The sequence below is a fragment of the Carassius auratus genome, chromosome 36, assembly GCF_003368295.1.
Source record: "Carassius auratus strain Wakin chromosome 36, ASM336829v1, whole genome shotgun sequence".
Lineage (NCBI taxonomy): Eukaryota > Metazoa > Chordata > Actinopteri > Cypriniformes > Cyprinidae > Carassius > Carassius auratus.
The window spans coordinates 3,047,842-3,114,201 of NC_039278.1; the positions used below are offsets into that span (position 1 = coordinate 3,047,842).

The following is a 66,360-nucleotide window of genomic DNA, read 5'->3' on the forward strand; positions in this document are numbered from 1 at the left end:
GGAGTTTATTTTTACAGAGCATCAACGGAGTTGTGCAAGTGTTTTTGTTTGTTCCATGCATTTCGAAGATGCTTGTTTTACAAACAATGCCCAGTTTTACGCCGGATTTGAACATCGTTTATTTCTTAAGGATAATGCAGTCCCAACGAAAAAGGGTCGCGATCATGTGTTGGAACCGCATGTGGTGAGTAAAACTGCTTCAAATATCTCTGTGTTGTTAACTTAGCTATCGGCGCACATCAAGTAAACAACATGCGATGTTGTCATCAAACTGCACTTTCCACATGTACAGCTTAAAAAAAAAAAATTTAAATAAAAAAAAAAAAGATTAACAGGATATTGAGTGAAAACGAGCATTTCACCCCCCCTTTAAACATTCAAAGGTTTTTGTGCACAGTTTTATATCTACAAATAGTTTTTTGCATTTGTGAAATGTATTTTATAAATATATAATTTTTTTTTGCGCTTGTGAATTGTTTTTGTGTGTACGTGAATTAGGTTTCATGCATGTGAAATTGTCTACGCATATGTGGATCGTGCTTTTTGCGTGAATTATTTTTGAGACTAATCTGCTTCTATACACATGGCCTTTTGTCAACATGCATGAAGCAATTAAATGGTTTGTGTGTGTTTCCATGGCAGTGGAAATGTATAAATGACTTCACATTTGGGCGTCTGCAAAATGAATGCACTCTTTCATTGGTTAGGATGTGAGCTTAACTTTATAACCCAAAAGACTCTCTCTCTTTCTCTCTTTCCATTTCTATCTCATTTTCTCCTCTTGTTCTTGCCAGGTCACTTTACACGCAGTACAGTGTGTTCTTTGTGTGTTTGCCCCCAAGTGTGGATGTTTTTTGGACTTTTGAGTATGACACTTAAGTGTTTACTTTCTGCTTAACTTATTTGTGTCTGCTTGAGTTGTGGTTGGTGTGTGTGTGTGTGTGTGTGTGTGTGTGCATTTGTGTAAAATTATGTTGATGTCTAAATCGAGACAGACAGACATGCACACAAACAACTTCACCTGACATCAATCTGTGTGGACTGTGTCATGATCTCATTGCAGACAACTTGGTGTTGATTAAAGCCTACTCTCTCTCTCTCTATCTCTCTCTCTCTCTCTCTCACACACACACACACACACACACACACTTCTCTTTTCTTCCTTCAGCCTGAGGCTCACTCCATTCTGCGGTTTCTCCTCCACTTGCTTCCAAACAGGGCCCCATTTTATGTTCTCTAAAAACTCACTGAACCGTACTCTGTTCTTTTCCTTACTTTGTTCTTATGCCCTCATATATTTATTTAACTGATCTGTATGCACTGGATATATTCTTATATGCCATATATATACCACAAGAATACTGGTTAATTAATTATGCTGATGTGTACAGGAAAGCTTCTGTCATGATTTAGTGGGGTCCAAAGGTTTGAGACCACTTTGGAAATCTGGGGATTCATTTATTTTTCTTTCAAACCTGCAAAACAGTTATAAAGTTACAATGTAAAATGAAGGAGAAATAGTAATAACCTAATAACAAGTATTTGACAATGTGAATCATCAGCAAATGAATACCCTTAATTAATCTATATATATATATATATATATATATATTAATTCTGGGTATTCATTCACTTATGATTCACACTGTACATTAATAAGCTCAGGGTTAATGTAAATGTATTTACCAATTTGTAGTGACAGTGTCACCGATTTGAGGAACACAGAACACTACCTGTTTAAATCAGTTTTTTCTTGAATGGATGTTTTAAACCATAAAGATTCAAGAAGAATCCAAAATAATCAAACTGTCTCTTAAGAACTCTAGATGCACATTTTCAGTCACTGTCACTGACATTCTTCTGCTCAAAAGATGAAACGGCTGTTTATAAAACACACAGTTTCTGCTAAGTATCTAGTCTTAAAGGGTAAAGTATCAAACTAAACCACTCATCACTATAGTGACACTTACTGCCACTGACATCTCTCTTCCAGTTTCCGCCCTCCTTGATTCTGGGTCAGCCGGCAACTTTATCTCCGGTGCCCTCTGCCATCAGCTCAACCTCACTACCATGGCAACGCCGTCAGCCTACCAGGTCCATACAATAACCATTGAGTCGAAGATGTATTCATCACAGTGTTGGTCCAATAACCCTCCAAACTGGGCTACTTCATAAGGAGGAGATCCATCTGCTGGTTCTGGAGGAATCCACCACTGATGTCATCCTAGGGCGCCCGTGGTTGGAGCAGCATAATCCAGTTATCTCGTGGAAGACAGGCGAAGTCCTGAAGTGGGGCGAATCCTGTTTCCAGGGCTGTATTACAGAACTCTCCCCAGAACCTCTACCCGTCTGTACCACATCCATCGAGAGCCCTGTAGAAAAACAATCTATTACCATTCCAACCTGTTATGCCCCATTCAGTGACGTTTTCTGCCCCAAACGGGCCTCCAAGCTGCCTCCACACCGGCCATGGGTTTGTGCCATCGATCTGCTTCCGGGTGATCCAGTGCCTAAAGGAATGATCTATCCCCTTTCCATCCCGGAAGAGAAGGCCATAGAGGACTACATCAAGGAGGAGCTGGCGCAAGGTTACATCCGTCCATCTACCTCCGCTGCTGCCTCAAGCTTTTTCCTCGTGGAAAAGAAGGACAGAGGTACCATGCCCTTAACAACAACACAGTAAAATTCCGCTATCCTCTTCCTCTCGTCCCAGCTGCCCTGGAACATCTCCGTGGTGCCACAGTATTCACCAAGACCTCCGCAGCGCTTACAACCTCATCCGGATACATGAGGGGGACGAGTGGAACACAGGTTTTATCACCCCTACTGGCCACTATGAATACCTGGTGATGCCGTATGGACTAGACAATGCCCCCTCTGTATTCCAGGATTTTGTTTATGAGGGGCTCCAGGAGTTCCTCCACAAGTTCGTCCTCGTCTACATTGATGACATCCTCATTTACTCCCGGAGCTTAGCGAAACATCATTGCCACGTTGCGGAGGTCCTGCAACACCTGAGGGCCTTCCACCTGTACCTCAAAGCCAAGAAATGTTCCTTCCTTCAGCCCTCAGTGCAGTTCCTTGGGTATAACATCGACAGCAGTGGCATCTGGATGGATAAGGGGAAGGTGGACACTGTCAGGAACTGGTCCACTCCAACGATTCCTCTGCTTTGCTCATTTCTACCGTCGTTTCGTCCAAGACTACATCTCCATCACCAACCCACTCACCAAAAAAAGCCCAATTCTCTGTCCTGGACCCCTGCCATCACTGAGGCTTTCAACTCTCTCAAAGAGGCTTTCACTACTGCTCCACTCCTGGTACATCCTGACCCCAATTGGCCCTTCTTCGCACCTCCATCCATGTGCCTTCTTTTCTCGGAAGCTCAACCCTGCGGAGGTCAACTATGACATCAGGTAACCGAGAGCTACTGGCCATCAAATTGGCTCTAGAGGAGTGGAGGCATTGGCTGGAGGAAGCCAAACACCCTTTTCTGGTTCTCACGGACCATAAAAATCTTGAGTATCTACGCATGGCTAAAAGGCTAAATCCAAGGCAGGCCTGCTGGGAGCTATTCTTCATCCGCTTCAACTTCTCCATTTCATATCGCCCAGGGGCCAAAAACATCAAGGCCAACGCCCTATCCCGGTGTCACGCCCCTGAGGAAAGCCTGGAAGAACCCAAAACAATACTTCCTGAGAAGGTAATTGTCAGTCCTATCACCTGGTCAACCGAAACCCTGCCCTCCTCCAATCCCTCCACCAACACTCCGCTGGGTTGCACCCCAGGATGGCAATACATCCCCGGGATACGGCACACTCCACTCATCCACTCTGCACATACTTCTCTTGGCACTGGTCAACGAAACCCTCTTGCTGCTGAGGGAATGCTTCTGGTGGCCCAATATGGCATCGGACATCAGAAGGTACGTGCACGGATGTAAAGACTGTGCCATCTCCAAGAGTCCACGCCACCTGCCATCAGGCAAGCTCCTCCCTCTGCCCATCCCGAACCGCCAGTGGTCACAACTAGGGGTGGACTTCATCACGGATCTGCCTTCCTCTGATAACAACATATATATCCTTTTTATAGTTGACCGGTTCTATAAATCATGTTGTCTTCTTCCCTTGAATGATCTACCCACAGCCATGGAAATGACCGAGTTAATTTTCAACCATGTCTTTAGATACTTTGGCATTCCTGAAGACATCGTCTCTGACAGAAGCCCCCAGTTTATCTCCCGGGTTTGGAGGGCCTTCCACTCACTCCTAGGTGTGGCCGTCAGCCTCTCCTCTGGTTACCATCCCCAGTCCAATGGGCAGACGGAGAGGAAGATACAGGAGATTGAGATGGCCACCAGGACTCTTGGAACCAGTTCCTAGGGTGGGCCGAGTACGCACAGAACTCCATATGACAGTCTAACACCAGACTCACTCCATTCCAGTGCGTGCTCTGCTACCAACCACGGCTCTTCCCATGGTCAGGAGAACCCCCGGACGTTCCATCGATCAACTACTGGTTCCAAGAGAGTGAGAGGGTCTGGGACGTGGCCCACCACCAACTGCAACGGGCCCTACGTAGGTGCAGAATGACCAACCTGGACAAAAGGTCTGGCTGTCAACCCGTGACATCCGCCTGCGCCTACCATGCCGCAAACTAAGTCCCAGGTTCATTGGCCTGTTCACCATCACCGAGCAGATCACCCCACTTTCAATGTCTCACTCCTCAAACCTTATCATCTTTCTGTTTCTCCCTCCACAGAACCTGGTGTAGCTGAAGCCCCCCTACCTCTCCTCCTTGATGATGGAGCTGTTCCCAGGCTTGTCGAGAAGGGTCTGGCTGCGGACTTGCACTGGCACTCTAAGACTTGCATTCTCAGACTTGCACTCTCAGAAACTTGCACTTCCGCTAGTGATATCACTTGCAGTCTTTATTTTTTTTTATTTTGTTATATTTATTGATAACTTTTTGTTTGAATCTCTCAACATTTTACAACAGTAGCCAGGTGGTGAAGACAAGAAAAATTAAATTAAATTACAATGTCACTTGCAATCGCCACTTGCACTCTCCACTACATGTGACGTCACTTGCAATACCTCTTGGGCTTCTCTGGTGACATCAAGCAGGTCGCGGGATTGTCGGCCGAAAAGGAGCTCAAAGGGGGTGAACCCGGTGGACGCCTGGGGTACCTCCCGGATGCCGAATAGGACATAGGGCAGCATCTTATCCCAGGTGGTGCGGAGCTTGCAGAGGTAAGCCATCACCCAGGATATGAAGGGGGTGCCCTGGTCAGTCAGTATCTGGGATGGTAGGCCGACCCGACTACTCAACAGGAAGAGCTCCTGAGCAATGGCTTTCGCAGTGGCTTTGCAGAGTGGGATGGCCTCAGGGTAGCGTAGTCCAGGATGACCAGGATGTGTTTGTGTCCCTGGGTGGACTTTGGCTGTGGCCCTACTAGGTCCATTCCGATCCGCTCGAAGGGCACCTCAATGATGGGCAGTGGAATCAACGGGCTGGGGGGAGGGGTGCGTGGAGACGTCCGCTGACAGGTGGGACAGGCCTGACAGAAATGTTTCATCTTGGCCTCCAGGCCCGGCCAATGAAAACGGTTGCGTATGCGTTGGATTGTGTTTTGGGCCCCCTGGTGGCCGGCCATGGGATGGGCATGTGCCAGTTCCATGACTGCTCCTGTCTTGGTCTGTGGGACCACCAATAAAGTTTTCTCCTCCCCCCTCCGCTGGGCAACACAGTACAGCAGGCCGTTTTTGACCACGAAGTGAGGTGTTGGGTGGGGTGCCGGTTGGAGGTCCTTCCCATCGGCGACCCTCACTTGGGCCCAGCAGTGTTTGAGGCGGTCGTCCTCTTGCTGTTCTCGGGCAAAGGCCCCAGCCTCTCTTCCTCCTTCGGTGCGCAGTGCTGTGTGGGTCCGTGAGGTCCGTGTGCTTAGCGGGCTCGCGGTCACACACTGCTGTCAAAGAATTGTTAGCTGAGTCTATTGGAGACATCTCTCACCTCTGTGTTCGACGACACTGCTTATAAAAAGCAAAACATAAACTAAAGCCCAGGCCTGGTCCTCTCTCGTCCTTCACTGTCATCACTCCAGTTTTATATCCTTCCATCTCCTACGTGGGACTCGAGACCGGCGGTGGGTCGCAGGTGTCGCTGATTTCCCAATCATTCCACAGGCCTCACTCCTCGTTCCCACGTCACTCGACCCCGCCCCAATCACAGGAGACAAATAGGAGAACCTCAGAGTCTTTAGCTTAAGAGAACTGTTATGTAAAGGTCTTCCAAAACAGAAGTATTTATATAATTAAATATGCTGGTCTATTACATAGTAAGTAAAATTTTAGATTAAAAACAACTTCACATGCAAAGTATAAATACTACTGTTGAATGCAATAAGAAGCTATTTTTTATATGAATTTTATGTGTTGGCCTGTAATTGTGAAGTTACTCCCTTAACTACATATTTTTTTTTCTTGTTTCAATTATGCTTTAATGGCTTCATAGTGGCCTTAATGGTTATTATATAAAGTGGTTCAATATATTACAGCCATCATACTCTGCAATATATAGAATAAATATATTAAAAATGTTGCACTATTTTCCTTCTTCAGGTCCTGAGAGATGCTGGTTCCCAGGAATCTGAATGACTCCACTGCAGTCACAGTGCTGTCCATGATGGAGAGTGGGGGGTTTCTCCTGAAGTCCACTATCATCTCCACTGTTTTGAGCATGTTCAGCTCCAGGTTTTTAAGACTGCACCAGACAGCCAGATCCTCAACCTCTTTTCTGTAAGCAGATTCATCATCGTCCTGGATAAGACAGATGACTGTAGTGTTGTCTGAGATCTTCAGGAGCTAAACAAAGTGGTATATATAGGTGCAGTTGTTGGTGTACAGGGAAAAGAGCAGTGGGGAGAGAATGTCTCGGTTTTACTATTGTATCCCTTGTTCCCTGAAGGAGGGAACAGAGACATCACTTCGGATGACTGACGGATTGGTATCTCACTTAGAGAGACCAATCCACTTTGAGTATAAACTAAAAGATCCAATGCACATTGGCATGCGATTATTGCATCCAGCTGCCGATGAGTATAAGTAGGCAGCAGGTGCAGTGCATATATTTAGGTTTTCACTGATGAGCCGAGCTGGTGACCCGGCTGCTCAATAGTGGTACAGAAGCTGTGGTGTTGTCTCTGTTCCCTCCTTCATGGAATGAGGGTTCAAATTATTGGTTGACCTATATTGTTTTTTGACAGCCGATGCCAATGGCAATATCTTGGAAAGCAGGGGGCCGATAGTGGATGTAAAGCCCAATATGTGTGTATTGTTTTACTCTTATTTAATGTTTAATGTTTTAAGAAATCTTTTATAATTTGACAATGGATTAAAAAATGTGTAAAATAAATATACTTATACTTTAGATGACAAAGTGTTTTTCACAAATAAATAAATATTTAATAAAAAATATAATTAAAAAGGAAGTAACCACTGTAACCAACCGGGCACTCCGTATTCTGGGAAGTTTGTGTGCATTGGGAATCATATTTTTCAAATAAAGTCAAGGTAACACCCATTTTTCATAAAGCACACAGTAAAAATTACATAAATGACCGTGGGTGAATGCATAAAGTGCAGCATAATTTGAAATCACATTTACAGTTTAAAGCATTCAATTAACACGGGCCGACCGTCACACAGAGAACACATGATCATGCTTTAAAAAGACAAAGAAGTCTTAGGGAAATATTTTAGGGAAAAAGCTCTTTTAGCGTGCTGAAACGCACAGGAGAGATGGCTGCCTGCAACACAAATGGTGTAGTTTGTTTCTTATGATTTTATTTCTCATTGATATTTTTTTATTATTTATTGGTATCTATTTATATGACAACACTATGTGCTGAATTACAATAAAACTTGACCTCCCTGTGTGTTGATTCCTGAAGCAATGTTCTAATGATCAGAAATTAAGAGCTAATCTTCCATAGAGTTTTGTCATTAGCAGTGGTGGAAAGAGTGCTAAGAATTGGACATAAGTAAAAATGTTGCTACTTAAGGAATAATTAACCTGAGTACAAGTAAAAGTACTGAAAAATAATATGACTCAAGTAAAAGTTAAAAAAAAAGTTTGCTGAAAAACTTCTCAAATTACTTCGTTACAAAGTACTAGTTTATATTTTTACCCAAAATGAGACCATGTGAAACTTATGGAGCAGGGTTAACCCTAACACACATGTACTTTAATGTCTGTTTTACAGAAAATCCCTTATGGACAAATGCATCAGATATCACTACAGCTGAATAACATGTAGATGTAGAGATACTTTGACTGATGAAACATGGAAGACAATAAACACAACTGCAATGCAACACTAATTGTCAGCTTGTATCACGCTATATAATTATAGTAAGTAGCAACATGGAACCACAGAAGCTAACTGCTAACAAGACTGATGTTATAAAGGGGTTTTGGAACAAAACATGATATTTTTCTCATAAACTGTTATGTTTCCCGCTATGTTAAGCAAGCGTACTACCTATCCTCGTTGCCAGGAGTAATTGTTTTACAACTACATTCCTGTATAAAATTATGTGGTTGTTTGTTTTTAAGAAGGGCAAAAGCAAAGAAGTTTAAGTGGGGGGTTAAAAAAAAAGAAATGGTTTTAAACTTGAATTGAAATTGAAACAATTTGTCAATTACTAAAGTTTACTAAATAAACTTTACTAAATAAATTACTAAATAAAGAATAAAAAATCTTAGACATCATTCACAATTCACAAAAATATTTCATAGTTAGTTGAATACTATGAATGAAAATCAACATGCTACTGAACACTTACAAAAGGATGTGTGTGCAGCAGTGAAAACAGCCCGTGAGTAATTCTTGACTTGAATGGTTAAAATTTACAATGAAGTAGTAAATGTAGTTTGTACTAATAACATAGGTGGACTGCAGACACATTCGGTAGAAAACTTTGATTTTGATTTTGAAATTACTTGTAATTGTTTTTTATTATTATTGTTATTATTATTATTTTTAGCTACAGCAAGGGATGCCTTTGTCCATATTAGGGATTTCCTGCAGGTCATAAATTATTACTTCTTCTTGGCCATTTTGGACTTTCTGCACCAGAGCACCCTCCAACTTCGAGTATGAATGAAACATGCACTGCATGTTCACATCGTTTCCTTTTGGATATGAATAAATCATGCGCACACACATCCAAAGTACACAATTTTAAATGGATTTTCAATGCCTTTAATTGTCAGATAAATCATAGTTGATCTATCAGCCAGATGCACATAAAATGCATATGCTCTTATTTCAATGTTGTTGATAATGTTGAGTTTATTTTAGCTTTGTACATTTAGTTTAACTGCAAGGGCGATCTTTACCAATCAACTATGTGAGTGTATTTTAGACACTTATATTTTCTTGCTACATCCATGTAATAATGGTGTCTTTCTATCATCCGAGTTTCTATTTACTTATACTGCTGTGTAATATCGATGGTATGACAAAATTACGATTTGAAATCAGAAAATAGCTCACATTCAATAAAATACTGAAACGCTAATGATGCTAATTTCAAAACGACAACGCAGGTGATTGACAGTCAAAGCAAAGCACAGTTAGAATTTTGATTGAAAGAGTCAGACCTGTCTGTTATTGGCTGAAGCGAAGGGCTCCGGCCCAGAAGTTTTTAAAAGTCCCTGTCAAACGCCAGTGTTCTGACAAATATTGCTACCTATCAGATTATGCTAACAACAATGTATTTATCCTACTGTACTCTGTTTCTCCATCAGCGCCTTTTTCCATTTATTTATTTATTTTTGTACTTTGTGCTTTTGGTGAAAAAGAAATGTAGCGAAGTTGAATACTTTAGTTTTATTCTACTTAAGTAAAAGAACCACAATTTTATTGTACTAAAGAAAGTAGAAAAAAAAGTACTCAAGTACTGTAACAAAAGTATTTGTAATTAGTTACTTTCCACCTCTAAGGATTAGTCTCCCAAAATCAAAAGATGAAGTCAAAAAGTGCCCTGAAGGGCTGGCACCAAGAGCCATCCTTCTGATAAGCTAAAATGTAAAGACACTCTTGAAGAGCTCTTGAAGATCTGAAATGCATTTCATTTGCGATATATTCATTATGCCAAATTACAATTTGTAAACAAATAAATACAGTTACCCTATATAATCTGGCCACTGCCAATCAAAAACTACATCATATTTAATCTGGAAACATTCACGTTGCAAACCCTGCATTGATTGAGATATTCCCACAGTGCACCCTCCCTGTGTGAATGAGTGATAACATAAAGGTAATATTTATGTGCGTTTGTGCATGTGATTGCATGTTTAATACCTCTTATTGCTGATTTAGGACTCAATATTTTTTTTTAAACATCAGTGAAATGCAAGAGCAAGGATTAAAGAAATTGTTCTGCCCAAAATAAATTCCTTTATTTACCTTCATTCCAAAAACTGTGAAACACTACAGGAGAATTGTTGAAGAACTGTTCTGGTATACCTTCTCTGTAAATTTTCCATATAGTTCAAAAAGGATGCAAAACATCATAAAAGTATTATAAAAATTATCCTTACAACAGTGTTATATTCCAGATCCCTTTCAGGAACTTGAGCTGCGTCTAAACGTTCAACGTGACCACTATCTTCTTCCTCACCCACCAGTTCCAGCGCCCCCGAAAAGAGGTCTTCTGAGGAGGATGATGTGGAGGGCGTTGATGAGCTCCCCAGTTGCACAAGCACTAGTTGCACAAGCATATTATATCTAATATTAAAATGAGCATCTTTTCTGGGGAGAGGAGCTCATGCAGTCAGTCAGCTCTTGAGGGGGCTTTCCCGGTGCAAAATGCTCCCCTCTCGCCAGGCATGCTCCAAGGAGTGTGTCCATGCCTGTGATCATGTGGTTTTGGTCCTGCTCCTGCTGAGGCAAGATGGCAATTGAGATCGCAAAGATTGCACATTATCTAGTGGACGGGTTGGAGACTTTAGGATGCAGCAGTCTCCGGTAAGCGCTTCTCTCAGTCATTGCCCGGAAACGTAAAGGTACATAGAAACTCGCTACTTCTTTGGACGTTTCTAGAATAGCTAGATGGATGTTCCCTGTTGAGCTGCAACTTCAGGGCACTGACCCAGCCACTCTAAGTGCATCAGAGGCCAGTCTCGAAAGACTGAGTTCTATTCATGGCAAAAACCTAGCCGCTCTGAATACACTAGAGGTCAGTCTCGAGATTCCTTAGTAGACCTTTTTAGCGGCTTGGAAACTTCTGTCAAAAGTGTCTCAATGGGTCCTGCACACTGTAAAAAATGACTCATTTCAACGGGGTAATTTCCACTCTGGTGGGCCCGAGCAGGCTCTGGTAATCGAACAAGAAGTAAACACTCTCTTGAGTAAGGAGGCCATTGAGATGGTCACTCATCTTGACAGAGAGTCCAGGTTCTTCATTTCTTAATTGTTTCAAAGAAGGATGTACGTTTCTGAAGTTTGCTTTTGGTGGCTTTTTTATTCGGCCTTGCAATATCACCCCACACTTTCATGTGGTGTGTGGATGCTCCTATGGCTTCTCTCTGACTCCAGAGCATCAGCATACCCTTTCGTTCTCACTCACATGAAAGAGCTGGGGTTAAGACTTAATGCCAATAAAAGTGTGCTTTCTCCAGAAAAAAGAACCACTTATCTGGGTGTGGTGTGGTCTTCGACCATGATGCAAGCATGTCTGTCTCCTCAGATCGAGTCGATCCTCACCGCAGTTGCGTGAGTGAGAGAAAGCCGGTCACTCACTGTCAAGCAGTTTTAGAAACTGCTGGTTCTAATGGCAACTAATGGCAGCTCCTAGGTGATACCTTTTGGCCTGCTGTACATGAGACCCCTACAGTGGTGGCTCAAGACCACGGGGTTCTCTGTTCTGTATGCTCAAGGTCACTGCCTTCATGCCTTAAACATGTGGAGGAAACCTTGGTTGTTGTCTCAGGGCCCAGTGCTGGGAGCTCCTTGTCACTATGTAATGCTAGTGACGGAGGCGTAGCTCACTGGTTGGGAAGTGGTCATGAGTGGCTGCTCGGCCCGTGGTCTGTGGACTGGTCACCATCTCACATGGCACATTAACTGCCTGTAGATGTTGACCGTTCCTTCGATTCTCTGTGCTCCTGGGAGTTCTGGAGACAGTACACTGAGACAGATTCTATCTACTTGCTAGTAGCCCCATTCTTACTGGGCAGAGTATGGTTCTCAGACCTGATTTTTCTCCTTGATGGCTCTCCATGGGAAATTCCTGTCAGGAGGGATCTCCTCTCACAGGGAGAAGGTACAATCCTTCACCCCCGCCCAAAGCTGTGGGTGTGGCCTCTGAGGGGAAGCAACTCTTACCAAACTCATAACTTCCGGTCTCTAAACCAAGGTTGTTGAGATCATCCTCCAATCCAGAGCTCCCTGTACGAGAAAACTGTATGCCTTGAAATGGAACCTTTCACTTCTTGGTGCAGAGACTGCCAGCTTGACCCAGTTAACTGCCCAGATGGCACAGTACTGGAGTTCCTGCAGGCCTGATTCTCTTCAGGGTTGATCCACTCCACCATGAAAGTTTACATGGCGGCCTTTTCGGCCTACCACACCCCTCTCTGTGGCCAGTCAGTGAGCAGACACCCCCTGGTTACACGTTCCCTCTGTGGTGCACTGAGGCTGAGGCGTCTGGCCAGAGAAGCTTATGCTAAGCAGTGGATCAGGATGCTATTATATAGCCTCATGTCCTCTGATCTCCCCTCACATTTGGGGGTCAAGGCTCATTCCTGCTAAAGACTTCCTGGACTTTGTGAGGGATGTCCCCGCCTACTTGTCAGGTACCTACCTGCATTCTGTGCCACTCCTGGCTCATTTCTCTTGCCTTAGTTATGCTCTTCCACACTTCCACACTAGGCAGTCTAGCGGCGTGGTCATACTCTTTACCATAACGTTTTGATGCAGCTCAAGTTCCTGAAGGCAACGTCTCCAGGGTACGAATATAATAATGGTTCCCAGAGGGAACAAGATGCTGCATGCTTACTTAATTTCCCAGAAGCTGCCGCTGAATCCACTGCATGTGCTTTTAAGCGTCTTGGTCACTACGTCAAGCCACCTGTGACATCTTGCCCATCCGTTGGACTGATTACACACGTTATTCAGAGCATGGTCATGCGAATGGCGTTCCCATAGTGTTTTGGCGCAGCATCTCTTTCCCTCTGGAAACCATGGTTACATGTGTAACCAGGAGATGTTCTCTGAAGTCATAGAAAATGTATATTATTAAAACGTTCTGTGCACATGACACGCAGTAAAAAATATAAGGCCAAATCGTGTGCACAATTTACTAATTTGTTCCCTCAACAGTGTTCCCTCGATTTACTATTGCGTTCACTCGATTTGCTAAATTGTGCGCACAATTTAGCAAATCGAGGGAACACAATAGTAAATCGAGGGAACGCAATAGTAATCATGTGCACGTTTTAGTAAATTTGAGGGAACGAATTAGTAAATCATGCGCATCATTTATTTAATTTTTCTTGCATGTCATGTGCGGCAGTGTTAATTTCATTGACTAAATATTTTCGTCATTATTTTCGTCACGAATATATTTTTGCGGACGAAAACGAAACGAAAACTAAAAAAGAAGGCACTGATGGAGACTAAAACTATGACTTAATTGATTGACATTATCGTCAACTAATAAAGGGCGAGACGAAAATAGACTGTGACGAAAATCAAATCAGCAGACGGGAGAGATGCGAGGAATGAACAAAAGAACCGGCAAAATGGAACAGGCGAGACTGCATGAGAGAAGAGAACCAATCCGAGCCTGACTTATTGAGACGTGAAGCGAAGGTTTTCAGTTTTTAAATGAGCTCCTGGGAAGACGGCATTCGAAGAGGTGATGTCTAAAAGAGCGACAAAATGTCCACAGCTCACTTCACGTTTGACGACGATCAAAACAAAACAAAGTGTAAAGCACGCGGAGCGCTCATTCGTGGCAAGAACACAACCAATTTGAAAAGACATTTACAGACGAGCCACCCGGACATTTTCTCAAATATTATTTCACAACGATGTTCTTTTGTTTATTGAGCTAAGCAAAATTGGAAGACTGCAGTGCGTAGATGTTGTAGCATTAAATATTACGAACTGAAAAGTACTGTAAAATAGCCCCTTCTTCAAGTTAGATGAGAGCACAATACTAATACGTAATATTATGATACATACATTTGATTAATAATAATGTTTATTATATTTTATAATGTTCTACTTGTTGACAATATCACAAATATTTCTATATTAGTCATGTGAAACGTGAATGTTCAAATCCTATCATTATACATACTAATCTAGCAATATTGTAGTATTTAAAACATACAATATTGCTAGACAAATGAATACCTTATAAAATCTTGTTACTTTTTTTATCCACCCAACTTATTAAATATTTACTTTAAATGAATGCACTTATTGTTCAGCTCAGCTGTAAGCTTTAAGGTCCTGGACCTAACTTTTTTTTTTTTTTTTATTGATGGTCAATTGGCAGCTAGTTATTGTTTACATTATCATGACAGTGTTTGTTGCTGCATAAAAGCTTTTGAATCGAAATAAAGACACAGTTGTGTTGAAATAAAGTTGAATTTGTGTTTTATATATTTTGGTTAAGTTTGTTTCCTATACCAGCTGTAAAAAATTGTCTAGTAAATCTGTTATTGATTTTAGTCTTATTTTAGTCGACTAAAATACCAAGCAATTTTAGTCGACTAAAATACCAAGCAATTTTAGTCGACTAAAATAAGACTAAAATTAAAACAAATCAGATGACTAAAACTTGACTAAAACTAAAAAGAATTATAGTCAAAAGAACCCCTTATTTTGAGCCTTTATTTTTAAGACTGAGGGGGTGGGGGGTGTTGGTGGATACAATAGCTACAGTATCTAGTAGTAAACATGGAATGAATAAAATAACTGACCTTTAGGAAGACAATAGACAAAAGGAACCATAATGGCATGAGAACAGACAGGGAAAATAATTATGGGGGAAAGAAAAAAAATAAGAGCAAGGAGTTTGACTAGTAAATGTGGAAGGAGATGGAAGGATAATAAGATGTAGAAACTGACACCCAGAAGAAGGCGGGTGGTAACTGAGGGGGGCTGGATAGATGCTATACAAGAAAACGTTTAGAAGATCCAGTGGAGGGGGCATAAAAAGAGAGAAACTTAAGCTTTCTGGCCCTGATTTTCCATCCCTAAAGGCATTCTGTGGTTTCTAAAAAAAGCCATGTATATTTGAATTATCACATCACATGACCAAAGCTGTATTTATGAATCAAAGAGTACAGTGATTTCTGAGAGAAATACAGGGAGCGTTTTACTGTACGCTCAACAGCTGTAAAGAAGACATGCATGGCAGAGAAAGTTTGATTGAAAGAGGGAGGGCACAAATGCCAGAGAGCGAATGAGGAGGTAGAGTGAGTAGTGGTGGTGGTGGAGAGGGGGGGGGGGTGTGTTGAAAGAGAAAATGCGGAATGCAACAGACTTCTTTAGTCACACAGAGAGACACATTTGACTTATACAAGTCAACTGTGCTGCTCTCATATGCTCGGTTCAAGCCTTCAAGGCAGACCTCAGCAGAATCCATCAAATCAGGTAAGTCTGATCTCCACCATGCTTTAACAGACGACAAAGAAATAAGTTTAGAAAGTTTCAAAAGAGTTTTATTTTCATTTATAGCTTTTGCCCAACAGTATAGAGTCCTTCTCATAAAAACGAAAGAGACAGAGAAAGACATGTTAGAGCAAGAATAAATGTGTGTTGTACAGGAAATTCCTGCGTATAGTTTGTATGTGTAATAGTCTGGAGTTTCTGTTGATTAGTTTGAATTTAAGACAAGATTAGAGTAGAAATGAAATGAAAGAGAAAGAGTCATTAATTTTTATTTTTTTTTGCATTGACCATTTGCATGAATTTGCCTAGGTTGTGCGTCTGTGCGTGAGTGTGTATGTGTGTGAGACATATCTGTCATTAAGTGTGGCTAAATTGGCAGTTACATGTCAGTTAAGTGTGCTGGTGGCCTTCAGCAGAATACTTCTTATCAAGATCATCAAGTTCAGACATTGATGAAATCAACAGAAACGGCTTCAACCTGCTGCTAGGAAATGACAGACTGCTGAAGTTCTCAGAACTATACATACCCTTCTACAGTGTGTTTGCCATGTCATGATGATATGACTTGTTTGCATGGTGTATCACTGAGCAAGTTCTGAGGATGGATTTCAGAAGATCTGGTCAGAAAATAAATCTGAAGACATGGAGATTTGTTGCTAGTGTAAAATACTTTGTTTAATCTGGTCAGAACTGTCATCTGTTGATTTGAGCCTTATCAAATCAAGAGTTTGTCTCTTCTTAAAGGAATAGTTCACCCAAAAATTAAAATGTGATGTTTATCTGCTTAACCCCAGGGCATCCAAGATGTAGGTGACTTTGTTTCTTCATTAGAACACAAATGGAGATATTTTTTTACCTCTGATTCACCACAATGTCTAAACTGTCCTGAGGGCGCCCTGAGTGCGTTTTTCTCAACATTCTGCACCTGATCTGTCTTCTTATTCTCCATGCTTTATGGTGGATTGCACACTTATAAGTGCATTACCACCACCTATCTCACAAATGGATGATTGACACATCTACAAACTCAATTAGGAGTGTTAATGGTCATTTGAGAGATAGATGTAATTCACTTATAAGCGTGCAATCTCACATAAAGCAAGAAGAAGAAGAAGACGCATCAGGTGCCTTCTGTTAAGAAAAACATGCTCAGGACAGTTTGGACATTGCGCCGAATCAGAGTTGAAAAACTATATAAATACTGTTTAGTTTCTTGCACAGACCAATCATTTCACGTTTTTACACATCAATGTATCGTCACAAGCCGCAGAGTTTAATTTGGTTTTGTTTGTGTACGTTTTTTTGACTCTCAAAGCCGTGATTCCCATCCACTTCCATTATATGACTGACAGACTGCAACGGTATGAGGTAAAAATCTCTGTTTGTGTTCTACTGAAGAAACAAAGTCACCTACATCTTGGATGCCTTGTTGGGGATTAGCAGTAAACATCAAATTTGTATTTTTGTGGGAACTATACCTTTAATCTTCACAAACATTGACTATATCCACTGCAGAACAATAGACTTCTGATAAATGTCGTGTTTTGATTTGACTGTAGCCGTAGTGACGCAATATTCCTAATCATACTCTCACATGCTCAGACAGATTCATGCATAATCCTTCTGGGTAGTTGCAGTTAGAAAACATGCTTTGCTTGATGACCTTTTCAAACACAACAGCAGCAAAAGAGTAAACTCAATAGGGTTGTTATTTATTTGTTTATTTAGATGATTAGATGTGTTAATATCACAAGTGGACAGGTGAGACCTGGTCAATAGCCTTTTTGAAGGTTATGTGAACATTTTAAACGGTAATTATCCAAATACAATGGACATATTAAAATCAGCTGTTTTAAATATTGTGAGAGATTAAATGTTTGTGTTGGTAAGGAAGCAAGATTGTTCTTGCTTCCTTACTGGAAATATATATTGTGTGTTTGTTCAGGGAGACCAGGAAAGAGCTACTCCATGCCCATTTATTCAGATGACCTCCCAATGGAAAGACCAGAATTGAGATCATTTTAAATTGGTTCTCCTATACAGCGGGATAAATGAAGTTCACACAGAGAATCTTGCATCTGTCTGTCAGATTTTTGCATCTATTTTTATTTTTTTCTAAGGAATTTGAATGAATATGAGACAATACATATTTGCTATCTTTCTAGTTTCCCAGGATTTGAAAAAGCAACCTCTAACCATTCAAGTTTTCCTCTAGGCTCTTAAAAATTAAAATAGCAATTACTGTAGATCCAATTGCAGCTAGGTTTTTACTTCAGAGAACTTTGTACTGTATGTTCCACTTATTCTTTAGATCATCATCTTTACTGTTGCTGTAAAGAATACAGAGCAAACACTGATCTGAAGAACTGAACATCCTAATACATTTAATTTTTAAGAATGTGGAATGAACACTGTAATTTCATGTGCCGCCCACATATTTGATGATCCCTAAAAGCATGAAGTAGGTTTAAGCTCTCAGACTTGTTCTTGCCCCGGCCTGCTGCGCTGTGTGCTGCCGTAGCTTAAACTATGCTGGATTTCGTGGGTTTTTGTCAGCATTTATTTGGCTAACACATACTTTCAGGAGTTGAGTGAGGGACTCTTCAGACATGTTTATATTAAGACCAGCTCAAAACTAACTGAACAAAACCTTTGTTCACCGAAAACTGAAATATGTCTTATATAAAATTACACATCTCATAATACGTCAATTATCAAATATGACATATATAAAATCAGGTATGTGCATGTCATGTGTTAAAATTCATAGGTACACTAAAAAACACAGTAAAAAGACTCAACAGGAGCTTAACAATTTTTTTATTTTTTTTCGTTTTACAGTGTAATAACAATAATTGTAGATACTATGGTGATTATGCAGCCACTAATGGTTACCAAGGTCAAATAAAGTATTGATATTTCAGAGAGAGAGGTTTGCTTGTGTACTGGTCCCCGGGTGTGTGTATGCACTTGGTTTATGGAGACTCATTTAGAACTTTATGCGTCATTAAGGGTGTGACTATGTTTCTTAAACATATTTCTTTTACATTCTGAATAAAAATTAGAAAGTCATTACCTGAAACCATTATCATATGGCTGAGCTGAGATTGAATGCATTCATATTCATAAATAAACACCATCAATTATGATGGACAGAGCAATTGTTTGCTCTATGGAGATCATTTATACTGAAAAACGCCTTAAACTAGTTTGTAAACTAAGTGTATTCATGAGGTACACAAGCATGCATGTGTGATTTACAGCTCATCAGGCAATCTGTCAGCACGATGTCTTGAGCTGTGCTCGTCTCACCTGTCAGGCTGGCATTGTTTGTCTAGTCTAGCTGCACTTTAAACGCATTGCTCCTATTTGCACCGTGTCATGTATCTTGTGTGCCTGAAAGAGAGAGAAAGTGAGAGAGCACTCTATTTAGAGTTTTAACTGCACCTCCCTCCGGTTCTTATTGTTCTCAGAATTTTGTGAATGACAGTACCTTCAGGCAGAGAATGCTGTCTGTCTCTTGACTTCTTACTGTCTCTGCTTGTCTTTCAAGTCTGAGCTGCTTCCATCAACCCCTTTCCTTTAGTTCAGTCCATGTCACGTAAGATACACATTTAATTAGTTATCTAAATCAGCAGCATAGGCATCCAATGTTTTATATAAAAAAATAAAAAGTAATAATACAACCTTAACATACCCCCCAACCCATAAAAAGTAAAAAGAACACATTTCACTTTTATAGAATAATAATAATAGTAAGTAACTAATAATTATGTTTTATCAGAGTGAGTTAACGTCTGAAGTCTGTTTGTTTCACACAGCAAATTCTGTACCACCTGACACTGAGCAAGTAAAACAATAGTGAAGTTCACTGCAGATTATATAAATCACGGAGAGGACCTACATAATTCATGCAGAGGTTGTGCAGAAGTGTTCATGCGCTGGAAGACTGTTGCGGGCCCACGTTAATACTTTACTGCTGCCACATCCGCAGTGCATTTAGATTGATTATTTGTGAGAAAGATGGTGAGAAATAAAGAAAAGTTCACAGTTGGTGGAGATGCCAAAAAGATCAAAGGGAGTGACTCGAATCATTTGGAATTTTAAAAACAGTTTACATGTGGTTTATTAGAGAAATGTGTTGGGTTGAGACATAACAGATGACATGCTTAGGAGGTAAAAGAGTCCGGATGTTCTCATTTTTAGAGTATATTTTAAATATCTCTGAATACTCAGGACTGAAAATTCAAGGTTCTTTTTCTGTAGAGCAATTCAACCTTTTAATAAAAGAGCAGGAGCTTAATGCATCTAACTAAAACATGATCCACAGAAGTAGACAAAGATGTAATTTAGCTCACTGTGTGTTGAGTGTGTGTTAGTACCTGGCCACAATCTCAATTAGATGTGACCTCTGACCCACACTCATTGCTTCAGGCACTAAAAAGTGACTACAGCCATGACCTTTTAAATGCTGGGGTCAACCCACAGAATCTGGTCCACGCAACGGCACCATTGTGTGTTTCATATATAAAGGAGTTGTTATTGTGACAGAACTTGGTATGATACAAGCAATTTCACTAGTTTTCGAATTGGAGATTATTTTGAACATTTTTTTTTCTCTAAACTGAGAATTATCAGAATTGTTTGTGCTGCAGTGTCAGGTCAGAGACTTTTTATGGAAGAACAGATGCAATAGTACAGAGTACCTTTATGTGCATTTACAAATAGTAACAAAAATCTAGGGCTGTCCCCAACTAAGGAATTACAGCAGAATTAGAATGATCAAGTCTAGTTGACTGATGATGAATTGTGTGTTTGTGTGTTGGGGGCGGGGGGGGGGGGGGGGGGGGGGGGGCATTTTCTTTCACACACAGCACACAGAATTAACTCTCTAATGTCTGTCAAGCGATAGATGAAGCTGACAATTATCTTTTTTAAGCAAACAAAAATTAGAACAGAATGCACTTACATGAACTCATAATGTACTTAGCCTAAGAAAATACTGGATAATATAAGATAAACACATGGGTTAAGGTTAGGTTTAGATGCGGTTCAGGGTTAGTAGTTACTGTAATTACTATAATAAGTATGTAGATTTTACAAATGGAACAGGACTGTAAAATTAAGTGCTGCCTAGTTAGCTATATAAAAACATCAACCATGTATCTAAGTTGCTCAGAGAGATTCTCTTCAAGCTGTTGCTCTGCAATGAGAAGCTGAATGAAGAAGACACCTACTGTATTGTAGCATCTCTTGTGATAGAGCTAGAAGCACTTGCATTTACATACTTTTTATGTATTGCATTCAGGTCCATTTACTCACCATCATGACGTTCCAAACCTGTATGATATCATTTCTTCATTTAAAGCAAAAGAAACCATTCCATCCCCATTAATTTGGACCCCATTAACTTTCACTGGAAAGGCAAACATGCTTTTTGAAGAATTTTAACAACATGACGGTGAGTAAATAGTGACATATTTGGGTGGACTGATTTTGATGACTCTGTTCACTGTGCCAGGACTTATAAAAAGAGCTCTGTACTAGTGTCAAATAACTGTATACAATACTGAGGCCATTAAGAAAATGTATGCATATTCTGACCACTTTTTACTACACAGTCAACGACATAGTGACATTCATAAATTGAAGTTATTGTAACAGTGACTACACTCTGTACTGCATCTGTACGTTTTTGCTATGGAGTGGTAAGTGAAAAATGTAAAGCTTTAAAGCATACAAATGCTGTTAATAGAGCCGAAAATGTGCATGCACTTGTGTGAACATTCATGAGCTGTCTCACACCTGTGTGTGCATGGACATTTAAACATGCTGATTTTGTGAAATATGTGAATCTGATTCTCAGTTTTGATGCACGCTTGTGTTCAATAATGGCCATCTGTATTTGGCGAGCCCAAAGGCTGTATGTGAAAATCCCTGCCTTACTTGTCTGTGTTTTAATACACCACCTCCTTTGGTTTGAAGTTCACAACCTCCCTCAAGGCACCTTGATTTATGGCTCATATTTCAGCAATGTAATTATTCCCTCTTAGTTCATGTTTTTCCAGACGTTTGTGGCAGCCTTTCGTTTCTTTGGGGAACTGCAGGGCTCTGGCTGAAGGTGCCAAACCCGATTCATTAGCACGCATCAAAGACGAGCTCTCTCGAACCTGGAGCAAAGTCAGCTTGTGTCACACATGGCTGTGACCAGGTGCAGAGGCAGAGCTTTTAAAAATCTACATTCAAAGAGACATAAAGACCTTGTTTAACATGAACAACTCATGTAGTGTTGAGGTGTTGTGCCCAAGCAGCACTGTTCAAATCCAAAGAGAGCATTTCATGAATACAGAACATATTTCCATGTGAGAAGTTTACTTTGATGAACTCATGCCATTCTGTGCCAGGGTGTTACATATATTGTGTTGTAATGTCATAATATTGGCTCCTTTCTGAAAATATCCCACAAAAGTTAAATTAACACATGCACTTTATGGGTTTATGAGTCTATAGCAGATTGTGTGTTTTGTTGGCCAGGAAAACTATTAACATTTTCTCCCCACTCTCTCATTACACACTAATTGTGGCCAAAATGTCTTAAATAAAATAAATTAAAAAATAGTAGACTTAAATCTGAAGTGTGTAATTTCTGTGCCACTGAAGTTACCACATGCATTTGCAAAAAAAAAAAATACAAATTATAGTTTGTATGAATTATATAAAAAGTCATGTTGAGTTCATTGGACATCACACGTGCAATTGGTCATCTACAGTATATACTTCTATCCAAAGAATCTTCTATCTAAATGAACATCACAGGCATTTCTCATGCCAACATTTACAACAGATCAGGTTTCACACAGCTCTGTGTGCTGCATAGGACCTGCATAGTATTGTTATACTGAGGTGGACATCTTATATTCCTAATGTTAAGGAACATTTATTGGATTTGACTGTGTTTATCCCGTCTTTGTGTTACCCACCTGAGATTTTTGTTTCCCAATATTGCATCATAGAAACTTTGTGGGAATTAGCTCATTACCTCCTTTCTTTGTACCCCCTCCCTCCCCCCCTTTGTTCACGCTGGTAAATGAGAGCAGACCCAGACCAGGCGAACCCTGCCAGGCGGCCCGTCCTGTAAAGGCAGCATTGAGGCAGGGCACACACAGGCGCTTTTGTTGACAGTGTAACGGTGTGCACCCTGCGGAGGGCCACAGGAGGGAGCAGACCCTACAGCCCTGCAGCATGTGTCCATCTGGAGGGCAGGGACATGGGTTAGATGGAAGAAACATAGAAACTAGAAGCCAAGCATGAGTAATGGACATTAAAACATTTATTAATTTGGAGAAATTTAGCATTGCATCACTTTCTCACGAATGGATGCTCTGCTGTTAATGGGTGCCGTCATAATGTCCAAATATCTGATAAAAACATCACAATAATCCACACCCCTCCAGTCCATCAAAATTCATAAAAAAATAAAAAAAAAACATCTATCATTGAGACATTTTAACTTCATGAGTCCATAATTCATAATAAAAAGAATTCATCTCATCTATTCTCAATTAGGAGAGAAATGTGCAAATATCTGGCTGGACTTTAACTGGAGGAAGCATTATTATGGATTATTTTAGACATATTTTTCATTGCATTAATTTGATTATTCTGATGTTTTTATCAGCTGTTAGGATTCTGACGGCACCCATTCATTGCAGATGATCCATTCGTGAGAATGAGATGGAATGCTTTATTTCTCCAAATCTGCTCCAAGAGTGAGGGTGAGTAAAAATGGCTTAATATAAGGGCTAAACATGTTTTTTACAAACCTAATTAATTTTAGAGGTTGGCTACAGTTAAGATATAACAAATGTGACTAGTAATATAAAATCAACAAAAGTCCCAACATGTGTGTGCATTAAATGAAAAATAAATTTCATGTCATGTCATGTCATATCATAAAAGTAATGTCTTGAAATGCTGCTTGAATAAATAAATAAATGTATACAGTATTGTTCAAAATAATAGCAGTACAATGTGACTAACCAGAATAATCAAGGTTTTTCGTATATTTTTTTATTGCTACGTGGCAAACAAGTTACCAGTAGGTTCAGTAGATTGTCAGAAAACAAACGAGACCCAGCATTCATGATATGCACGCTCTTAAGGCTGTGCAATTGGGCAATTAGTTGAATTAGTTGAAAGGGGTGTGTTCAAAAAAATAGCAGTGTGGCATTCAATCACTGAGGTCATCAATTTTGTGAAGAAAAAGGTGTGAATCAGGTGGCCCCTATTTAAGGATGAAGCCAACACTTGTTGAACATGCATTTGAAAGCTGAGGAAAATGGGTCGTTCAAGACATTGTTCAGAAGAACAGCGTACTTTGATTAAAAAGTTGATTAGAGAGGGGAAAACCTATAAAGAGGTGCAAAAAATGATAGGCTGTTCAGCTAAAATGATCTCCAATGCCTTAAAATGGAGAGCAAAACCAGAGAGACGTGGAAGAAAATGGAAGACAACCATCAAAATGGATAGAAGAATAACCAGAATGGCAAAGGCTCAGCCAATGATCACCTCCAGGATGATCAAAGACAGTCTGGAGTTACCTGTAAGTACTGTGACAGTTAGAAGACGTCTGTGTGAAGCTAATCTATTTTCAAGAATCCCCCGCAAAGTCCCTCTGTTAAAAAAAAGGCATGTGCAGAAGAGGTTACAATTTGCCAAAGAACACATCAACTGGCCTAAAGAGAAATGGAGGAACATTTTGTGGACTGATGAGAGTAAAATTGTTCTTTTTGGGTCCAAGGGCCACAGGCAGTTTGTGAGACGACCCTCAAACTCTGAATTCAAGCCACAGTACACAGTGAAGACAGTGAAGCATGGAGGTGCAAGCATCATGATATGGGCATGTTTCTCCTACTATGGTGTTGGGCCTATTTATCGCATACCAGGGATCATGGATCAGTTTGCATATGTTAAAATACTTGAAGAGGTCATGTTGCCCTATGCTGAAGAGGACATGCCCTTGAAATGGTTGTTTCAACAAGACAATGACCCAAAACACACTAGTAAACGGGCAAAGTCTTGGTTCCAAACCAACAAAATTAATGTTATGGAGTGGCCAGCCCAATCTCCAGACCTTAATCCAATTGAGAACTTGTGGGGTGATATCAAAAATGCTGTTTCTGAAGCAAAACCAAGAAATGTGAATGAATTGTGGAATGTTGTTAAAGAATCATGGAGTGGAATAACAGCTGAGAGGTGCCACAAGTTGGTTGACTCCATGCCACACAGATGTCAAGCAGTTTTAAAAAACTGTGGTCATACAACTAAATATTAGTTTAGTGATTCACAGGATTGCTAAATCTCAGAAAAAAAAAATGTTTGTACAAAATAGTTTTGAGTTTGTACAGTCAAAGGTAGACACTGCTATTTTTTTGAACACACCCCTTTCAACTAATTGCCCAATTGCACAGCCTTAAGAGCGTTCATATCATGAATGCTGGGTCTTGTTTGTTTTCTGAGAATCTACTGAACCTACTGGTAACTTGTTTGCCACGTAGCAATAAAAAATATACTAAAAACCTTGATTATTCTGGTTAGTCACATTGTACTGCTATTATTTTGAACAATACTGTACATACATACATACATACATAATTAAATTAAATTAAAATGATTTAGTAGACGCTTATTAAAATTATTTAGTAGATGCATTCAGGCTATCAAGTTTTACTTATCATGTGTTCCCGGGGACTCAAACCCCCAACCTTTCGCTTGATAACACAATGCTCTACCAATTGAGCTACAGGAACACATAAATACATTTAATATATGGCACACTCTTGGGGAGTGCTGGGTACACTTTACTCACAAGTCATTAACTCGTAAAGGCAGTTCTCCTGTATAGCAGCTTGTTATTTCACCATTTTACTGGGTGAAATAAAACCATTGCATTTTATATACTGCAAGGCCTCATTCACCCCTAACACACACACACACACACACACACACACACACACCAGACTTCTCCTTATGCCCAATGTGTATCCAATTATTGAGCAACTACTGCACAAGAGAGGAATGTTTCATTCCTGCCTTTGCTTTTTCCTCTTTTGTTTCCTCTTTTGTTCTCATTTTGATAATTTTTTACTCAATTATGATTCTGTTTGATTTTCTATATCCTTAATACAGTTTACACACAACACTCTTTACTGCAAAGTCTTATAACTTTATTTCCTTTTCTTTTCTTTTCTTTTCTTAAAACACATCCTTATTGTTTTCTTTCATCCTGTTCTTTTTTTATTCTTGTTCTTCTCATCACTTTGTAGAAAATATCTTGGAAACTGTCATCTTGAATGAGATAATGAAACCGTTGAAGACGAAAACATGTCAAGAAGGGAGATTTTCAAAGGACAGCAAGTCAAAGAGGGAGGGATGAAGAAATTCAGTTTTGGGAAATTTTGGGGCTTTAATAGATTAAAAACGGGCGGTCATGTACAAGTCATTCAGTAGAGTACAGGGGATGGTGAGGTGTGTTTGAATGTAGTTCTGTGTTTGTGTGTGTTTGGTCAGAGCAGGATCAAGTGTCGATGCTTTCTGAACACGGCCGTTCTGCACAGGCCTCACATGTGGAACAGTTTACTGCAGCCCTGCACCAAATGAACACAGACTGACAGAGCAACAGACTGCAATTACAAGAGAGAGACAGGCACAAAGACACAGAAGAGAGAATAGTCTACTTAGAAGTAGGTTAAAATGAGTGAACACAATAAATCATGTCTTAATTCAAATATACATTTCAAAAAGGTACCAGGTATTGGACCTGCCAAAAGAAAAAAATAAAATCAATGGAAACTCCTGATTATAATACATTTAAAATATTAACAGCTAGATATGTCACGTGTGTCGGTTAAGAAAATGTGTATTGGTAATCTGTATGAAGATATGGAAAGTCAGCTTCACCGTTTATGGGTTTGTGCTCTGGAACTTTCCATCAAGTCCTGATGGAGGCAGAAGGAGGGGGTAAGTGAGCGCTGGGTGCCCTCCACCCTGGGCATGTGGCAGCAGAACAGAGGCAGCTTTATTGAGCTGTGTCTCTGATTTAAATCATATGGCATCGCCTGGAATCACTTCATGGCTTGGAGGCCGTTCAAATGAATGCCCCAGCAAGAGACTCACTCTTTTTCTCCCCCACATTTCATCTGTTTGTTGGCTCTCAATTTATTTTACAATGGTTCTCACCAAAGCAAATGGTGTTACATCAGTTTGATTAAGTGACGTGACACACCCACGTAGAAATAACTTATATAAACATATATGTTTTTTTATAGGTTTTTATATAAGTTATATGTGACACATATAAAATTGTCGGTTTTCCTATATTATATGTACATATACGTGCATAAAAACTGCATATAGGTTTCATATTGTTTCATATAGGTTGCAATTGTAAGTCGCTTTGGATAAAAGCGTCAGCTAAATAAAAAATGAGACGAATAATAGTGCATATGGGTCAGTTTATGTTTTAAATGCTGTTTTCTCTCTCTCTCTCTCTCTCTCTCTCTCTCTCTCTTGTGTTTTTCTGCAGGCATCTGTTGGATTATTGAGCATCAATTCTGGATCACTTGCTGAGATCATCTTCCTTCCAGATCAGTGCAATGTTTATGATGGATTTACAATTATTTCAAAGAGCTTAGTAAGAGAATTATTTGTATAAAACGTGTGAAGTGAAGATAGATAGAGAAGTGGTAATTCACCGTCTCAACGAAAGGAACATAGGACAATCTTTGATCACTGGAGGACCGCTCTCATCAAAATGGCAACCAATAGGGAGAGGTCTGTGAGTCATATGACAGGGTTCTTCCCATTTGCCTTCAATTCAATGCGAAATCACTCCCCCTTCAATCTTCTGGCCAATGGCAGCCTATTTGGACGTTTTGGGGCGGACCTTCCCAAAGAGATGGCAGCTCTATGTAAGTACATTTCAGAATTACTTGATTTTATGAATAACATAACTGGAATTAATAGATTTTGTTATTTTCTTATGACATTCTTAATTTATTATTATTATTAATACTTATTATTAATATTTTAAAGAAAAAATAGTGAAATGTTATTACAAACTAAGTTAGCTGTTTTCTATTTGAACATATTTTATAAAGTACATTATTCTTTTGATGCAAATCTGTATTTTCAGCATCACTACTTCAGTTGTCAGTGTCACATGACCATTCAGAAATGCCTTCACTGTCACTTTTAGTCGGCAAAAACAGTTTTCAGCATTATTCATAGAAAATTTTCTTGAGCAGCAAATCAGCATATTAGAATATAAGATTTGACCAGTAAAGTGTGCTTTGAGTTTGTTCATGTTTTGTGCACTGGTGTGGTTCAGGGTTTGTTCTCGATGCCGGTCGTGTTCAGACATGCACATCCACTGTATCAAACAGACCACATGTCAGTCACCACCTCCTGGAATAATCTGAAGTGTACACACACACACATGCACATGCACGCACACACACACACACACACACACACACACACACATGCACGCACACTCACACACCAAGAAATTACAATTACAATTCACAATTCACAACACACTCTGAAGAATGCATATAAACACAATTGTCCATTTATAGCCAGAAAAGAGTGAAAGACGCATCTCTGAACTATTATTTTGTTTTTTTCCGAGTGATAGAAAGTAACAAAAGTAAAAGTTTTGTGTCAACAGAGCTGAAACTACCCTGTGTGATTATACACAGATGCTCCATTATCTCCATTTAATAAAAGATAACATCTATCCGTCCCTCAATCTATCCTTTCTTCTATGAGTGGAAACACAGAAAGAGAGACGGGTGGACGGTCTGCTTCTTTAAACAGCTGATCAGTCAATCGTACACAAGAGAGTATTTTAATCTTGAAATAAGAGCAAGAAACCTATGAAAGTATACAATGCAGACGAGAATAATGATCAAACTCTTTGCAAGCATGCAGTACTGATATACATAACATGGATCTTAAAATAGTAGCATCTAAATTAGCTGATTTTATACAAAATAGTTAAATATCACTGAATCAATCTAAATAGATTAATTTGTACAAACAAAACTATTTTCATGATTTGGGATCTTATGGTGGATACTCTGAAGTGTTAAGATCTGTGGTTGAGAATCAATATGTAGGTCTGGAAGCCGCTGAAGTGAAGTGTTTTTGCTTAAGGACACCTTAATGCTCAACTATATCTGCCAGCTCATGACATCAGTGCTGAAATATTATACAGCAACTCTATTAACTGTACATTAAAGACCACTTTACTTTTTCCTGAAATGTAAGACGAATACTGAGAAAAATCTAGTAAACTTTGCACAGTTTTATTCTATTTTATTCAGAAGCAATGGTTTATTGTTAAAGGGTTAATTCACCCAAAAATCTAAATTATGTCATTAATGACTCACCCTCATGTCGTTCCAAACCCGTGAGACCTCCATTTATCTTCAGAACACAGTTTAAGATATTTTAGATTTAGTCCGAGAGCTCTCAGTCCCTCCATTGAAGCTGTGTGTACGGTCAACTGTCCATGTCCAGAAAGGTAAGAAAAACATCATCAAAGTAGTCCATGGGACATCAGAGGGTCAGTAAGAATTTTTTGAAGCATCGAAAATACATTTTGGTCCAAAAATAACTAAAATTACAACTTTATTCAGCATTGTCTTCTCTTCTGGGTCTGTTGTGAACGCGTTCATGATGCTGCTCATGGACTACTTTGATGATGTTTTGATGATGTTTTTATTACCTTTCAGTGATGGATTTGTTTCTTACACGCATGAAGTTTTTCCACTTTTGAACTGATGATCTGGAGTGGTGTGTGGATTGCTTGTGCATTATTACAATGTTTTGATCAGCTGTTTGGACTCTCATTCTGACGGCACCCATTCACTGGAGAGGATCCATTGCTGAGCTAATGATAAAATGAATTTCTCCAAATCTCTCAAGGTGAGAAAATAAACTCATTTACATTTTTAGTGGCCTCACAGTGAGCCAATATTCAGCAAATTTCATTTTGGTTCAACTATTCCTTTAAAATATAAGACACTTCCTCTGTAGCTCTACTGCCCCCAAAGGACAAATATGATATATTAATTTAACGTCATCATTAGTCAATAAGTGTGACAGGAAAATGTCTCTCTCTCTCTCTTTAATGGTATTATTGAATACTATGGGAAGTATGGACAACTTATCACTGACATTTAAGTCTCACATTCTCACTCAAATAGTAGCATGTGCATAACATGCACAAAATGGATTGCATCTGTCATACAAAAAAAAAAAAAACGTCCTTTATCACTCTCTCTCTCTCTCTCACACACACACACACACACACACACACACATCTGCACATGAGGTTGGGAATCTAGTGGAACTTCTGGTCTCAGAAATACTGAATGTGCTATGAAAAAATGTTGAAACAAATGGCACATTTTTCTTCTTTTAAGAGCAAGGCAGAGGAAGGCCAAATGCTGAGGTTACTGCAGGACTGAGGTTGTGAAAGCACAAACTCCACATTGTGCCTCTTTATTTATTTATATAGAATTGGAGTGGAATTTCTGGGGTTTGGCCTAATTCTTTAAACCACAAGTGGCGTGTGTGTGTGTGTGTGTGTGTGTGTGTGTGTGTGTGTGTGTGTGTGTGTGTGTGTGTGTGTGTGTGGGCATGTTTTTGTGACATATCAGGACACAACTCTGTATAATGACATGGGTATGACACAGGTATTACAAGGAGAGAGTGACTTATGAGGACATAACCCATGTCCCCATTTCTCAAAACACTTATAAATCATACAGAATGAGTTTTTTTGAGAAAGTAAAAATGCACAAAGTTTCCTGTGAGGGTTAGGGTTAGGTGTAGGGTTAGGTGTAGGGCGATAGAATATACAGTTTCTACAGTATAAAAACCATTACACCTATGGGATGAACACACTTTACACAAAAACAAACGTGTGTGTGTGTGTGTGTGTGAGTGAGTGAGAGAGAGAGAGAGAGAGAGATTAAAAATAGTGAGTGTCTGCATGATGGGGGATTCTAGTAAGCTAATTTGGATAAAATAAATATTACAAAAATATTATTACCTTTTATATAACTGTAAAGCAAGAATGAGAGAAAGACACAGAGTGGGTGGTGATAGAGATCAGCAGCTTGTGCACATGCTGCAGGAAAACTGTCCCATCACAAGCTAGCTGGCATGACTTACTGACATTAAAACAGGAGCGAAGCGAATCAATCACATTTATGCTGATGTCCTGAAATTGTTTTCTACCCATCAGATTTTCCTACCCGGGTTTACTACGTATGCGCACATCAATATCACATCCTTTTTCTCATGCTTAACAACGATATTTAATGTATCTGCATTACTGTAAGGGTGGGTTTAGGGTTGTGGTAGGTGTAGACGTTAATAAACATAATCTTAACCATCTTTAAAAATCTGAACATTATTTCTAGATTTTCTTTAGTCAAGACAAGTCACCTTTATTTATATAGCGCTTTAAACAAAATACATTGCGTCAAAGCAACTGAACAACATTCATTAGGAAAACAGTGTGTCAATAATGCAAAATGATAGTTAAAGGCAGTTCATCATTGAATTCAGTGATGTCATCTCTATTCAGTTAAATAGTGTCTGGGCCCTGTAGTAGTTCCTGTCTCTTGTGTTCTAATAGTTATTATGAATGTCTAGGTGTTGTTCTGCCTTCTCTCTGTGGATTACCTATTGTGGAATATTGCAGTTCATTGCTTGAACACTATAGACCCATGCTTAGACTAAAGTAACACAACTTGAAGCTTTTGTTACCATACCTCAAACACATGTACCTTAAACAAAAGCGCTGCTTTGCACTCTAGTTGCAATTCTGCAACACACTTACTCCTTTATGCAACACACTTGTTCCTGCATACTACACTCTATTTCATACATAAGACACTTCGTTCAAAAATGAAATCTCAGAGTGCCGTTTGGAAAACACATGTATCCAAAATACAAAACACATCGGGTAATTGCTAGCACTCAAATACACAACTGAAGACACTTACTTGCAAAACTGAACACCTGTCAGCCAGCTACAAAAAGCCCTCAGTTTAGCCATTTCAAGAACTTTGCAAGCATGGATGGAGGGAGAGCAAGAGGAAGAGGAAGAGGAGGAGGAAGAGGAAGAGGAAGAGGAAGAGGAAGAGCAGGAGGAGGAAGAGGAAGAGGAAGAGCAGGAGGAGGAAGAGGAAGAGGAAGATGAAGAGGAGGAGGTCGAAGAGGCCATGCACGGACCCCTATTTCTGATGATATAAGAGCAACTTTGGTGGACCATGTCATCAACCATGGCCTGACTGTGAGGGAAGCTGAGCAGAGAGTCCACCCACACGCCGCATGACTCTTCTGCAGGAAATGGAACTGTTGGAGACATTCAGGTGACAGCAATCCATGGATGATTCCACATGCAAGGGGATATTTTCCCCAGTGCCTAGTGGGAGAAGACATTGTTTGCGATGTCAATGAGGCCAACAGAAGGTGGGATCCATGAGCCCACGAATGCACAATTGCCATGATTTTCTGTGTTTACAGTATAGTGTTTTTTACATTATTATTTTTTTTTTCTTTATTTGAATTCATGTAACTGCAATGTACAGTGCTACAATGTACAATATTGAGCAGGTCTATTTACTTTTTTGGTTGTTTGAAAATGTGCCTCCTGAAAATATGCCTTCTGAATAAACAGTGAAAATCAAAGACTGCAGTGTTTTATATAAAGTAGACTAGTGTGTTCCCCCTGATCTGAAAGTGTGTGCATATGATGCAAGTATGTGTCATTTTGTCATCAGAGTTACACTTTGACAGAGGAATGTTAGGTTTTGATAACAGAGTTTAGGTTTTGATAGTAGAGCTTCAATTTGACACAGATGTGAATGGTATATTTCCCAGTGTTGTGTCATGTTTACTTGTGTGTAGAGTTTTGGCACAATGAGTGAAGTTTTGCAAAATGTGTTCAAGCAACGGGCAAAAACTGTAATGTAAAATAAATAACAGTCCTTAAACAATTATAGAAGGACACAGTAGAATGCAATCTAATGCAGTCTTCGTCATCCTGCCTGTTCTCACACACCAAATCGTACATTTACTGTAATCGAAAACAAATATTGTATTGCATTCTACTGTGTCCGTGTACTTACCTTCTATAATTGTTTAAGGACTGTTTTTTATTTTACATTACAGTTTTTGCCCATTGCTTGAACACATTTTGCAAAACTTCACTCATTGTGCCAAAACTCTACACACAAGTAAACATGACACAACACTGGGAAATATACCATTCACATCTGTGTCAAACTGAAGCTCTACTATCAAAACCTAAACTCTGTTATCAAAACCTAACATTCCTCTGTCAAAGTGTAACTCTGATGACAAAATGACACATACTTGCATCATATGCATACACTTTCAGATCAGGGGGAACACACTAGTCTACTTTATATAAAACACTGCAATCTTTGATTTTCACTCTTTATTCAGAAAGCATATTTTCAGGAGGCACATTTTCAAACAACCAAAAAACAAATAGGTCTGGTCAATATTGTACATTGTAGCACTGTACATTGCAGTTACATGAATTCAGATAAAGAAAAAAATTATAATAATGTAAAAAACACTATACTGTAAACACAGAAAATCATGGCAATTGTGCATTCGTGGGCTCATGGATCCCACCTTCTGTTGGCCTCATTGACATCGCAAACAATGTCTTCTCCCACTAGGCACTGGGGAAAATATCCCCTTGCATACAAAGTATGAGGGCCAGGTGTATGTTCCTCACTGGAAGAAGAGTGAGCTGTTTGAACAGAGTAGATTTTGTTCAGTCTCTCTGGGCATCCCATGATGCCAGTGCTCGGCAGTATAAAACTTGCTTTTGATTTTGCAAAAGCCTGCAGATGATCCACCAACACCAATGGAGAAAGACAGAGACTATATATATATATATATATATATATATATATATATATATATATATATATATATATATATATATATATAAGATACAAAAGGAGCAAAGGCACAGATGGACAGGAATGATTGGCAGATAGATGAAAAGCAGGAGAGCCTGAGAAAGAGAAAGAATGAGGTGCTTTTTCCAGTCTGCATTCCCCCTTTACTTTCTGCGGTACTCGGGCCTTAGCTTGCATGTGGAATCATCCATGGATTGCTGTCACCTGAATGTCTCCAACAGTTCCATTTCCTGCAGAAGAGTCATGCGGCGTGTGGGTGGACTCTCTGCTCAGCTTCCCTCACAGTCAGGCCATGGTTGATGACATGGTCCACCAAAGTTGCTCTTATATCATCAGAAATAGGGGTCCGTGCATGGCCTCTTCGACCTCCTCCTCTTCATCTTCCTCTTCCTCTTCCTCCTCCTGCTCTTCCTCTTCCTCTTCCTCCTCCTGCTCTTCCTCTTCCTCTTCCTCTTCCTCTTCCTCCTCCTCTTCCTCTTCCTCTTGCTCTCCCTCCATCCATGCTTGCAAAGTTCTTGAAATGGCTAAACTGAGGGCTTTTTGTAGCTGGCTGACAGGTGTTCAGTTTTGCAAGTAAGTGTCTTCAGTTGTGTATTTGAGTGCTAGCAATTACCCGATGTGTTTTGTATTTTGGATACATGTGTTTTCCAAACGGCACTCTGAGTTTTCATTTTTGAACGAAGTGTCTTATGTATGAAATAGAGTGTAGTATGCAGGAACAAGTGTGTTGCATAAAGGAGTAAGTGTGTTGCAGAATTGCAACTAGAGTGCAAAGCAGCGCTTTTGTTTAAGGTACATGTGTTTGAGGTATGGTAACAAAAGCTTCAAGTTGTGTTACTTTAGTCTAAGCATGGGTCTATAGTGTTCAAGCAATGGGTAAAAACTGTAGTAAGTCTAGAATAAGATTCCACTGTGATATAGAAATTGGTGTTGAGAATTGTGAAATTCGATTGTATATAACATTTTTATTTGAGCAACCAGTAACATATACATAATACTATATATATTATTGTATTTATTTTTATCGTAAAAAATAAAATCCTGCAACTCCTAATCACATTAATCTCACAGTCCTACATCAGGAATTGTGTCTTATATTCTAAGATTTGTGGAATAATATGATACCTTTGTGAATTTTCATGTTTTGGGTGGATTTATTTAAATGAACATTTGCAGATTTATTACCAATGCACATGTAGTTATTTGGACAGTAATTTGCAAACATTTGTATGCATATGTGTTTACATATGTGTCCCATAGTAAAGGAAAGCCAGTTTTCCCAGTTGAGGGTCAGATTACAATTCATGACAAGCACACACACACACACACACACAATACAGACCCCCAAGGAACTACAAATTTCAATGCAATCAAATCCAGCACACATGCAGTCAGAAAAATCCAAACCCAAATGCTGTGTACCACAAAGTATGAGGGCCAGGTGTATGTTCCTCACTGGAAGAAGAGTGAGCTGTTTGAACAGAGTAGATTTTGTTCAGTCTCTCTGGGCATCCCATGATGCCAGTGCTCGGCAGTATAAAACTTGCTTTTGATTTTGCAAAAGCCTGCAGATGATCCACCAACACCAATGGAGAAAGACAGAGACTATATATATATATATATATATATATATATATATATATATATATATATATATATATATATATATATATATATATATAAGATACAAAAGGAGCAAAGGCACAGATGGACAGGAATGATTGGCAGATAGATGAAAAGCAGGAGAGCCTGAGAAAGAGAAAGAATGAGGTGCTTTTTCCAGTCTGCATTCCCCCTTTACTTTCTGCGGTACTCGGGCCTTAGCTTGCATGTGTGCGCGCGTGTGTGTGTGTGTGTGTGTGTTTGAAGGGGGTGTAATTGCCTCAAGGTGTGGAGAGAACAGAGATGGCTGAGATTGTGCATTGCTGCTCCCTGCTGTGTGTCACTGCAGAGTGTGTGTGTCTGTGTGTGTGTGTGTGTGTGTGTGTGTGTGTGTGTGTGTGTGTGTGATGGAGAACAAGAGAATGGGAAAAAGTAAGAGAGGGAGGGGGTCGTGTTGAAAGACAGGTGAAAATATTGAGGCAGAAAGAGCAATGGTATGGGGTGAAATAGGGGGTAACGTATGCACAGATTAACAGATGTCTACAAATTGGGTAAATTGATTCCGTTTTAGTGAAAATGCATTTTGTGAAAGATTGATAAAATGTATTTTACTTCTCTAAGACAGAATGTAGTGTATATATGCTGCATTTCAAATATAAAACAACACTGATTAGTAACCTATGAAACCCATTATTATTGTTGTTGTTTTAAAAAAAACTGCTGGAAGAAAAGCAAAGCTATTAGTTAACTACAATAGTTAAATGAACTAACAATGAAAGAAATGTCTAAAATAATTAATAATCGTAGTTACTGTTAATGTCAACATTTAATAGTATGTTATTACAATCAAAAGTTGCATCTGTTATTTATTGGACCTAAGCTGACATGAACTAACAATTGTAATAACTAACATGAAGACTAAGATTGGTAACACTGTATTTTACAGAGACCTTGTTACATGCTACATGTATTTACTAAAGCAATGATAGTCAATGATGATTACATGTAACAAAACCCTAATCCTAACCATAACCCCTATAGTATTACATTTTGTTTATTCCTATTATCTCATAACTACACTGTAACAATGACACCTGAAAAAAGTGAAACATTAGTACCTGAAACAATTATAGAAGGTAAACACCTGAAACATTAGTAAATACTGTAACAAATGCATTGCTCATTGTTAGCTAAAGAGCAGGTCATATGGGTTTTTGAATTTATTTTTATTTTTTTTTAGTTTGTAGTGTAGCTATCCTTCAATAACAATCTGCAAATTTGTTAATCAAAAAAAGTGCATGATAAATCAAGATTTTGTCTCTCAGAAAAAATAGTCAACTCTGAACTGCCTTAAAGAGTCTTCATATTTTGGAATTTTCTGCCTGTTACTTATATGTGTCACAAAGTAACACATTTGCATAATTCCCTGCCTGCCTGCAAAATGCGAATTTTCTGACATGCCCACAAACACTTCTGCTAGCTAGTGTGTTTACATCAGGTCGAGAAAACACTGTTTTCAGTCTCACTGTGCATTCTAACACAGTTCCCACATGTGCATCTCAAATAAAAATAATAATGATGAATGCAATACAACTTCTGTCACATCACATAAAGTACCACATACAGAGTTAAAACTTACCACTGAGAAACGTCCTGATCAAGTCTGCATCTAGATGATGATGAGGAACAAGCTGCAGAAATGCATCAACTAAAGTAGAGTGTCAAACATGCATGTTGCATGATAAATGTTTTCATAAAATTAATTTAAAAGTCATAATATAAACCAATTACATGATGTTTTGCTGTCTGGAGCAAAAATATAAAACATGTCTGTCATCATTTAACAAAGTTTCCTCACTGATGCAATTTAAAAGTAGTCTCTGTAATTATTTGGAGACAAAAATGTCTCCAGCACCACATTCTAAATAATGCACGCAACCATGAAAAACATGTCAAAGTAAGAACATTAGATGCAGACTTTTGTGGGTTCAAGACAAGTTTGGATGACATTGCAAAATAAATGCAATACGGAGTCAACAGGGACAGTTGACGTAGGTTTTGGCATATTTCTGTAGCAACTGTTTGGAAGAGTTACCACAGATCTGGACAGCATTAAGTTGTGGTGCAGTTGATGAAATGACAAACTGAGAGCAAAATAAAGATGATGTAAGTTGGGAACAGAAACATAAGATCTGAAAAGTACATCTGTCAAGGAGAGGTACGGACTGGGGCCGATGATAGGACTTCTGGTGGAAACATCACAGAAAGAGAGATGTTGAATGGGGTTTTGCCAGGCTGTGAATTGCTAGAATAGGATTCAAATAAATTCACATTTGCAGTCTCTATTTTCTCTCTATAGCATGGAAACTTTACCTTTTTTGTAAAATTTTTGTCCTTTTATTAACACTTGCAAACATACTAGCTAATATACAGTACTTTAATTGTAAAAGGAGAGCAAGTGAGTATTAAACGAGGTAGGAGTGTGACTTGTAAATATTGTCAGCCTCATATGCACTGCAGTATATGAGTGCACTAAATTAGAAGAAAAAGGCATTTAAAAATGAAAAAATGTTTTTTTTTTTTACTGTATTTATTAATTAATTTTTTTATGTTCCGCGTTTCTTCAGGATTTTTTTTTATTGAACAGAAAAATACTATTTTTTTTTTTTATTTACATTTTGAATTTCAGAATTATTAAATGTCCCAAATATACATATGTTCCACACATAATTTTTCTCCATTTTGCCTCAAGTCATTTTTATTGGTGTAGTACTTGATTCAATACAACGCAGATTGTGTCAAAGCAGCTTTACAGAGTCAAACTGGAAAATAGTTTTTCAATAACCCAGGAAGTAATTTTTTTCCGATAAAATCAGTTAATTGATGATTCGGTGATGTCATCATCCAGTTCTGCTCTCCTCCAATAGTGTCTGTGAAGTCAGTCAAGTGTCCCCAACTAAGCAAGCGACAGTGGCAGAGAACCAAAACTCGATCGCTGACAGAAATGGAGAGGAAAAGCATTGTAAAAACCAGGCTCAGTCAGGGGCCAGTTCTCCTCTGTCCAGACGAAACCAGTATGGCGTGGTTTAATTCCAGGCTGTAACACAGATGCAGCACCGTGGTCTTGTGCCTATGGTCATCTAGCTGACATGGTCTCCACTGATATTCAGAGCTGTAGAGGTTGTCTCTAGGAGCTGATCCACCATCTGGTCTGTATTTGGACTGGATCTGGTGGCTAAGGTTACCTCGAATAAGAGAGAAACAGACTAATATTAGCGTAGATGCCATTCTTCTTACAATGCTGCAAGTACATTAGGTGTTATGGGAAGTGTTCTTGGTTCCGGATGACCTAATTAATGCAGCATAATTCTTTGATGGATTTGAATGATAGAAATGTTATAGTGTATTATGTGTATGTCAGTTTAAAGAAATGGGTCTTTAATCTTCATCTTATCTAGACATCACAACTCTCTGTGAATATCAACACTTAAGTATAAAGAGGGTTACTACATGATGCCTCTAGAGGAAAGGAAGCCGATATATTTCATAGGAAGAGCAGAAAAAGACTGATAGATAGAGGAAGTGAGAGGAGGTCATGTTGTTTGTTTTCATTTGGAAAGGTATAAAATATGATTTAGGCTGACAGGATTGCTCTAGCAGAAAATGGAAGGGAAAGTTTTCATCTTTCAGCCAACCACAAAAGCACCCGCCTCATTCCCTCCCTCTCTCTTCTCCTCCCTCGCTTTGTAATTCCTCTCCCTCTTTCCTTCTGTTGTGGGCTGAGCTAGCTGTGGCGAGGGAAGCAGCACAGGTTGTGGAGTTACAGTATGCTAGACACTTAAGAGTCTTGACAGTCAGGCTGAGTTTGACAAAGCTTGAAAACTCAGCAGACACCAGAGAAAAAGAGGCACAGGGTGATGGTCAGCTTGGAGACGCACAGGAGCTGTTTGAATCAACCAATAACTGCTACAGAAAAGTTTGAGATACTAAGAGTTGGTTACAGCAACAGCTACACCTTAAACAGGAGTCCTTGAGACTTTTTGTTGCGATCGATTGCTTTGGGAAGAGTGCTGGATTGACTGGAAAACTCCATACTCCATACATCATCTACAGTGCTGCTTGAGACACAGTACAGAACATCTGGAACAGAGTTTGAGTTTTTGGCAAAGACTGGACATCATGTTTGACTGTGTGGAGGCTCTTGGGGTAAGGGCCAGACCCCTCTTTGACGTATCCGCTCAGAGTTCATGCATGCTCAGGAAAGCAAGCTCCTTCTTCCCTGGGCTAGAACCTTTCTCATGGACCAACAACACTAGACTGCAGTGTAAGTGTGTGTGCATCTGTATCTACACTAAACTTACTCCAACTGTGTTCTTATCAGTCACACTGATACTGCGTGTCCTTTTAACTCTTAGCATCTGTTAAAGAATTCCAGGAATCTAAGTGACTGTAGTATGTGCTCAGCATCACGTCATGTGCTAACTGACTAAAATGGCACTTTTGTTGACTTCCTAAAGGCTAGCTGCCAGAAAATTTGCTATCTATCTATCCTTTACTGTACACTGAAATATGTGCTTATACTATTATAATACTAGTATAGTATTTTATTTTCAATAATCTACAGTATACTTATAAATATTTCTTATGTGTGTGAGTGAGTCTGCTTGGAGTCTCTTGTGTCAATCCAGTTTGACCTTAATGAATGTCCTTTATTATTCAATTATGAATACAATGAACTCAATTAAAGGATTATGGAGCCCACATGGACATACAGAGTTTATAAGAGAAGGGCTGATTAGGGGTTTTCTTCTTAAAGGGGTCATATGATGCAGTTTCAAATTTTTCTTTCTCTTTGAAGTGTTACAAGCTGTTAGTGAATAGATAAGATCCTTAAAACTAAAGTCTTAAACCCCAAAATATATAAATGCCTCGTTTAAACACGCCCTCACATGTCTACATCACTGTGTTGGACGATTCGCATAAAACCGCCCAAATTTTCTCACAAAGAAAGGAGGTGTGACTTTGATTCTGCTGTAGTATTGTTTATGCAGCCATCGTCATGTTGTGGAGACGCCGTGTGTTTCGTTGCGAAAGCGAAACTACATTGTTTGGTCTTCCAAGAGAGGACACAACTAGAAATCAGTGGTTAGTGGTTGTATTTACAACACTGTTCCAGAACAGTTCAACCCAAATATTCAGGTCTGTGTAGCACAATTTATGGAGGACTGTTTCCTGGGAAAATAGCCTTTGCTGTCTGTGCACAAAGGCTGTTTCTATAAAGTGGGGCAGTTCCAAATTTGCAAGGACAGTCTGTCGCTTCTGACTCACAGACTGTAAGTATGTTTTCATATTTAAAGAATTTACCACTGATTATTCAAACACAAGTTTTGAGCAGATTAGAGTAGCACTTGTTGTTTGTCCTTTCTTAGATCACAAATGCAGAAATGGTTTTATGTTTGTGCAATATGCAATGCAACTCATAAAAAGACAGTATAAGTCATTATAATCAGTAATTATGTCCCCACTGAATGCCAAAATGCCTCTTTTGTAATGGGTTTTACTGGTATCGGTCTCGTCACGCCAGGAGAAGGCATCACAGGATGGTAAGGGGCGTAACTTTTGTGTCACATGCATGAGGCATTTAGCCAATCACAACGCACTGGATATCTGGCCAATCGGAGTACACCTTGTGTTTCAGAACGATGAGCTTTAAAAATCAATGCGATTCAGAAAGTGGAGCATAGAGGAGCAACAATTATGTAAAATATGTGGAAAATATGTGGGTTTTTTTTTTTTTTTTACCTTAAACCACATAAACACCTTGCATTACACCGAATACACAAAAAATTTTCTTTGGAGCATCGTCATATAACCCCTTTACATTTTTTTTCTTTCTGATCACAGAAAAATTCACTGGCAAAATAGAAATGCTTTGTGTATTTGTAATGAAATTTAAATCTCACATAATGGGATCTAAGCTATTTAGCACATTCATAAGATGCTAAACATAGGACATTATATTAATGAAATTAAATGGCACAGTGAATCTTTTTTTTTTTTTTTTTTTTTAAAGAGAATTCAAGTGCCATCGATTATACCAAAAATACCATAAGATCTTCTGACTTGTTAACAGAGTTCTTCAGTCTTCTGCTGGTTATCCTGAATTATTATTTTTTACATGAAAAATATGAACTACCCTCCCCATTGTCTCCATTTTACTTGCCTCTTTATCCAATCAAAAGTCTGTTGCAAACAGTAATTCAATTGCAATGTTTATCATCATGTTTAAACACACAGAGAACAAGAAAGGCATATTCTGAAAACAAGATCCATGTTTAGAAAAATGAATCATTGGAGAAAGCCCATGAAAATGTGTCTGGGTCCTATTCTATGTGCGACTGAGCAGATTGTGCTGCAATTTGCCCCTCTTCTGTAATGCCATTTTATAGCCCGGCTGGTTGAACAAGCATTACACCCCACAACAAGGTCTACCCCAAAACGAATCCATTGACAATGATCTGATCTCTTTTCTCACCCATTTTGAACCGCCCCCAGATGCAACAGCTGAGGTCTCACAGTCATACCTCACCAGCTAAACTTGAACTTGTTAGCTTTAGCTAGTTCATTAGACTTAGAATATGTTGTTGTGGACAGCGCTGACTCCAATTTTAAGCATTTAGTAACTCTTATATCCGCTTTCTCTATACCTTCGTTTTGTTGACCTTTCACCTGAGCAAAACCTCAAAAGGTCAAGTTGTTTTCAGCTTTGTTACTAAATTCAAAGTAATCTAATTCAACAAATTAGGGTTTGCTAACACTGCTGAAATAAAATGTAGGCATACTTTACCAAATGCAGTATATTTTTAAACAAACTTTGATGTTTTGGCAGGCTAGAGTTCATATTGCAGCTTTACACATTGGGTTCTTACCAGGATGGGATCATTCTTTGGCCAAATTCTTGTCAGGATGTGATGGGTTATTTGATTAAGTTCTTGTCAGGAACGGGATGACTGACACGGCGTTATTAATCAGGAATACATTTTTGTAAAAAAAAAAATAAAAAAAATTTGCCTGTCAGTTCAGTTTGGTGTAACAATGTTCACGGAGGCTGAGGAGGAGGTGGCCAAATGTTGACTCAGCTTCACCCTGAAAAGACAAAATAAAAAGGGTCAGTTTATGAGGTACTACAAAGAAGAAAGCTTTGTATGCATACTGTTGAATGAAAGGGGAAATCCAAGTTTAACAGCGCTCTTCTAAGAAAGAATGTGTTGGTCCATGTCCGCAAATGATCTGGGGGAGATGTTAGTTAATGTTTATGCTTAGTTGTTCCTTGATGTTTCATAAACGGACACTTTTCTGTAAGCTAAAGCCATGGTTTACATCCTTAACCACATTTTATAAAAAAAAAAAAAATTTACTCAGGACGCCAATGGAAATAAGCCCTAGGGATTTATTGTGTTATCCTGACTCTGTTTCTTTCACTGTTTGATGCAAAGATGTATTTTATTTTTAAAAAAATTGTCAAATAAATCAAATCAAATCAAACCTCTATGTATTGGTATTGCAAATTTAAATAAACATAACCCAAACAACATGTCCTCCAACCAATATGCCAGCATAGGACATTTGTCAAAAACCCTGAAATGCGACACATTAGAGCTTATACTACAATTGTGCCCCTATCAGCAACAGGGCCCTTTCATATTGATGCTTTGTACTCTTTTGTCTGCATAATATTTCAGATTTCATATAGTTCAGTTGGTAGAGCATCACATTATATGACCATATGCGATCATGGGTTCGATCCCAGAGAAAGCACATGCTCATAAATGTATATGCACTGTAAATCATGATTTTGCATGATTTCTGTGAGGGCAGCTTTAGGGGCGGGTTAGGTGTGGTCATTTACACAAACTCAGAGGAATTAGCCACCTAGTAAAATATGTACAAATTGCTGTGAGATTGGGTTGGACCATGTAAAAAGTCCACAAATTGCATTTAAATAAACACAAACCGCTAGAGGGCACTAAACTTTAAAACGTAAATATAAGTTGTAATAAGGTGCTTGCATGAACTACCTATAGGGTTGTTTTTTGTTGGAGGACAGTGTGCAACCCAAATTTTTTTTGCGCGCCATGAAACAAAGATGAAAAAAGATAAAAAGTAAGGAAAATACAATACTTTAAATGTAATCATAAAAAAAAAAACACTGCTTAAGTGACCATTGGACCACTTGAGATGGATTGACCCTTTAGTTTATATGTTAATCCAAAAGATAAAAATAATCAGTGCAAAAATAGAATTGAAGATCTTAAAAGGTCTATGGAAATGTCTTGCAGAAATTTGTCAGCCAATGAATAATGCTCAGTAATGACTATACAGGTGCTTCTCAATTAATTAGAATGTCGTGGAAAAGTTCATTTATTTATTTCTGTAATTCAACTCAAATTGTGAAACTTGTATTAAATAAATTAAATGCACACAGACTGGAGTAGTTTAAGTCTTTTGTTCTTTTAATTGTGATGATTTTGGCTTACATTTTACAAAAATTAACTCAAATTAGAATATGATGACATGTCAATCAGTCAATCAACTCAAAACACCCGCAAAAGGTTTCCTGAGCCTTCAAAATGGTTTCTCAGTTTGGTTCACTAGGCTACATAATCATGGGGAAGACTGCTGATCTGACAGTTGTTCAGAAGACAATCACTGACACCCTTCACAAGGAGGGTAAGACACAAACACTCATTGCCAAAGAAGCTGGCTGTTCACAGAGTGCTGTATCCAAGCATGTTAACAGAGAGTTGAGTGGAAGGAAAAAGTGTAGAAGAAAAAGATGCACAACCAACTGAGAGAACTGCAGCCGTATGAGGATTGTCAAGCAAAATCAAGAACTTGAGTGAACTTCACAAGGAATGGACTGAAGCTGGGGTTAAGGAATCAAGAGCCACCACACACAGACGTGTCAAGAGATTTACTGAACCACAGACAACGTCAGAGGCGTCCTACCTGGCCTAAGGACTGTTGTCCAGTGGTCAAAAGTCTTCTTTTCAGATGAGAGCAAGTTTTGTATTTAATTTGGAGACCAAGGTCCTAGAGTCTGGAGGAAGGGTGAGAAAGTCATAATTTGCTTGAAGTCCAGTGTTAAGTTTCCACAGTCTGTGATGATTTGGTTTGCAATGTCATCTGTGTCGCTATACACTGCCCGGAAGGAACACAGAGCCAAGGATAAGTGAAATAAGACTTTATTTAATCCAACACAGGGTAAATCCAACATGGAATACTGAGGAAGACACACGTATGTGGTTTGTAGACCCAACAAACACAGACTGAACAGACATGGGTATTTAAAGACAGGATAACGAAGGGCAGACAGGTGCATGGAATAACATAATTAACGGGGACATGGAACACATGGGGAGGGAAAACTAGACACATCTGGGAACTGACTGGTTAAATGACCATGTGTTGGTGTGCTTGACTGGTCAGCAAACTCTCCAGACCTGAACCCCACAGAGAATCTATGGGATAATGTCAAGAAGAAGATGAGAAATAAGAGACCAAACAATGCAGATGAGCTGAAGACCACTGTCAAAGAAACCTGGGCTTCTAGACCACCTCAGCAGTGCCACAAACTGATCACCTCCATGACACGCTGAACTGAGACAGTAATTAAAGCAAAAGCAGCCCCTACCAAGTATTGAGTACATGTACAGTAAATGAACATACTTTCCAGAAGCCCAACAATTGACTTTTTTTTTTGGTCTTATAAAGTAGATTGTGAATTGGTGGGTTTTTGTTAAGCCAAAATCATCACAATTAAAAGAACCAAAGACTCAAACTACTTCAGTCTGTGATAATTGAATTTATTTAATACACAAGTTTCACAATTTGAGTTGAATTACAGAAATAAATGAGCTTTTCCACGACATTGTAATTTATTGAGAAGCACCTGTATATTGGTTAAATAAAAGATTTATATATATGAGTGTCAGTTTAAGTCTGACCTATTGTATACTGAATGGGTCACAGCAGTCAAAGGCGTAGTGTAGTTTCACACAGGTGCTGGTTTGGCTCGAGCACAGTTTGTTAGATGATTAAATGAGCTATTAGTCTAGCCAAAGACTGTGGCTTTTGTTATGTGTGTCTCTTGTGAATGTAAAATACAAGAATCGGCTTAGTCCACAGGATCAAGCATTATGTTTTCAAACCTGAAATATTTGGGAGGGTTTTTTCTAAGCTGTGAAATGCCAGGGAAGGGGAAAAGTCTGTACACAATACAAAGACATGCTGCATAGGTAAATTGGAGACATTAAATTGTCTGTAGGTGTGATTGTAGATGTGAATGCGTGTATGTCTGTGTGTGTGTTAGCCCTCTGATAGTCCATTCATCCAGGCCGTTTCCCTGTCTGCAATCAGCCATGCTGGGATAAATCACAGCACTCCACTGATGATTACCATTACATCATTTCATATGAGAAGTTATGCAAAAGTACAATAAGCAAATAAATGAGGATTTAATGATAAGAAATGTCAGCAAATGTTACACGTTACAAATTAATGCAGAAAGCCAGTAAAATGTATTGTGTCAGCATTTGACAAAAAAAAGCTATTCAAACAGCTCCACACAACTATTACAGAGTTTCCCTAAGTTTTCTTCTTCCCTCCTATATGAAAAGCTTTGTGTTTGCTCTATAGTTTGATGAATTCTATTGAATAATATGCCTTTGCTCACAATTGGAGTAAAAAACATTAAGCTATATGAACACCTTTGAGCTGTGACTCAATCATGCAGTTCAATCAGGCATTCATCTCTCTTCTCTCAGTCTGCAAACCACTAGTTGTGTGTGATTAAATCCAAAATATATTGGCCATATATAACACATGAGTGATTTTGACAGTGATCTCGGTATTTTTTACATTTACATATATTTATTTCTTGGGTGAGTACACCGTTAAGTGCGTGTAATGTACTGTGAAATAAAGTGCAGCCGTGACATGAATTGTGGCTTGACACATGATCATTTTTTAACTCTATGACCTGGACTTACCTACTGGAAAAACTAGGCCATCTAAACTTGTATGTAGAGTGTACACATACAGTATTAATTTATTGAAAATGTATTGAAAACTTAACATTGCTCATGTACAATATTAAATATCAGTATAAGTATTTGTACTGACTGGAATCATTGAAAATTTGTACAAATATATTCAAATGTAGTCATGTCTAAATCTACATCTAATTCATTAAATAAAAAATAAAACAACATCAGGCACTTGATAGACATGATCAGGCAACATGCTGCATTACGTGATGTTTTTCTATAAAGTGACAACTTGCTTCTTTCTGAAGATGTCAGAGAGACCGTGGTCACCTGTTGGTGTTGCTGAGGTTGCTGGAAGATATGAATTAAAGTGTTTCCGTCAGCGAGTCCATGTCCCTCCAAACACAATCTGAGCCAGCAGAGAAAACCTGTCTGGTCAAGATGAAGACCTCAAATCCTTAACTGATAAAACCTGCATCACTTTACATTGTGCTTATTGTCTATAAACAGTGTGGACATACAGTAATCTGCAGAAATATGGCCTGAGAACATACACCTACTGTAAATCAGTTTCTTTCTGTGTAAATGTGTTTATGCGGTTTAAGGTAAATTAAAAAAAAAAAAAAAAAACATTATTTTCCACATACTGTACATTGTTTCTCCTCTTTGCTCCGCCTTCTGAAACTTGATTATTTTTTCAAGGCTCATCGGTCTGAAAAGAGCGGTGTGGTCTGATTGGCCAGCTATTCAGTACATTGTGATTGGCCGAATACCTCAAGCGTGTAACGGGAATGTTATGCCTCTTAAAGGGGTCATATGATGCAATTTCAATTTGAAAATGTTCAGGATCTTGGTGCATAAAGAAGATATTTAAAGTCTCAAATCCAAAGAGATATTCTTTATAAAAGGTAAAACTCTGCCACACACCCCTAAAATGGCTCATTCAAACACGCCCCCAACCTCTAAATCACTATGTGGAAATATCTGCGTAATGCCGCCCAAATGTTCACGCAAAGAAAGAAGTTGTGGTTTCAGTAAACATTTAGCGATGCAGCAGTCGTGTCAGAGAGATGTGTGTGTTTCTAGGAGAAAGAAAAGTACTTTATTTGGTTTTCTGAGAGTAGATGCATTTAAGAAACTTTAAGATTACTTACAACAGAACAGCAACACATTTTATGGACGACTGTTTTGTGAACCTAGGAGAGGAGGTCATTCTGACTTTGCTACAACAATCTGGCGCTTCTGAATCAGCTAAGTATGTTTTGTTATCAGTTTAAGTATTTGCTATTGAATGTTCAAATGCGTTGTTTTGCATGTTGTGTGTCTGTGTGCGTGTGTGTGTGTGTGCACGAGAGAGAGAGAGAGAGAGAGAGAGAGAGAGAGAGAGAGAGAGAGAGATAGGGTCACACAGTGTAGTCAGCTGTCTTAACGTCTGTGGCTTGTGTACTGCAAACACATACAAGCTTCATCACTGAGTCTGTCATGCTACTCTGTTCCCCTTTCGGGCTTGAACTGATGATAAAACTAACTGTGCTTGTCAGAAGGAGGGACTTTGTAGAAATCGCTACATTTGAGAGAGGCGGGGCATAGAGAACCTACCAAAATGTACATTATTTGAAAAATTATGTGTTTTTTAAACATTAAAGCATGTCAACATATTCTGTTACACCAAATACACAAAATCATGATCTTTAAAAAAAAGCATCGTAATGCCCTGTCCGGCCGGAGCGACAAAACTTAAACATACAAACCCATTATAAACGTGATATAAACATGATCTTAACTTTTATAAACAATATCTCTTTGGATTTGAGACTTTAGTCTTTGCAACTTTACAAATTTTCTTTATGCACCAAGAGCTTGTAATACTTTAAAGAGAAAGGAAAATTTGAAATCACATCATATGACTCCTGTAAATGGAAGCAAGTCTAAATTTAATAAATATAATTCAATCCCATTTACAAAACAATGATTAAGCAGAATTTATTGTGGAATCAAGTGCCAATTTAGACAATAATGATTTTGTTTGTTTAACTGTTTCTTCTGAATAGTCCACCTGCTTTACTTTACGACCAAATTCTCCGCTAGTCAAAGCTAGCATGTCCAACATAACAAGGAAAGAAAATGGAATGGGAACAGAACAGCATTCCTTCTCTCTCCCCTTTCTGTCTGTCAGTCATTTCTCTGGTGGCGCCAGGTTTCCACTCCTTCAGCACAAATGGAGCTGGATGTTTTAAGAGCCGGTCTATGTCACTCAAGCATTTCTGCCTTATAAACACATAAAGCCAATTCAGCCTAAGTTACTACATAAACACAGTGATCAGGTTGCATTCTCACCCACTCACTCGCCCATCACCCTCTGCCTTGTGTTTCACAGAACATTACGTGTAAGAACTATGTCTATCAGCATTTTAGAGACCTAGAAGTGTTGATATGCATGCCAGAACTACACATACACAAACACACGCACACTCACAAAACAAAATAACATAATGTTACAAGGACTATGCATTCGTTCTTTATTTATCTTTATTTATTGTATTTATTTTTTGGTGAATCTATATACACATGTACCAGAGAGATGTAATTTTCAGCCTAGTGTGCAATGATTATTGCTTTTTAAAGATGCTGTTAAAGTTAATATTAGTTCAACTTGTAAAAATGTGTCTTGTGACCCTGCATCATGTTCCATTATGTCTGTATGTGAACACAAGAATGTCCTGTGTGAACACCCACTTTAATTATAAGAAAATATGTTACACAATAGACTACAATAATTCAATTCAATGCCGTATAATATGTTCTACAATTTGAAATGACTGTTTTCTATTTGAATATATTTTAAAATGTAATTTTTTCCTGTGATGAAAAGCTGAATTTTCATCATTACTCCATTATTCAGTGTCACATGATCTTCCAGAAATCATTCTAAAAGACTGTTTAGCTTAAGATCGATTGATTGATAGAACGATCAGTTGATTTATGAATTTTAAAAACTGAATTTTTTTTTTATCAATGTTTGTGTAGTGTAGTTTTTGTATTTTTTTTTAAAGGTATATTAACTAAATGCATCAGTCTATGCAAAAAAAATAGCTTTATAAACAATTTACACAGAAATGTGTTCTGCTTTGGTTTTATGATTTGGGTCTGTAATTTTTCCTCTCACGGCTTTGTTCTAATTCCAGTCAAATTATTTAGGGCATCTACCCAGAATGAGGTCCATATATTTTAAAGTTTGAATATCTGCTGTGAGCAAAAAGATAAAAAATAAAATATAATAAATAAAAATATAAATGGGTTGTGACTTTGGAATGTCTCTAATACAGATTTCTGTGGTGTTTGGGAATGAAGCATCCTTTCATAGTTTGCCAAATGTCACATCATCAATATTGCACATTTGATCTCAGCTGAGGTTGTGATTAGATCACTGGCAGTATTTATGTGACCCTCGGTTCACGTTCAAGTCTTGAGAAGCCAAAGCTGCTGTCAAAGCCAAGGTCAAAGTCAAATTCACCCTCTCTCACAAACTCTTCATCTGTCTCTCCCAGCTCTCCTCCCCCAGCCCCCCTGATTCTTTATGAGATTTCTCTTCTATACCTTCTCTCATTTTGCTCTTGTTAAACGTGCAGTGAATATATGGGGAGGATGAGAAAGAGAGAATGAGAGGCATGTTTAGGGGATCCGCTCCATTCAGTAGGAGGAGGGGGAAGGGATGCCTCTGTGGGGTTCTGAAGACCCCGTTTTAGCTGTTTTTCTCTCATGGAGAGTGAGGGGACAGCTGCTGCTGGAGTGAATGGCTGAGCAAGGTGACTCGCTGCCAATAAACTGCAGCTCAGGCCTTGCTCAGACCACAGATGGGATTTACGGGCGATCTTGAGACTGGACCTCTAGTAAAAAGCCAGTCATCCAGGCCTGAGGAATTTAGGGTCCAGGAAACAAGAGCATGAGGGGAGAGAGGGTCTCTAGAGGTGAAAGTTGAACCGAGTGACAGCGTGCACTTTATGCAAAATATATATCACTGAATCCACACGGTGGTGTTTAAATTGGGCAAACCGTGTTAGATTATATGTCTGTGTCTGTATGGCTGGTGTCCAGGGTGTTTATGAATCTGACTGTTGTAGCATTTGGGTGTGTGACAGCAAGTTGAACATTTGCTGAGGTGTCAGTCAAAGCATATTATCAATTCATTCATCTGTCCTGGTGTTCATTTTTTCCAACACCTCTGCTCCTCAATGTTCTCACATATTATTTATCTTCCAGCTCATACCCCTGGGCAGAGGCTTCCTAATGCATTTGACAACTTCAATCATCATCCATTCAGTATTCCGCTCGTTCATTCTTGATATTCTTTCAAATGGCAACCCATTCCAATTTATTCATAGGCTTTGATGATGCAGCATTACTAAATAATGAACTTAGCCAAGGCAAAGGCTTACTCTAAACAGTTATTCAGGGAAGAGGGGTGGAGGGGGGTCGTTTAAAGTATAAATAGATTTTTTTAAATTTCAAGAGTGATGTTTTCAGTGCATAATTTGTCTGTGGGGGTAGAAGGTAATCACCTTAGTAATCACCACTAATCATCTGTTCTTTTTCTTTTTGATTTCCGCAGCGGTGGAGACCCAGAGCACAAGCTCAGAGGAGATGGTTCCCAGTTCTCCTTCTCCACCCCCTCCTCCTCGTGTCTATAAACCCTGCTTTGTGTGCCAGGACAAATCTTCTGGCTACCATTATGGGGTCAGCTCTTGTGAAGGCTGCAAGGTATGGATTTGTTGTTGTTGTTGTTGTTTTACCCAAAGACAGACATCCATAAACAAATAAATATTATTTATTTTAATAAGATCATACTGTACACAATACTTAAACAGCATATTTTGTTTGGACCAAGCCAAAATTTTACTTAATGTACTGTAGGTGTCACAGTCATGGTTCATTTAGCTCACCCCAGTTCATTTAGTTCCTGCTGTCCTTTGATTAGTCAATTCAGTTCACCTGTGTTTGGTTAGTTATCATCCTCACCTGTCTGTCGCTCATTATCTCACTCTATTTAAGTTCCTCTTTCAGTTCAGTTAGCAGCTAGTTATTAGCAGTGTGTGCTGCTTGTGTTACCCTGTGTTTTCTATGAATCTTCATCATCTTGGATTATATTAAATGTTATTTGGATTATCTTCATCTTCATGCGCCTCCCTTCACAAGAGCGTGACTCCAATCCTCCAGCTGCACCTCGTCGATCTGTTCCACCGCCTCGTTCGGGCTCTTCCCTCCCTCCAGCTTCACCTTGGTCCTCTGTTGCTCCGGCTCCACCTCGGGTGACTGGATCCCCACCTATGCCTCGGTCACCTGAGCCATCTGCTCACCTGGGCCCCCTGGATCCTCTCCACTGCCCGGGCTCCTCTCTCACCTTCTCAGCCATTGTTGGTCGGCTCCCTGGAGTCATCAGCCATTCCTCCACCATGGCTCCTCCCTCCATCGGCTCGACAGTGGGCCATCATGCTGGTTACAGTCTGGGTCCTGTCTGGCTCCTCCTGTCTCCATCCTGGCTACTCTCTCTGTCTGATCCGCCATGGTTCCTCCCTCTGTCAACACCACCTTGGTCATCCACCTCCTATGTCCTCCTCCTTAGTCCCCTCCATCCCTCCTTTGTTTTTGTTATGGCACAAAGTCGTGTCTGGCCGGAGGGGGGAGTACTGTCACAGTAATGGAATTCTTTGGTGTTTTCATTTGGTTTCTGTCGTCCTTTGATTAGTTAATTCAGGTCACCTGTGTTTGATTAGTTATCATCCTCATCTCTCTTTCCCTCGTTATCTTATCCTACATAAGTTCCCCTTTCAGTTCAGTTTGCGGCCAATTATTAAAGGTGCAATAGGAGATCTTGGAAAATGCTAACATTAGCCTGCAAGCACTGAAAGTGAACGTCCCACCCTCCCTGCAATCGCTGTCCAAAGCCACGCCCCCTAAACTCACAAACCAGAATACTAGAGACAACATATTTAACATGAAATAAACCCCTGTTCAGGGAGTAGGGAGCAATGAACAAGGTATAGGGATCATATCGATTGGAACATAGTTCATTGACAGCTCGAGTTGGTCATCTGAATCGGTTGTGTTAACTCAGTAAGACATAGAAAATATGTGGAAGGAAGGAAGATGTTGTTGATGTTTGTCTGCCATTCTAGCTCTGTCTGCACAGCGTGCGTGTATGCGCTAATGATGTATTCTGTCTGCGTGAACAGGGTGCGCAGAGGTATGCAGATACATACGTTGACAGGTAGGTAGCTATATTTAAAATGCTCGGACTGAAGTGTTTTGATTGAACGTAGATTTCTTGGTCCTACGCCTTCCACAGAATATATAAATACAAATAAATAAATGTAAACCACTTAACTTAATGATTGCTATCGGGATGTGAAGAAACTTTCAACCAGTAACAAAACAAAAGCAAAAAAACAATCATCTATTGCACCTTTAATTGTGTATGCTGCTTTTGTTACCCTGTGTTTTGTATGGATCTTCATAATCTTGGATTACTGTTAAATATCATTTGGATTACTTTTGTCTTCATGTGCCTCTCTTCAGAAGAGGTTGACATTAGGTCAACATAATAGTAAGTTTTTATTTTTATTTTTATTTTTTGCCATGAATAAAACCTAAATTAACTATAATATGAAAGTAGAATTTTCACCTAAGATAATACTAAAAAAAAAAATTATGAAGAGTGTTATTTGTTAGTTTTTTTTTTAGACAAACTTCAAAAAGGCCAATGTAAAATGCACTTCTAAACATGACGTGGTTGTTTCACTTTTATAAGTGCACAGTACTCAAATACACAAAACAAAACCTGAGCATGCATTCTCTAATATTAATCATGTTTCAACCCCATAGTGGGAAAATATATATATATATGGCAAATTCAGCTTACTCTAAAGATTTTGACAAATAAGACATGTCTATTACATGTAATAACATTATATCACAACACATGCATAAAACTAGGCAAATGCAATGAAGTGCTGCCATCTAGTGTTCCTGCCAAGATCAAGACCTTTGTTTTCATTCAAACATCTACTCTTTAGTGCCCTCTGCTGATTGCTCTGTTGAAGTTAATAAAGTTAGTTCTCTATTAAACAACATTCTGAGTAATTTCCATAATCTAAGCTTCGTGAAATCACAGAGCCTTTTATTTTAGAGTTCAAAAATGAATCATGAACTTCCCTTTATTTCCAGTTTATATTTTTGTGTTTCTGTCTCTCTCCCTTATCTCCGTATCAGGGATTTTTCCGTCGCAGTATCCAGAAGAACATGGTGTACACCTGCCACAGAGACAAAAACTGCCAGATCAGCAAGGTGACACGAAATCGCTGTCAGTACTGCCGGCTGCAGAAGTGCTTTGAGGTTGGCATGTCTAAGGAAGGTAAGAGTCAAAGCAGTGGCTTATCACCAGCTATACTGTTCTCAGTCCACACAACCAATAAAGACATGCAAGTTGTATTTAAGAGTAGTGGCAAAATATCTTGTTTTGAGGTTGCTGGCATGAACAAAACCTAAAAGTAGCTATACTACACAAGGAGCATTTATTGTTGTTGTTGTTTTCCATGAATGCTGCATGGTTGGTTCATTTTGTATTTTTTGTATTTGTCTTTATTTTTAAGCGGTCCGAAATGACAGGAATAAGAAAAAGAAGGACATAAAAGAAGAGGTGGTTCTTCCGGAAAGCTATGAGCTGAGTGGAGAACTGGAAGAACTTGTTAATAAAGTCAGCAAAGCACACAGGGAAACCTTCCCTTCACTCTGTCAGCTCGGGAAATACACAACTGTGAGTCCTGAGCTCTCACACACTCATCTTCACACATACTTCCTTCTGTCAGTCAGCTAATAATCACTAGCAGGAGCAGGACTGTGTGGACACATCATGCTAATAGCATTGCACATCTATTGAACCACATTAACAGTGGTTTAATTGGGATAACAAATCCACTTTTTGTCCTGCATCAAGATTTTAGGATAAAATGAAAGAAGGAGGGGGGTGAAGTGGGAGGGACTAGTTACATCTTATGCTGTGACTAGTCCCAGTTTTATCTATCTATCTATCTATCTATCTATCTATCTATCTATCTATCTATCTATCTATCTATCTATCTATCTATCTATCTATCTATCTATCTATCTATCTCTGTCTGTAAAATGAAATATGGACATTCACTGCACTGAATGTATGAATGAATACTTTATTGTCCCATTTTAGAGAAATTGATCTTGGACAAGCATGACATGGCGAGTACACAACATAAAACTGACACAGCACAGTACATGACATACAATGAGTTATGCATGTTACATACAATAAATGCTTCATGAGTGCTTACAGCGCCAAATGAAAGTATAATTTTAGCACCATCTGTATGCTATTATGCCTAACTTTTTTGCAAATAGACAGATAAAATAAATGATCACTAGTTTGAAATAAAATCTAAATTAAACTTGTGAATAATGGATATATGAGCCTGGGATTTTCATTAGTCAAGACTGCATTGTAGATATTATTCATGTGAATGTCGAGTCAGAAATGCATTACAGATACAGCATGTGCATTGTGAATAGTCTCAATTTTCATCTGGCTAGTCAAAACTGAAATGTAACCAGTAATACTAAAACCTTTTCCTGTTTTTCTCTCTGTTTCAGAATTCCAGTGCGGATCATAGGGTTCAGCTGGATCTTGGGCTGTGGGATAAGTTCAGTGAGCTCTCCACAAAGTGCATTATAAAGATTGTGGAGTTTGCTAAACGTCTGCCAGGTTTTACTTCACTCACCATTGCAGACCAGATCACCTTACTGAAATCTGCCTGCCTTGATATACTGGTAAATACAACAAAAACTATATGCATATAATCAATGTAACACAGTTCATAGTCATGGGAAGAAGGAGGCGGGAACCGGTGAACATCTAAATAAAACTTTAATAATAAAATAAATGCAAACAGAACCAAAACACAAAATAAAGTCCAGACCTGGTCCTCTCTCGTCTAACGCTGTCGACACTCCTCCTTCTATCGTTCTGGAGCTCCTCCGTCAGACTCGAGACCGCTCTGTTCCCACGCATCAACAACCTGGAATATACAACAAAGTTTCTTTGTATTCTTGCATTGAAAGAATAGATGTAGCAGCACATTGAAAGTGGGTAGAATGTATGGTTCTAAGTTTTACATTTTACTACAACAGAAGCAACATCTTAGGGACAGTTCACCAAAAGAATCCAAATTCTGTCATCATTTGCTCGCTTGCTCTCTCTCTCTCTCTCTCTCTCTACACTTGTTCCGAGTTTCTTTCTTCTGCTGAATTCTGAAGAATGAGGTTGCAGTTGACGGTAGCCATTGACTTCCATAACATTTTTCAAAACATTTGTGTGTGTCCAGCAGTAAATGATGACAGAATTTTCTCTTTTAGGTGAACTATCCCTTAAGGCTGATTCATGTGGCATGGACAGATGCGGACAAGTGGCAACAGACACGTTTGACAGATTTTTATCGGATCAGTATGTTCCTCCTTTCAGTGTCTGCTGGCGTTTGTCTGCGATTGTTTGTTGGTTCTTGGAATGTCTGAGAGGTGACATACTGTAATATGGTGACTTTTGGCTTTGGTCTACGTCTGTCTGTGCAGCATGGATGGGCCTTTAGAAATTCAGTTCACATGACGTGGGATTATGAGAAGAAAAAAGAGAGACCGTGCATGGTAGTTTTTTTATTTTTCTTAATTGTGGAATTCAACTTTACAGATGTTACGGATTTGTACTCGCTACACACCAGAACAGGACACTATGACCTTCTCGGATGGACTGACCCTCAACAGAACACAGATGCACAACGCTGGCTTCGGTCCACTCACAGACCTGGTGTTTGCTTTCGCCGGGCAGCTCCTGCCTCTGGAGATGGACGACACAGAGACAGGGCTCCTTAGCGCCATCTGCCTCATCTGCGGAGGTACTGCTGTCTCTCAGTGTGGTCCTTTATTTCTTCGACTCCTTGTAGATCAAATACTCAATTACAATAGGAAATTATGACTTGGGTTAACAGTAAATAGCTGATATAGTTAAAATCTTTTGAGTAAGTAAGTTCTATGGTGTGCTTACCTTATCTCGGAGTGACGTTTTGATCTTTGCACCTTCAGCTGTAGCTGCTATGGTTGTCCTGCTCCTTTCATAAACATTTCGACTCTCATGCCTGTCTGTGATTGAACTCTAACTGACATGTCATGCCTCTCTGAATGAGTAGACCGCATGGACCTGGAGGAACCTCATCGGGTGGACCAGCTACAGGAGCCTCTGCTAGAGGCGTTAAAGATCTACGCTCGCCGCCGACGCCCCAACAAACCTCACATGTTCCCACGAATGTTGATGAAGGTCACTGACCTCAGAGGCATCAGCACCAAAGGTACGCTACAAAGTATGAAAAATGCGATAAAGTCTTGTAAATTGACATTGTGATATGTTTCAAGTGCACTCACCGAGTTGATAACTGCTGAGAGCACCACCTAGTGGTACTATCTGACTTCAACTAGATGCAAACTCTATTAATGTACACGCTAGAAGTCTTCATGGATCGGCTTAGATCTGAAAATACGAGGTCCGACCGAAGACTCAAGAAGGTTCAGGTCCAAAATTCTGAGGAATGCCTCAGACACGGGTTACAACCCTGACAGCAAGCAGTTTCGGTCCAGATTTGGCCCACATCTGGCCCGCATGGATTTAATGCGGGCCAGATGTGGGCCGGATCTGGGCTGACACTATGTTGCTGTCTGGGAATTGACATTAGTAGCTTTAAATCTCAGGTAATTTTGCCAAATGGACCCCAAAAGACCCAAGATCTTTTAAAATATGCCAACTTTCCATTATTTGTTTATTATTTCATGCATGTGGGATCCAAGAAGTGACTTGGGCCAATTTGGGTCAGGCCTGAGACCTGAGAACACCTTTACTACACACCAATGATACATATGTAAAATATGGACCTAAATGAAGAGATTAAAACCACAAACCATGAAGATGATTATCTTTGTGTGTGTGTTCAGGAGCGGAGCGAGCCATCACTTTAAAGATGGAGATCCCAGGCCCCATGCCGCCTCTGATCAGAGAGATGCTGGAGAACCCTGAGATCTTTGAAGAGAAATCTGACTCTAAAGATGCTGTTTCGGCCCCCCTGCCACCTCCCGCCATCCAGGCCATCAAACAAGAGAGGGATGAGGAATCTGCTCTGGAGGATGAAGAAGATGAGGATGATGAGTGTGTGGAGGAGGGACGGGACCAAGCAGGGGACAGTGAGGATGAGGAATGGGGACTCCTGCAAGTGGACATGGGCGGAGCTAGAACGAGTGCGGCAGGAAGAGCACAGTGACCGCTGGACATACAGACAACAGCCACAAACATTTGATATCAGACACCTGATCAGTTGCTACGAACAGATTCATTCAGTCAAACAAACAACATTTACTTTCTTCATAATGACTCAAAAATATAACCTTCATATGACAAAAAATAAAACAAAGGTTTCCCTCAACTATCCAAAAGCAGAAGAGAAGAAATGGATCATTAAAAGAGAAAACCTCAAGAACGTGCCAGCACTGTTACTTCAGACGGTGTGACTAACTGAACAGAGGGAAGAGAGAGTGCAAGACCAGAGAATGATACACCATCGTGCCATATCTGGAAGTTACTTGTTGTAAGCATTTTTTGTACTTTATTTGGAGATGCCAAATATTTGAGAATGCATCCCAAAGCCTTGTTGTGTAAGGGAAATATTTTTCATGACTGTATATGGATGCACATGCAGAATTGATCAATGATGAAAAAAAGGCAAACAACCACATACATGACAGTGGTCTAAAAACTGTTTCAAAATGTACATTTTTCTGTATAATGTAACTTGATGTTTCATTGTCTCAGTTATATTTCATTTTGTATATTTTCAGCAACTCTTTGTTTCTTTCAGTATGTTTTATGTGTTATAGACATATTCCAAATTCACAGCCATACAGCTCTGCGTCTGAAATTGACACTTACACCAGCATTAGGGTGTTGGGCATTAGAAGACTGTAAAATTACATTTTTAGATTGACAAAAGAGTAAATTAAATTATTACAAACCAAACATTTCACTCAGGGCAAATCAAGGACCAACGGTTGATCTTCTAGTCTCATAGATTAGAATGTGCATGCACTATTCACATATATTTTATCTTCAGCTATGCTATATCGTTAAGCAAAAAGTAACATTAAAAGCTGAAATGTAACATTTTACTCTGGGATCTAGAAGAGTTGCATGATTAGGTATTAAAAGCAATAACATGATGATATGTTAAACAAAGAAAGAGAGTCAAATATGAGCTGAGCATCTCAGCAACTATGAGTGTGCACAAGCTGTTCCTGTCAGTTTCGTAATAACTGACTATAAATACATTCATTTCTCTGAGGTGTGTGCACACCACTGATAACAACATTATACCTCGTCAAAAAACAGAACAGTGTTACAGAACAAGTCATAAGCTTCTGTTTGCTGCATATATAGACGCAGTACTGTAAGATATTTGGGATAGAGCCATGTGGTTTAAGATTGTAAGCTGCGTGCATTTGTACTTGCATACTACATGCTTAAAAGTGTCTTTTTTTCCGCTTTCACCTTTCTACTCTTTATTTACTTTTAAACCATTTTATTTGAATGCATCAAAAGGACATCTCAGACTTTTCAACCTTTTTTGTAATGCTGTTATCTTAAAATATTTTCAAATATAAACAAACACATCATAGGCCGCACATTTATTTGTATTATTATTTATTGCTTATTTATCCTCATCTTGTTAGATTTTTGTTCTATCTGTAGTCAGTGATGCACATGATGAACTGTGTTTGCTCCCAGAATTCCTTGTCTATCTCTATATTAACATCCTCTCACAGTGTGGAGGAGTCTGTCTGTATGTACCACCAATGTATTGATCAGCCGAAATTTAAGTATGCTTAGACTACAAAATGAGATCTTTCCAACGATTTTAGAGCAGAATGAATGCATGATTACCACAGGGTGCGCTGGATAAATCTGCAGTGATCATAAGTCTAGCAGCTTAGTGTAAATGCACTGATCCGGATATGTGACAGGGTAAATATGGCCTGCAGCGGCAGCAGTAAACAGTGGTACTCCTTAGATTTATTTGATCTCTTCTAGACTCTATACTTGGATCTTCAGACCAAAGACAAATTTGCAGTTTAAGTTTCAGCATGTACATATGGTGTGTACAGTATGTTCACAATGCAATTACCAAGGGAACATAGCCATGTCTCTGGAAATATGATAAAAGTCCCTAGAATTGCATTAACTCTTCAACTATGTCAGTTCAACGTTGATAAATGTATAAATATAAATGTAGCAGTCATTGGCAAAGTGTAATTCAAGAAGGTCACAGGCTAATATTTTTGTGAAATATCAGAGCAAATGTTTTTGGCATACTTTTTTTCCTCCTCCAGACTCAATGTCTGTGTGGTGAATTAAACATTAAATATTTTAGATTTTATATCAGAGATGTTTGCTTTTTATTTTCTTTCTTAAATAGTGTTTATCTTTTTTGCTTGTATTTTGTCATTTAGTGCAGTAGAGGATGGTGGTTTGGAACATGTGTGTATGATCTGTTTGGTTAGTTGCTTTATTTGTTGCTAAATTTGTAATTGTATTTGTGGCTTTGTATCTCTTTTGGGTTTTAAGGCATTTAAGGCTAAGAGGAATACATAAACAAGTGTGTGTTTTAATGCACATTTTTAATTTTACAAAATTATTTGTGTTGATTTGTGTTTATTAGTCTTTTCTACTAAGTCTTTATATGTGGTTTTACAAAAGCAGCGTATGTGTTCTTTCTTACAAAATGAACCCCTTTTAGCATAATTTTAAGCAGCATTAAAAGTTTGTTTGTATTTGTTTTTCTCCATGTCTCATCTTCCCATTTTAATTTGTTTTTTCTTGTCTTTAACATTTCTCTCGGTTATGTGCCTTGCAAGAAACATTTCAAATGCCTTTCACAACTTATTGTTACAAATATCTTACTGTGCCTGCAAATGAAAATCCCTAAAACAGGGGTACAATATATCCACATAATGTCTGGCTACCTTTTTCTTTTTATATATATATGTATACTGTGCCACTGCAGATTTTGTTTTACAAATTTACCACACCATCAAAGATCCATTAAAAAGTAGAAATCAGAAATATTCAGATTTTGAAGATAAGAATTTGAAAAAAATTACAACAATTAAATAATCCATATCCGACATGTCCATACTACACTAGCCGAAAGGTAAAGTGCACACTCACTGTTTCCCTGGTGCTTGTGTTCTTGATGTTTCTGTGCAGATACCCACGATCCTGAAGGCCAATGAGAGCCCCGGAGGCAGACGGACACACTGAAGAGGACTTCAAAATGTCTCCAGGCCCACTCATCGTTTTAATCATACACTAGATTTAATTATATCTCATGGAATCGATCTTACTGCTATAGATATTGTACCTCAAAGTGATGATATTACAGACCATTTCCTTGTATTGTGCATGCTGGGAATCACTGATATTAACTGTATGGCTCAGCGTTACCATCTGGGCAGAACTATTGTTCCAGCCATCAAAGACAGATTTGCAAATAACCTGCCTGATTTACCTCAACTGCTCTTTGTACCCAAAAATACACATGAACTAGTCGAAATGACTAGCAACATGGGCACTATTTTCTCTAATACATTAGAAGCTGTTGCCCCCATCAAATTGAAAAAGGTTAGAGAAAAACGTACTGTGCCCTGGTATAGCAGTAATACTACCTCTCTCAAGAAAGAAACTTGTACTCTTGAACGCAAATGGAGAAAAACTAACTTGGAAGTTTTTAGAATTGCATAGAAAAACGGTATGTCCAGCTATAGACAGGCTCTAAAAACTGCTAGGGCCAAGCATATCCACAAACTCATTTAAAATAACTAAAACAATCCAAGGTTTTTATTTAGCACAGTGGCTAGATTAACAAATAACAGTTTAATAGAAATGACTTTATGAATTTCTTCACTGATAAAATAGATGTAGATTCTAGGACAGGAAGAGCTAAATAAACTTATCACTGCATCTAAACCAACAACATGTTTATTAGATCCTGTACACACTAAATTACTGAAAGAGTTGTTAACTGTAGCCGAAGAATCGCTTCTAGGTCACGTCCCAAAACCATTCAAGCTGGTGGTTATTAAGCCTACTATTAAGAAACCACACCTAGATCCTAGTGAACTGGCAAATTATAGGCCCATTTCAAATCTTTATAGGCCCATTTCAAATCTTTAATTTATGTCTAACATTTTAGAAAATGTTGTGCTCCTTCCTGCAAAAAAAAAAAAAAAAGATCTGTATGAAGAATTTCATTAGTTTTTAGTTTGCTTAATACTTATATTGAGTATTTCAGTATATATACCTACTGTTACCATAGATGAGAGAATATCATCATCTGTGTGCTGAATAATTTCTCATGCCATCAGTTTACTCATCCTCTTTCTCTTTGGGTGTTTAGACTCATTTCATGAAAAAAAAAAAAAAAAAGTACCAGTATGCTACTAGTTTGGTTATGGCTGTTGAGCAATCATCATATCATGAAATAATAGCTCACTGACAAACCTCTGAATGTCAGAATCGCGGCATAGCCAAATTTGGTATTAAATATACTGATTATTTTTGTAATTCTTTTGTTTTCCCTCATTCATTTTCAGCATTCATTACAAAACTCAGAATTTAAGATGTTTATTAATTTTCATCTAGTTTTGGTATATATATATATATATATATATATATATATATATATGTATATATATATATATATATATATATATATATATATATATATATATATATATATATATATATATATATATATATATATATAATGTATATGTGTGTGTGCATATGTAGGTATATTTGTATACTGTATGTACAAAAAAAGAATGCTGTCACAAGTCGGTCAGGCTCATCACAGCGCACTCCCTGACCTGAGTATTAATCACCAGCAACTGTTCACGATTCAATCACCAATTTCCCCAGCATTATATAAGCACACACCTCAGTTCATCTCATCGTCCGATCTCGTGATTTATCCGCGGAACATTCCACTGCCAAAGTTACTAGCATTGACTCCTTCAAACTTACCTCTTGTGCTTAACTTCTCTCCAGCAATCCTCCATCTCCTTTCAGTGGCTCCAGCTATTCTCCTATACCTCCATTACCCACCATCACTGAGGCGTGTGCTCTCAACCGCAAGTCTGGTCACCCCATCCGGCAAGAATACATCCAGATTTCAAGTTCTCTCATCCTCCATCCACCTGAAACTCCCCTCTGTCTATACTTACCGGTTTCAATAAAGTCCAGTATACCACTAACCCTCTGCCGCCAGTCCGTTTGTTACCAGAGATTAGACAACAATGCTGAGGATGAGCAAACCCGACCCATTCCAGGAACTGGTGGATTCATTGCGGTGTTTATTGACATCTCACGCCATTTCCCCAGCTCCTTCGGCCAAGGCTCATCCACCACAACATCCTGCATCTTATTCTCTGGCTAACATTGTCTACTCCAGCCCGGTAGTCAGACCAGTGCCATACTCCGGATTGGCAGAGGACTGCAACTGGTTTCTCCTCCAGTGTTCTCTAGCCATTGAGACACAACCTCAATTATATCCCAATGAACAATCAAAAATCACCTTTATCATTTCATCTTTCACAGGTCCCGCTCTGCGTTGGGCTGAGACGATATGGACACAAGCTGGTCCAGCTACCCGATCTCTGGAGAACTTCATAGCTCACTTCCGGGAAGTCTTTTGCACGACAGAAGGTGATTCGTCAGTGGGTGAGCAATTGTATAATCTAAAACAGGGCAAGATGACCATACATCAGTATTCCGGCCAGTGGCTGGAATGAGGCATCCCTCCTCACAGCATTCTGTCAAGGTCTGGAACCCAAACTTCTCTTCCACGTGGCTGCATACGATGATTCATGTGGTCTGGAAAGATTCATTCAGCTCACTATAAGATGCTCCAACCATCTTCAATACTGCTTCCAAGACTGCTCACCAGCTCAACCACCCACACGGTACCGCCGTACCGATCCCCAGAATCCTCTGGAATCTGACCCTGAACCCATGCAAACCGATAGCCATCGTCTCAATCCGACTGAGCGGCAGAGGCAGCTGACCCAGGGACTATATTTTTACTGTGGCTCAGGTGCCCATCACATCTTGGCTTGCCCCCTTCACCCACCATGTCTAGCGGTGAGTTACATCAAACCATCTCCTATTAAGATGAACCCACTCACCACCACTGTACAACTTACTGATGACAACGTCACTTTTCCAGTTACCACCCTCCTCGACTCTGGGTCAGCCAGGAACTTCATCTCGGGAGATCTCTGCAGCCAGCCCAGGTTATATCCCACCTCAACTGAAACCACCTACCAAGTGATCACCATCACCGGAAAACCCCTTAACCACCGGCATACCGCCAAAGATTATTGTGTTCAATAAACTCAAGTAAACTTGCCAAAGTGGTTCCTGTCTGAAACAAGATTATATAATTCCATCTACATCCCCTGTTCATATAATCTCATCCGCGTCCGAGAAGGAGACGAATGAAAGACTGCATTTGTTACCCCTACTGGCCACTATGAGTATAGGGTGATGCCGTATGGCCTAGTCAATGCCCCCTCAGTCTTCCAGGGATTTATGCATGAAGTGCTCCGAGAGTACCTCAACCACTTCGTTATAGTTTACATCGATGACATCATCATCTACTCTCGGAGCCTGGACGAACACCGCCAACATGTTAAAGCATTCCTAACCTGGTTACGAGAATTCCATTTATGCACCTTCCATCAGCCGTCAGTTCACATGGACGAGGGGAAGATTGGAGCCATCACCTCTTGGACACTCCCATCAACCATAAAAGAACTCCAACGCTTCTTAGGTTTTGCTAATTTCTATCGTTGTTTCATTAAGAATTACAGCTCAATCACCCATCCCATCACTGTCCTTCCCCAAAACAAACCTAAATCTCTGTCTTGGACCCCAGCCACCACTAAAGCCTTTACAACCCTCAAACCTACCTTTCGAGGTAGAGGTGGACACCTCGACCACTGGAGTTGGAGCAGTACTTTCACAGCGGCAGGGGACTCCTTCCTGACTCCATCAATGCGCCTTCTTCTCCCAGAAGCTCAGCCCGCCTGAGAAAAACTATGACATTGGAAACCAGGAGCTAATAGCGATCATATTAGCTTCGGAGGAATGGTGACACTGGCTCGAGGGAGCTGCCCATCCCTTTTTTTGTTGATACTGTAGGTTCTCTTAATTCTGTTGGCTCATCCCCTTACAGGGTCTTCCCACTGCCTTAGACACAGCAGAGCTCCTATTCAATTGGGTCTTCCGCCAATTTGGACTCCCTGCGGACCCGTGGACCACAATTCATATCCCGGGTATGGAAATCCTTTATCTCACTCCTAGGTGTGACTGTAAGTCTCTCCCCAGGTTATCATCGACAATACAATGGTCAATCAGAATGGAAGATAAAGGAAGTAGGTCGCTTCCTCTGGACCTTCTGCCATGGCCACCAGGACTCCTGGAACCAGTTCCTGGGCTGGGATGAGTACGTGCAGAATTCACTCTGCCAACCATCCAAGGGTCTTACACCATTCCAGCGCATGCTCGGTTACCAGCCTCCTCTCTTCCCTTGGTCAGGAGACCACTCCGATTTTCCTGCAGTTGACTACTGGTACCGGGAGAGTGAGAGTCTGGGACGAGGCTCACCATCACCTTCAACAGGCAGTGTGCAGACAGAAGATGGCAGCCGACCTTCGCCAAACACCTACTCCAATCTACCATCCGGGAGAGAAGGTCTGTCTGTCCACCCACGACATCCAGCTTTGCCTGCCCTGCAAGAAACTGAGTCCCAGATTTGTCAGCCCCTTTACCATCCAGGAACAAATCAACCCAGTCACTTACATACTCCAACTTCCACCTCAGTACAAGATTCACCCTACCTTCCATGTCTCACTCCTAAAACATTTTCACCCTCCTGTCTCCACAGAGCCTGGCCAGACAGAAGAACCCCCTCTCCCATTACTATTAGAAGAAGGAGCCATCTACAAAGTTAAGGAGATCCTGGATTCCCGGTGGCGTGTTGGCAGATTCTAGTACCTCGTTGACTGGGAGGATTACGGCTCAGCAGAGCGCTCCTGGGTCCCTAGAGACAGCAATCCTAGACCCTATACTCCTAGAAGAATTCCATACCTCTCACCCAGATCGTCCTGCTCCCAGACGCAGAGGAAAACCACCACATCGCTGGGATAGTCGGCCCTCAGGAGCGGACCCTGAAGGAGGGGGTACTGTCACAAGTCGGTCGACCAGGCTCATCACAACAGATTTCGGACCGTGGACCACAGTTCATATCCCGGGAACAGATTTCAAGTTCTCTCATCCTCTATCCACCTGCAACTCTCCCTCTGTCTATACTGTCCGATTTCAATAATTCCAGTACACCACTTGGCAAATGTCACAACTTTCACTTTCACTTACCCTCTGTTACCAGTCCGTTTGTTACAAGTGCAGTATATCTGGACATTTAGATTAATGTAAATGAAAACACATATAAATGCAAGCGACTATCTATGGTGTCACAGAAGGGCATGTGTGAATGTAGTGTCAGAAATCTGCCACAAAACTTTCAAAGCTCTTGTTTTTTTAAATATAATGATTTTTTTATTCTTTTCATACGCAATAGTCCATCAAAATGGATAATTGTGTCTGCACTTATTCATGCGCACACACACACAAACGCGCGCAAAACACAAACAAATTTCCAGTTATTACTGTGAACTTATTATTTAGCCATCTGACCTTTGGAAAGGTTTATGTGTGAGTGTTCAGGGTTTCTGA

General features: G+C 39.3%; 1 protein-coding gene across 5 annotated transcripts; it reads left to right on the forward strand.

Annotated features, from left to right (window-relative positions):
• Nucleotides 1-15,587: 15,587 nt before the first annotated feature.
• On the forward strand, nucleotides 15,588-60,516 carry LOC113054972 (retinoic acid receptor gamma-A-like). Of its 5 annotated transcripts, none has more exons than XM_026220811.1 (9): nucleotides 15,588-15,682; nucleotides 27,285-27,669; nucleotides 51,004-51,152; nucleotides 53,661-53,802; nucleotides 54,041-54,204; nucleotides 55,071-55,247; nucleotides 56,161-56,365; nucleotides 56,657-56,815; nucleotides 57,453-60,516. In XM_026220811.1, the coding sequence occupies exons 2-9, from the start codon at nucleotides 27,513-27,515 to the stop codon at nucleotides 57,773-57,775; spliced, it is 1,476 nt and encodes a 491-aa protein (XP_026076596.1). In that variant the 5' UTR covers nucleotides 15,588-15,682; nucleotides 27,285-27,512; the 3' UTR covers nucleotides 57,776-60,516. The 5 variants fall into 5 exon arrangements, with proteins under 5 accessions (XP_026076596.1, XP_026076595.1, XP_026076597.1 ...); XM_026220810.1 differs by lacking the exon at nucleotides 15,588-15,682 and adding an exon at nucleotides 23,374-23,475; XM_026220812.1 differs by lacking the exon at nucleotides 15,588-15,682 and adding an exon at nucleotides 26,317-26,442.
• Nucleotides 60,517-66,360: the final 5,844 nt, after the last annotated feature.

Coding starts and splice junctions, on each gene's coding strand:
- LOC113054972 (XM_026220811.1), top strand. CDS start 27,513: ATGGCAACCAATAGGGAGAGGTCTGTGAGTCATATGACAGGGTTCTTC. Junction 27,670..51,003: donor CAAAGAGATGGCAGCTCTAT/GTAAGTACATTT, acceptor TGATTTCCGCAG/CGGTGGAGACCCAGAGCACA. Junction 55,248..56,160: donor CTGCCTGCCTTGATATACTG/GTAAATACAACA, acceptor TCAACTTTACAG/ATGTTACGGATTTGTACTCG.